Source organism: Anastrepha obliqua, chromosome 3 (assembly GCF_027943255.1).
Source record: "Anastrepha obliqua isolate idAnaObli1 chromosome 3, idAnaObli1_1.0, whole genome shotgun sequence".
Taxonomy (NCBI): domain Eukaryota; kingdom Metazoa; phylum Arthropoda; class Insecta; order Diptera; family Tephritidae; genus Anastrepha; species Anastrepha obliqua.
Genome location: NC_072894.1, coordinates 25,432,128 through 25,504,216, shown reverse-complemented (window position 1 = coordinate 25,504,216; position 72,089 = coordinate 25,432,128). Strand labels below are relative to the sequence as shown.

Below are 72,089 nucleotides of genomic sequence, written 5' to 3'. Positions count from 1 at the left end.
CATATCGTTTTTATATTTTCTTTTATTTTACAGAACTCTTTCTGCTCTACAAAAATAGGCTAGTTACATATATATTTGAGTTATTTAATTTCTTATACCGATGATTGTTAATTCTGGACTGGACACTGGACCAAAGGAACTTAGAGAAACTTAGAGAACTATGAAACTCAGTGAGAGTTGGGTTTTGCTTACAGATCAGATGGACAGACTTAAAGACTCTTATGTGCGTGTGACTTTGGTCCAATTTTATTAAAAATTTTGTCGGATTAAAATGAGATGGTTTACTAATACATAAATCAAATTTGGGCGAGTTTTATTAAGTCGGCATTGAAATAGGCTCATTTACCCAAAAGTGGGTGAGGCACCGACCATTTTTCTAAATTTTACTTGTTCGTATTTCTTGTCTTGAATTCCTTGCCTGTATCAAGTGGAAATAATTTGCTTTTGCTGATTAGATGGGAGGTGGCCGATGACTGATCTAACCCATGCTAAGTGGCTAAATAGCTTGGATAAAGAGTAGTAGTAAAGAGTATCTGTACTAAGTTTCATTCAATATATTAATTTTTGCTTGAATTATCGTGCATACTTATGGAGCTAACACAAGTCAGAGCAGAAAAACACTTGGCTATAAGCTTCCGTCATGGACGGTGCTACAACCGTAAAGCTTCAACGTTGGCATATAACAAAATAATAACGATGTCGCATTCTATATGTTCTCACTACGAGTATAGTGAGATTAAAGAAAACGCACCTTCGATTCGAAATTTTCTGCATTTGCCGTTACCTACGTCTGTGAATATTTATGATCACGTTTCTTAAGGGGCGCCGGTGGTCTAGAGTTCGAAAATTTAGGGTACTTTCGGGAATTGTTTTTTTTCAATAAAAAAATGAAAAACGATTAATTGTTTTAGGTTTTTTATATACAAAAATTATTTTTTTTTTAATTTTAATAATTAACAAAATGGCGCTAAATCTGACCCTCCCGAAAAATTGCACCTAAACAGTATTATCCATTTTGGCTCTTATATTTATCTGAAACGCAAAAACCAAAAAATTATTAATCAGTATGACTGTAGCTATGTCCCGCTACTAGAATAAAAAGAAAATTGACAAAATAGCGCGGTTTTGAATTTAACACTCTAAAAATCGGGGTTTTCAGTTTCTTAATAAAAAAATACGAATTCTAGTATAAATATGATTCTAATACGGGCGATAGCCATTGATGTTGTGAATAACGTATTCAAATTTCAGACGATTCGGTTGAATAATTTTTTTTTGGACAACACCAGGCAGAAAAAAGTCGATTCCACATAAATGAGTTTAAAGTTTGAGGTACAAGAGCGTGCGCATTGCTTTCTACCTAGTTAATGGGCTGTAGAAGCTATAATATTGGGAATTTCCGCATGAAAATTTTGCTGTATATACTTAAGATACTATACTTTCGAAATATTGAAAAAACAAATAATCGATTTTTTTAAATTTCTATACCACCGGGTCCCTTTAGCTAGCCATTTATGAATAACAAAGTTATACTGGGCGCTTAAACTTCTATTAGGTAGTTGGTCGAGCTCCCCCTCCAATTTTCGGTGTGAGAATGTATGCTTTGAGATAAATTAATGCTCCTTCTATTTTATGTCGCCTCCGAATGGCATACATGGATAGTAAATAATTTAGCAACTAATTACACCGATTTGTTTATCCCTTTCCGTGCATTTGGTCAATATATTGCATAAACAAAAAAATAAAATTTGATTTGTTAGCTGGTAATTTTTAAACTGTAAAACCTCTGACACTTTGGAGAGTTAAACAATAATTTTTCAATTGGTATTTCAGCTACTTGGATTTTAATTTTGCTATTTGAAATAAATGCATAATGTCTCGTGAATGTTGTGTAAAAATTTCAAGTCGATTGGAGAAAAGTTGACGAAGCGATGAGTATTTGAGTGTTCGTTGCTCCAAGGCGGTTTTCGATACATACCTGTTTTTCTGAAGCCCGTGTACGCCGTAACTAAAAACTGTATTGGCTCAATTGTTCTAACATTTTTCACAGTACTTTTTCACATAATTTGGCATTTATCCCTGTGACCGAAAGTTAGCTTCCACTAGTTACGAAATCAACAAAACAATCTTGCCATGGAAGCCTCGAGAAATATCACCTTTAATAAATTCATTTTCAGTTCTTTATATCAGATGACTCTGTTGAGAGTTATTATGTACAGCGCAAAAAAATTCTTTTCGGGACGCCTAAGAAGATTTACTGAATTTTGAAAATATTGGACAAATATTCCATTATTGTTTGGCGGCTAACTGAATAAACAAACAGTGTCTGCATCGCCAAAATAAATCTTAAATACACAAATTTTTTCACCGAATTATTGCTCGAGGGCATTTAATGGGCGTTTAAACATTGATTTACAATACTCAATTACGCATGCAAGTACACACAACGATTTTGACTGTAATTAAACGACAACTATCACAAACCAGTGGTCAAGCAAAAATGATGGTGGTGCGAATTATTGTCAGGTGACAACAAACATTTTTAAGAACAGCGACTGATCACAAGATCAGTTAAGTGATTGGCAGCACTAAAAAAGCTGCTGCAGTAGGCGCGTACGGTCGCTGTGGAATGCTTCATTTTTATATGGAGAATAGTCCAGTATTGGCTGAAGAAAAAATACGTGTTTCAATTTACTCTTTTGCGCATTAAAACATAGGCTTAGATTTTTCTATTTACTACAAAAATCAAAAATTTGTATTTGCATAACTATAGAGCCCGTAGTGTCTGATACGTTTATGGGCATATTTTATGGGTTCAATATTTCATGGTTTTTCCGAAATGCTAAACGTCAACATTGAATGCATATAAATACTAGTCATTTATTTATTTTTATATGCATTTTGTTATAAATTTGTTAAATAGGAATTTGAAAGGAGGTCGCGGATTATTTTTTTTTTTATTTTTATTTTTGTTTTGTCCAATTGAAGACAATTGAGACTAAAAAAATGCTTTATATGTGGTGGCGAATCATTTTGATTACATATAAATGGATATATTTAATATGCAATTATTTATCTGCGCACAATGAATTCTTTTAGTAATGCCATACACCCGGAAGCAGGTACTGAACAAACATGAAAAATAAAGAATATTTTGCCTTCAGTTTCGATTCTTTATTTCTAAGGCTTAACTCTCCACAAAATGTGACAATGGCTGCATGCATAAGAAATGAGCTGTCGATTTACGTAAAAGCTACAGGCTCTTAAACGCCTTTCGAAAAGTTTTTTGAGAAAAATGCCATGACAAAAATTGCTTAGAAGTGTCTGAAAAATAGTTTGAATAGATGAAAATTGCAAGTCAGCAATAGAGGATAATATATTAGTGTACGTAGCGCCCGCATTTCTACGCCTACTTCGCTGCTGTGGTTGCTGGTGCGTGGCCCGCAAGCGATAGCAAATCAGCAAATGAACTTTTCCACGCACTCACATGCACACACACACACACACACACACACAGCCACACTCACCCGCAAGGCAAGCATATGCAAACAGACGTTCGGCTATATGGAAATATTGTGGCACTTATGTAAGTAGGTATATCTATGTTTCCACGGCTATTTTTGTGAAAAATTCTGTTGACTGACTGCGATCTGCGGGCAGCAGATTCGAATGACTGGCGAGTGTAGCGCACAATTGTCTTGATTTATGCAGCTGCCAACAGTGATTGCTGTGGCTAATACGATTCTCGTTGCCACCGATTGCGCGTTGCTGCCACTACACACTGAGCCGTTTAGCAATTGGTTGCAAGCTATTAATGCTTATTATATCCGCAGATTTTTTTTTGCACATTTTTTCAGCATTTGTCGCAGTTGATTTGTCGTAATTTGGTTTTTTGTTTTTTGCTTGGTGCTTGAATAAATAAATTTATTTGTAGTCCTGAATACCGCCTTTATTTTGTGTGATCGGTTTGGTATCTGTCTATCAAATCTGTGCCGTGTTACGCTGTCCAGCTGTCCATCTATTACCTCCTTATGTTGGCTATGCAAACTTTCCCCCGCACTGTTAACGCCCAATAGCACACCGCTTGTGCCTAGTTGTGGTCAACAGCTCACCTTAATCATAATGCGTGAATTTTTAATTTCAATTTTCGTATACAAGTTATGATAGTTGTTGTAATTGTTACTGACAGGCTGTTTACAATATTTTCTACACCTTCTTGTAAGTGTAGTGCATGTAAGCGTGCTTGTGCATGTATAGATTTTTAGCACGTGTAAGCGTATATTTCATCACTCTTAACATTGATTGATTGATGGCATAAAGTTGAAGTGGTAAAAATATTCAGCGATAGTTTTTACAGTGAAAATTTGCAGCTTGCTTTTAGTGTGTTAAATATTTTGTTTTTATTTTACTTTTCTAGATTATTTACCTATTACCAGAAACTTAAATTCGAAAGGCACTCCAGTGACTAACGAAAGACTTAAGCAACAAACTCGAAATGTTATTTTACTCAGATCTAAAGAATTTCCTGCAATTAAATGACCAATGATTTTTCTAATTCACATCCGTAGTTCAATCAGATTTGTATGTATTATTTTGTGTTTCGCACACTCATGAAAGCCATTACATGCATAAGTGTGTGTTTGCATTTCTATAGCTTGCATTCACACTTTTAAACCACACACTCGATTGGGTTCAAAATTTCGAAAGGTATTCCGGGAGTATGGGGGTGCAGTAACAGAATGGATTGGTAGACGACCACCATTTAGAGTTCAGAGAGAACGTAGATTCAAATCTTGTTGAAAGACCAAAATGATAGCGGTTGCTTTTGGGCAGGCAATGGTAAACCTCCGAGTGTATTTCTACCATGAAAGAACTGCTCATAAAAAAATATTTGCCGTTCGGAGTTGGCTTGAAACTGGGACCCACAAACTGGGACGCACACCACAAATAGGAGAAGGAGCTCGGCCAAGCACCCAAAAAGGGTGTACGCGCCAATTATATATACATATATATTCCGAGAGTTACTAGTATGATTTAGATTGGTAGTATTACAGATATTTTACAGTTTATTCAATTTAAAGCTGTGTGATTGATTCTATGTTACCTTGATTCCAATATAACTTGGTCGATTGCTCTAAAATGTAAGTGTAACACATGCTTTCATTTTGAAGTCTTCATTGTCTTTTGATTGAATCAGAAAGTGTATTTATTTATTCCAGAAAGTATGGCAATACTTGAAATCTCTTTTGAATGTACACATTGGACAAATAAACAAAACTTAACTTAAATTCGCACTTGTTAAGGTTTGGATGTAAATAAAAAAAAAAAAGAAAAGTAATATTCTTTAGAATAGACAAAGACGAAGAGGGGCGAAGAGTGAAGAGAAAGATGTGACTACATAAATATATTGTATAACTGCCATTTTAAAGCTTCTAATCGGCGGCCGCCGTAGCCAAATGGGTTGGTGCGTGATTACCATTCGGAATTCACAGAGAGGTCGTTGGTTCGAATCTCGGTGAAGGCAAAATTAATAAAAAACATTTTTCTAATAGCGGTCGCCCCTCGGCAGGTAATGGCAAACCTCCGAGTGTATTTCTGCCATGAAAAAGCTCCTCATAAAAATATCTGCCGTTCGGAGTCGGCTTGAAACTATAGGTCCCTCCATTTGTGGAACAACATCAAGACGCACACCACAAATAGGAGGAGGAGCTCGGCCAAACACCTAACAGAAGTGTACGCGCCAATTATTTATTTTTTTTTAATCGATTTTTTACATTTAAATGACACTGGTAAAGAATTCCACACTCGGACAGCACTAACAAAAAACAATCTAGAGGATGTTAATAACATGCCGGTAAGATAACTGAACAAAGTTTAATAAAAAAAATATCCGGTTATTTTGAAAAAAAAAAACATTGCCTACATTACGGTAGATTCAATGGAAAAACTACTTGAATACCATCTAAGAGAAGAAGTAATCTTCAAAAAACCCTTCCATAAGCTGCAATTTGCTCACCAAAAAGGGAACTCCACAGTAACAGCACTGCACACACTCGTTGTCAATATATGTAGAAAAGGCTCTAAATAAAAAAAAATAGCCCTCTATTCCTTTATGGACATAGAGGGAGCCTTCGACAACGCAAATTACAAATCCATGGAAACATCACTCGAGAAAAGAGGTGCAAACCCTATATTAACACATGGGATAAGCCAAATGCTTAATCAGAGGCCTCGTTAGGCCAAACTGAACTTAATGGAACAACAGTAAAGGGATGTCCGCAAGGAGGAGTTCTTTCTCCACTGCTATGGACCCTACTAGTTGTTGACTTGATGCAGCTCCTAAACAATAAGGGATTTATAACCAATGGTTATGCAGATGACATATCTGTTATAATAAAAGGCAACCATGAAAGGAAACTAACAGATTTAATGCAAAATGCCTTGAACGCAACATGGGAATGGTGTAAAAAGGAGGGCCTGTCGATCAACCCTAACAAAACCACAACTATCCCCTTCACAAGAAAAAGAAAGTTGGAATTTCCTATATTGAAAATAAATGAGACATTGATAGAACTAAAGGAAGAGGTCAAGTATCTAGGTTTAACCTTAGATAAAAAACTCACTTGGGAGTCACATATACATAAATAATATACCAAAAAAAACCACGAAATCTTTGTGGACAACCAAACAATTACTAGGGAGATCCTGGGGCCTTAGCCCTGGTATGGCCCTCTGAATATACACCCAAATGGTTAGACCAATCATACTGTATGGGACACTAGTATGGTGGAGCAAATCTATTCAAAAAACAACGGTAACCAAACTGTTTGCTTGCCTATGCATCACAGGGGCTATGAGAACTACCCCAACACTTCATATAGCAATCCAAGAGGAAGCAGCTACGTAAGCTCTAATGCTACACATGAAAGAAAATTTCAAATTAGGTAACCTCACCGATCACCTGAGTATCCTGAATAAAGTCAAAAACACCATAAGCATGGCTTAAGTTTCAGACCACATTGACCATATTTCACAAAAGGATACACAGTTACCTTTCCTGAGAGGAACGAGTGGAAAACAAACCCAAAATTGATGAATGATGATTCATAAAAATGGTACACTGATGGATCAAAACACTTTATGATGTAGGAGCAGGAGTAGTGGGGACCAGAATCCACAAATCATTCACTCTCACCAGGGACGCCACCATCTTCCAAGCGGAATTATACGCAATAATGGAAGCAGCAAACATCATGCAACGTAGAAACCACAAGAGAGTAAAGATTAGAATACTCTCGGACAGCCAATCAGTTCTAAAAGCTTTAGATACCTATACCTACAACTCAAAAACTCTCTCTACCGGGACATGAGGGATATGACGGCAACGAAAAGGCAGACTTTCAAGCCAAAAAAGGGGCAGATGTAAATTTCATCGGACCTAGTCCCATGTTTGGATTTAACAAAAACAGTCTAAAACAAAAAGTAAAATACTGGGCCAAAACTCCAATAACTCAGCATTGGAACAACGTAGAGGGTCTTAGACACTCCAAAAAGTTCTTAAGTTTCAATGCTAAAAGAGCTAACATGGCCCTCACGTTAAACAAAAAGAGCATTCGCACTCTCACAGGCGCCCTCACGGGTCATTTCACCTGCAACAAACACTTACACAAATTAGCCATAACTAACACCAGCACCTGCAGATTTTGCTGCGAAGATGAGGAGTCTATAGAACATCTCATCATCGAATGTCCGGGGTTGACGCATAGAAGGAAGGAAAAAGTTTTTAAACAAGTTCATACTTATAGATGAAGACCTACAATCACTCCCTCAGAAGGAGCTGGTACAATTCATAAGCATACTTAACAGTCAATAGACAGCAAAGGGTGCACAATAGATCAAGAAGGTCGCAGTGCTAAAGGCCCATACCTTAACGCTTTACTACCATTAATCATTAACGGTAGGTTCCCAAGTTGAACGGTAGAAAATATTTTATGTGCAACGAAACATGATCAGAATTTACGCTTATTGTCGTTTAAGACAGATAAATCTGGCAGCACTGTTATGCTGCTTTCGCACGGCAAATGGTCCTTATACGTATTTCTACCTAATGCACAGAATCTCCTAAAATGCGGCATTCATGTGGAAAGCAGACATCTTAGGGGACGACTGCTTGACGTAAAGGACAAACAGAGGTGTCATGACACCCAGTAGGAAATGCAATAAATAAAACGCAATTCAGTCTCCATGACAGCCCAGAAAAATACATTTTATTATTTTTTAATTTTTTCCTTTAGCTCCTATTGGAGCATAGGGCGTCAACTACGCCTCTTCGCTAACGGACACGTTGTTGAGCTATATGTCCCAGTTCGTTCCACGTAAGACCAAGGTAGTTCATTTTAATTTCTGCTGAGCGTCTTCATTTTTTACGTGGCCTACCCACTCCTCGGCCAGCTTTTTGGAATGGCTTCCAACGCAGCGCTTGCATAGCAACAGTGCCATCACTTTTTCTAAGCGTGTGCCCTATGCACTGCCACATCCTGTTTCGAATTTTATTCGCCACGTCGAGTTGGTTAGCTGTTTTTAGCACGTCTGAGTTGAATATTTTACGGGCCAAAAATTCGCAAAATACCCCGCAGGCAGCGGTTGGCAAACGTTTGCAAGCGTCTCGTGATTGTCCCATGTGATGCAACCAGAAATTTGCAATACGATAATCATATGGAAACTACTGGATGGCATATTAAAATGATATTTATTTATCTAATGTCTAACAAATTTCAGAACGGACATTTAAGATATAAAATATAAATTTACAATATTTAATATTAAAAAGTGTAGAAAAAATTGGATTATCGGCGTAAGAAACCATTAAATTGCTAAAAATATATACAAGTTACAATTGAATTTTAACGAAATTATTAATTAAGAAACTAAAATAACAAGTACATATATACTAGGCATTATTTTGATTTCTTACATAGAAAGTAATTTTTTAATTGCGTTTGAAATACTTTCTTGTTTGGCCCCAATTCAAAAAGGTTGAGAGATAATTAAAGTCAGACAACTATCTAACGAGTGGTGCATTGGCGCTATATAATGTCCTACTAAAGCCTACGCGAAAAATCTTGCAACGGCGAAAATTTCGGCAAGGAACATTAAACTGCATTCTTTTTAGAAGAACCGGACAGTCAATTTTGTCATTAATGAGATCAAACTTAAATGATACTGCCTGAAAAGTACCTCTGTCAGTTAACGGAAAGAGACTAATCAAACGACAGCGGGATTCGTATGATGGTTTCGGCTCTGAGAAGTTGAGTAAATGTAGTGCGAACCGCACACAAATTTTTTGAACCCTCTCCACTCGATGGACTGCATGATAAGGTCTCCAAATAAAAGAAGCATAATCTAATTTGCACCGAACAAACGCAGAGTATAATATCTTAAGAGTATGGGTCAGTGAAGTGCGATGAGTGACGCTTAACAAAAGCGAGCATAGCTAGAGAATTGGAAACGGCATAAGTTAGGTGCGCGATAAAATTAAGCTTTGAATCAAAGAAAACCTCTTAATCTTTTATCACATCAGACGAAGCAAGATATGTGTAATTGATATGATAAGAGGTATAAAGGGGGTTTTGAAGCCTAAAAAATGTTATTTTATGACATTTTTCAATATTAAGAAATAGACGATTCATAAGGTACCAGGAAAATAAATTATTTAACTCGGACTGTAGGACGTCTGAATCACTAGAATTTCTTATTTCAGCTACACTTTTAGATCATCAGCATAGAGAAAAAAGTAGCGATGGAAAAACACGAGCAAATAACATTAATAAACAAAACAAATAACAAAGGTACTAAAATACTACCCTGAGGTACACCAGAGGTTGCAATGTACTGTTTCGAAGAAACTCCATCGATAACTATTGTACTGCATCTCTTTATTAAATATGATCGAATCCAATCAAGGAAAGTAGAATGAAAACCGAGACAAGCAAATTTAGTTACTAAAATCGTATGGGAGATTTTATCGAAAGCTTTAGAGAAATCCGTGTATATCGCGTAAGTTTGGAAACCATTCTGGAAGCCTGCGTGGCAATCATTAGAAAAAACGGATAAGTTAGATAACGTAGATCTTGCAGCTACAAAACCATGCTAACGTGGACTAATTAGACGTTTAACGCTAAAATATAACTTGTCTTTAAGAACACATTCAAAAAGTTAGATAATTTGGAAATTGGTCTGTAATTTGCAATATCGCTTTTATGACCGCTTTTGAAAATAGGAGTGACTGAAGTCAGCTTCCAATCATCGATAAATATTCCTTCAGCCAAGGATTTGTTAAAAATTAGTTTGAGAGGTTGCACCAAAGAGCGAAAAATGTTATATTAATTTGTTATTAGTAGATTGAGTAATTTTTACATGTGCCCCGCCGACACATTCCAGCATAAAAGAAAATTAATGCAAACGGAGAGAATGGGTATGCCGCTGCAATTGGGTGATGTAAAATTTTATTACTCGAATTTTCACAATATCTTCATAAATAACGAAATTTCCCTCGAATGTGTCGGCGGGGCACATGTAAAAATTACTCAATCTACTAATAACAAATTAATATAACATTTTTCGCTCTTTGGTGCAACCTCTCAAACTAATTTTTAACAAATCCTTGGCTGAAGGAATATTTATCGATGATTGGAAGCTGACTTCAGTCACTCCTATTTTCAAAAGCGGTCATAAAAGCGATATTGCAAATTACAGACCAATTTCCAAATTATCTAACTTTTTGAATGTGTTCTTAAAGACAAGTTATATTTTAGCGTTAAACGTCTAATTAGTCCACGTTAGCATGGTTTTGTAGCTGCAAGATCTACGTTATCTAACTTATCCGTTTTTTCTAATGATTGCCACGCAGGCTTCCAGAATGGTTTCCAAACTTACGCGATATACACGGATTTCTCTACCGTTGAGGCATATCCTTCAGAGGACACAAATATCAAATCAGAAGACAGAAAATTCTTTAATAAATTTTCTAAAAGCTTCAAATTTTTCAGTAATTTTTTTTTAATTTTCTCAATTTTTATTTTGATTTTTTAGGGGAAGGCACAAGCAGAGTATCATTTTCGTCATCAAATATTTGAATTATCTTTGAATTTAATAAATTCTCAGGTACATTTATTTATGTCTACACGAGTGCCATAGGCTACGTCGCTTAGTTCAAAGCGCTTGAAAGTTGCTTTAATTTTCTGAAGAAAGCGCTACCAGTGCTCAGCTTTTTTCTTTCCGTTCCCACGTTATTCCTGGAACCCAGATTAGAGAAATGTTACCTGCACACCCAAGAGATTTGATCTCCTCCTTACAGGAGTTTACTAGATTCGTTGTGCACCATGGATCCGGGCCTTGACCGTGGCTTGACTATCGGAGAAAATGTTAATATCTCCCTCGCCCCCGCGTTCCCTAAGCATTTTGCTTGCCTGAAGGATTGCAAAGACTTCTGCTTGAAAAACACTAGCAGTATTCGGTAATTGTAGGAAAATATATAAATTGGCTGGTTTAGAGGAAACCTTTGCTCCGACTCTCTATTCCATCTTGGAACCATCAGTGAAGACAGAGGTGCAGGCTTCGGTGCAGATTTTCCTGTTATAACAACGACAACAAATCTTTCTCTTATTTTTTCCACTGTAGTCTGGCTCGCTATCCAGCCAGGTTCTAATTAGCAATTTAATTTAAAATCTAATTATTCGTCCCTTTTTATGTCAGTGAAAATATTGAAATGCCTTATAAAAGAAAATATGGTAAAATTGAGATAACTTTGCCATGCTTGGTTAAAAAAAGTTAAATTTATAAAAAAAATTTTCCCAATAAACTCGAAATTTATGTAAAGCTGTAAAATCGTTGAATATATCGTAAAACATAAATCAATCAAAATAAATATATCCTAAGATTTCCGGTGCGTTAATCCAAAGCCGACCACTTCTTTGTGATTTCCACTTATTTCAATGAGTTTAAGCAAAATCAACCGAAACCATGTTTAACTCAATTGTTGAGTATTAAAGTTGCAATAAATGAAGCCAATAAAATTAGCATTACAAATGGAACAGTGATTATAATTGCTGCCAATGAGCGCCAATTTCAAGTCAGAAGCCATTACTTACGCTATCGCTAAGAGCGTATGGCCAGCAGCGTACAGTTTGTAGCCCGTAGCATACAAAGCGCATGCGCGCACGTTCTTTCCATTGTTGTTTTGTTTTTTCTGCAGCAAAGCAACCCCTTCGCTCTCAAGCTTTGTTAATCAGCTGACTGTAGCCGGAGTTGTTTTTGTTGGCATATCGGCAGGGCGTTTTTTCTAAGCGTTTGCGAAACACATTGCTCTGTTGTTGTTGTTGTTGCCGTTGGTAGTATCTATTTGCAATGAGTACTTGTTTAGTGCCTTGACGCTCTAGCGGCGTTTTGGTTTTGTTTGCTTTTCATATGCCAATTTTTCTTTTCTGCCGCTGCATTCGCGAGTGTATGTGTGTGTGCGTGTGTGTGAATATGTGAATTGGTTTTCTGTAGCTTTGTCAGAATTTTTCTGATTTTCGTGTATAAATATCCGCTACAGTTGCAGTCTAAAGGCATAACAACATTTGCGGTTAACAAAATCTAGTGGTAGTTGTACTCACAAGTTTGATTTTTTAAATTTTCACAAAACAAAAAATACTTTAACTTCAATCAAAATGTTCAAATTGGTAAGCAGTGCAAGGATTTGAAGGACTAAATGCGTTTGCTTTATAAGTGAAAAAAAATATATATATATCAGTGTAGTGCGCCAGTTGAAGCTGTGTCTAAGAAAAGTTTATGCGAGACCGAATTTCAGAATAAAAATAATATTGCATACTAAAATAAGATCATAGAAAATTAGCTGCATTTGCTAGTTACAATTTTTTAGCTTTTAAAAATTAATAGTTTTTTAACTAAAAAATTGAATTTGGGATTTACGCAAAAAAAAAAAACAATTACATATATATTAAAAACAATTTTGCAAATAATTGAAAAATATGTCAATACGACAAACGAATTTTTGGTGCAGTTTAGCCATATCAAAGAAAGTGCTTTTGGCAATTAGATTTGCTGTTAAGAAATTGAATTCACCTAAAAACTGGTTTTGAAAAATTATATACAACTTTTCCGAAATTTCGAACTTAAATTTTGTATAGCCTGAGCACATTTAACAGAAAGTTTGAAGCAAGTTGCAACATTACTTTCAACCCCAACTGAAGACCATACCAGCCAGTGTGATAGTGTTGCCAAGGTTGCATTGAATATTTCGCCAATAGCTAGGTAGCCACATCTGGCTGATCTGAATAGATCTCACATGGACCACAAGTGCCCGTGGTGTTACCAGTGTTTTTGAAGTCGTGTTAAACATAGTTCGCGATACATGCTTTGGCGGGTTTTATTAAATCGTTTCAACTTTTGTCAATAATATCCTTCCGAGATGAAAATTATACCAATCCCAGGCAGTTCTAACAAATTCCGCTTAGAGCAGAACAGCTACAAGGTCGAGGCCTCCCATATACACTGTGCTTCCAGAGTTAGTTCCTCGTCTAGTACCGCCTTCAAAACTGAGAGTGAGGGATATATGTTCGACGTACTCATCCTAGGCAAGCGGGTGCCTGCCTTAGTAAGCTCGTCAGCTCTCTTTATTCCCTTGTACTCTGGTATTCAATAAATTGTGTTAGAAAACATCATTGACGTCATCAATGTCACTAGATTAAATTTCTGTTTTAAAACCAAAAATCTGTTTGTACTCTTGTTCGCCTTATTAAAATCACTTTGGCATTTTATAATAAAATGTATTATAATTTGCAACAGAACTTTTTCTTGGCTATCGCAGTGTGAATAGCCAAAACGTACTTATAGTTTTAGTAAGTTAGTCTGCATGTAATTTTTTGGTTACTTTCGGAGTATAGTTGCATGGGTAACTGGTCATGCAATAGCTTTTCAAAATACCTAACTTTGACAAATTGGCTGAAATCACTTTGCTTGCTTGCAAAAAATAGACCCAGATGGAGGTGTTTCACTGAGGCCCTATGCTCCAGTGAGAAAAACAGCAACCGAAGATGATCTGATGTCGGCTTTAAGTATTTAGAGCAGTTATCGTACCACACTTGCTCTACATGCTCAAATATCAGAATAGACACTGTTTAACTAACACCTATTCTGTATTTTATGGCAGCCGAATACAGGATAATCGATAAGAGAGGACTTTCATAGGAACTCATTTACTCCACTCTTTCGAACCCATGTCGGAATACTATTTGGTCTATTTTTAATAATATACTAATTGTGGACATTATTAATTATAATATTTTAATTTTTATTTACATTATTGTAATCTTTTTTTGTTAAACTTTTTTTTTAACAAATAAGTTACAAGTTACATATTTTTATTTATCGTTTTTATTTACTTAGTGGTTAAAGTAACTTAGTGTTATAAAGAGATTACAATTAAATTAAGCATTGATTTATCATCCTTTCAAAACTAAATCACATTTTAATGCAAGTTTTCCGGACTTCCTTCCAGATCGTCGCTTTGTCTGCTCTCTGCGCTGTTGCTTCTGCCGGTTACCTTGGCGGCTATGGACTTGCTGGCCATGGCTTAGGCTATGGCTTGGGTTATAGCGGCGTTGTAGCACCAGCTTATCATGCACCTGCCATTGTAGCACCTGCACCAATTATAAAAACCTACAGCGCGCCCATCGTTGCTGCACCTGTGGTGAAGACCATCGCCCCATTGGCTACGTCATACGCCAATACCTACAAAGTGGCCACCAAATCGATTCCTGTAGTACATGCGGCTCCAGCTGTGTATGCGGCGCCATCTTATGGTCATTACGGCCTGAACTACGGTTATGGTCATGGTCTGTTGCATTAAGTAAGCGAATCGCACAAGAAACCTATGACTTGTAATGGACAAGGATTTGAAAAAGGCTAATGAACTTATGGATTAATACATATAACATATTATGGATAAATGTTGTCACAACAATAATTTGTCTACCCATCTCATAGACACCTACATACAATTACGCATATTATGACACTATAAACCCCTCATATTCATAAAATCTTGTCATCAATTAGTGAGTTTTGAGAGACTTAAGGAAGTATTCGTAGAAAATGCAGGCTATTCATATCGAGCAAATGGAGGCGCATAAATGAAGCAGCTATTAAAGTGAGTGAGCAGAGTAGAGATGAAACGCTTTGACTAAGTATGTAAAATACGGGAAGTGAAAGCTACTACCCACAACGAACGATTGTTTACTTTCCGCAGAGATTTTATTTGTTTGTTTCGTGTTTTCCATATTGAATGTATTTTTTAAGTAATTTTAATAAATTGTTGAAATAAAAACGAAATATTTGTAAGTTGTTTATTAACTAGAAATACGTCTAAGTTCGCACGTAAATACATACACATCCATAGGTGCATAGATCCTATTGAATGACTAAGTTCCTGATGTTAAGTGCTAACTGGCCTGAGGGGTGATCGCTAGAGGAAAAAATCGTCATGCCGTTTCATGCTGTGGGCATGGCTATGGGCATGGAACCAGTGAATCATGGATTGGTTGCTATAGCCAAGGCGAAGTCAATCAAAATACTTTACATTTGTCAGCCACCTCAACATTTTTTAAATTATATTGATAATAGAATACGAATTATATTAGCATAACGGAACGGAATTTTTTTATCATTTTATCTACGAGGAGTAGTTGTAGATAAGATTAGAAATAATGAGCTCTGACCAGATTAGGTTAGGCTGACCTGTGTTACGGTGCTTGTCATTCTCCAGACCCTTAAGGTCTGGATACCAATAGTGATACTACTTCAAGAATGATAGAAACAAGATTGCGCCCATCAGAGAGTGCGTGACGCCACAATGGCCGAGTCGTGCAGTGTTGCCAACCATTTGCTCTTCGCAATAAATTTAGTGTTTTAATTATAACCGTGTAATCGTTTCTTCCGGTCCTCAATCCTTAGTGGGACATAGGACATCAAGAGGTGTATTCATAGTAAAAATGAGCAACAAAATATCACAAAATTCTTAAGGAACTATAACGACATTTTTACAAAAAGAGTACCTTATCTTGTCACATAACCTCAAATATAGCAAAAAAGTCGAAAAAAACTTATAAATTAAATTGTACATAATCATAACACATTTATTTAAAAAACGCACATTTAAAAGACAATTTGTCACGCATACAAAGGCCATTAAGTAATTCAATAAAAGTTTGGTGTTTTATCTTCTTTACGTAGTCATTTTAGTGCGATTTTATATCCAAAGCTAGGCAACACTGCAGTAGCGAGAGAGAAACTTGACTGCTGAAAGGAGAGAGAAGTACACCAACAATAACCGCAATCGCGGGCAATGCGACCAGAGTTAAAAGAAAGTGAAGCTAAATAAAACTGAGTGAATTATTGAACTAATTTTTAAAAAGTGTATATACGTATATATATATTAGGGCGGGTCGATTAAAAATCGCCCAAATTGGGGGACATCAGAATTCGTTTTAAAGGTATGGTTCCTTCGGCAAAGTTTCTCATTTTGATCCCTTAAATATGATTTTCACAGAGCAATGGGCGATTTTTTTGCCTGCCCACAAATCGACCCGGCCTAATATATATATATATATATATAATTGGCGCGTACACCCTCGTTTGGGTGTTTGGCCGAGCTCCTTCTTCTATTTGTGGTGTGCGTCTTGATGTTGTTCCACAAATGGAGGGACCTACAGTTTCAAGCCGACTCCGAACGGCAGATATTTTTATGAGGAGCTTTTTCATGGCAGAAATACACTCGGAGGTTTGCCATTGCCTGCCGAGGGGCGATAGCTATTAGAAAAATGTTTTTCTGAATTTTGGTGTTTCACCGAGATTCGAACCTACGTTCTCTCTGTGAATTGTGAATGGTAGTCACGCATCAACCCATTCGGCTACGGCGACCGCTGTATATTTTATAAAATTATAAACATTGCTTTTAATTAGAACAGGCTAGAAAAATGTCATGAAAAAAGAACAAAAACTCCGAGACTAAATAACAAAAAAACAAAAAATGCTAAATCGAGTTACGCACATGGTAATCTGACCATACTGCTGCTTATACGACGTACCTCATTGTCAAATTCGCTGAGAGCAAAGTAACGGTACCACGATACGCGTCAGCTCATTATTCTTTCCATCATGATACTACTTCTTTGGGCATAAGTCTCTCCCTCTAAATACCAATTTTGTGAAATCATTTTGTACATCGCATAAGCGATGGAATGTTGCTGACATTATAGGCTTGGCTATCTCTAGATCACCATCAGTTATGGGTATCACTCTTTCACACTCTTCAGAAAAACTATGTAGTCTTCATTATATTTTCCTAGCAGCGGCAAATTCACAAAAGTTGCTTAAGTAAAACAGTAACTCTAAGCTATTCCTTTCTAATTATTTAATTTTGTGAAATAAAAAGTGCTGAGTATTTTCCAGTTTATGTATTTAGTAGATGTATACATCCATCGCATCGGTTCATAATTACTGTATGACGGTTTTAAGGTGACATTGCGTTTTAAGAAAATTTCTTGGGCAGTTTTGATATATTTTTCAATACAACTTCGACCAAGGTGAAGAGTCGGAGGTGGCGGCCAAACATGTGTGTGCTGTTTACGGGCCAAATAAAGTGGCGAATGCAACAACAAAGCAGTGGCTCTAACGATTATATTTGGTTATGTGGACAGTGAAGTTCGAAAAGCTCTGGTAGCTCAATAGTGGAAAATGTTTATTTCCATTCTCGTCGAGTCAGACCAACATGTGACAACTTTGTCCATTGCATCAACATAAATTATTACAATATTATAAATTTTTACAGTTTGTCACGCTTGTCGGAAGCTGGCTAATCCCCGCATTGTACTTTTCCCTCATGCAGAAGAAATCATTAATTATACTCTATGCAATAAAAAAATTAGCATCTTTTAAACTCAGTCTGATTTTTCCAGTTTGATGAATTGATTGGTACTTTCGGTTTGTGTTCTTCGTTTGTGTTTTTGTTGACCAAAATTGGCAAAATATTGTATACGTGACCGTTCGTAAATAACTGGGCAAAATAATTTAAACAAATACTCATACATATACAAAGTGCTTGAAAAAGGTGAACACCAAAAGTATCACCACTCAATTTGCTAAATCGACTCGGAGGCAAAGAATCAAGAAATTGTGAAAATATCCTAGGAAATAGAAGACAACTGGAAAATATTTGCATCCTCTAAAAGAACCGAAATGACTTCATCCTCTGGGCACAAATCAAATTAGACAAACGGAAATACTTTCTTTAGAAATTGGTCATTGTGATCAGACCTTAAGATTTTAACACTAAACTGAAATATTTCTTAAGACACAGGTTTCGATTGTACTTGTATACTCAGTAGTAAATAGACTGAAACTTTATCTGTTGGAACAAGGTAGTATTGCTTATTTTTGCGGAACCGTGATCTACAGTGCAATAATACTCCTTCAAATATAGCATTTGAATGTAGAGCTTTTGCTAAGAGCTGGCTAAGCGCTGCACCGCGAACATAGAGACATCCCAGGAAACTTCATCGCGTATGAGCTGGCTAGGAGGGGAACTGATCTTAAATCAGTAAATTCCGTCCAAAATGTGGGCTTTCCTTTATCCTCATGCAAGCTCTAGATGAGGTCGATCTGTATCGTGAAAGCCAACAGTAGGAGGACCATGGAGCTCACTTGCAAGATAAATAGATATATTTTGCTTAGAAGGAATGTGCACAGAACTAAGTCCCTAATCAATCTAGATGGGTCTTCCATTAGTACTGTGGTTGATATCATTATCGGGTACTGCCTGATGCGAAACTACCAGGTTTTCCTCAAATGACTTCTGTTGCAGGTGCAGGAATATGCAGAAGATGGAGAACATTGAGCATCTCCTCTACCACAGCCCAGATTTTGATGTCGTTGTTTAAACTCTTACTTCTTTGGATGCCTAGAAGACTTGGAATTACCGCGCATTCACAGTATTTCATGGACAGTATACGAGCTAAGAGGTGGTTTTACCACATTGGGAATTAGAGGGGATTCTTGAGTCCTAATAAATGGTACAACAAATAGCCTCAAGGTATAAATGAGACCCATCTTCATCCATATGAAGTGTAGTAAGCATCGTAACCTAAGTTCACCTTGTTTGAACGCCACCTTTAGTGACGAATACAGATTTCATGTTATGGTACTAAGTTAAGAAGGTGAAAGAGGCACTGGTTGGCCACTATTTGTATTTCTCTAAGTGTGAAACATCAATATTCAGCGTTGATTTGGCTTTTTCTTGACGATAGGAACGCCTTAGCTAAACGAGGCGTATGGATTAGGGTGTTGTCTTGCTGGAAAACCCAGTCGTCTCCGTATCTGTTTCCCGCAAACTCAATGATAACATCCTCTAATTTTTCAACATAGAATTCTGAGTTGGTTCTTTTCGGAATGAAACAAATTGGAGACTTTGCACCATGTCCGAAAGCGGCACAAATCATCAAAGACCCGCCACCATGGTTCCGCTTATGGCGCGTTTGAGGTAGTTGCCTGAGGTACCGCTAATATTTCTGGCAACCATCTGGACCATCTAAGTTGAACTTTTTTTCGTCCGAAAATACAACGTTTCGGAATTCGTTAGTCCAAAATTTATATTTTCCGGCAAATGCTAAACGAGCCTTAATGTGGCGTGCTAATAGTCTTGGTACCGGCTCCTACAAACAATATTTAAGTGTTCCGTCCTCGACCAAAATTTGATGTATTCGTCTATCGGTGACCTTAAGACTTAAATGGTGTTTGATATCCTTCCAAGACATTTCTTTTTGCGCAACCATACGACGATTTTCTCATTTGCATCTGATGTCGATGTTACTTGGCCGATGTTAAAGTTGCTGATAGTATTCCTATGCCGATTTACTTTAGCAGCATGAATTTGTTTGCCACTTTCGCTTAGCCCTTTAATCAGGCCACGCTTTTCATGAGATAAATGTCTTCCACGTGGCATTTTACGGATTAACCCATCAATAATTCAATTATTCTTTGTTCAAAAGAAGTAATCTATTTTACTTACATTTTTCTTTATGATACCAATGCAAATAACACAAAATTTGTTGATAACTTGCTCTACTATATATGCTTGCCACATCAATACTGATCTCTGATTGTACTTATTTCATATGAAAACCAAATCTCGCAACACAAATTTGTAATAACGGTACTAAGAATAATGACTAAAGAAGAAATTGGCAAGCGAATAGTTAAGTTGGATTGCAAATACTGACTTTGGCAACAAAAATGTACCGTTACTATAAGAAACATATCGAAAAAAACTTTGCGCATGTACTTATTTCTGTGAGGTATACTTAAGAAAATTGTATGAAGTATCGCTCAAACGATTGGATTTTCATGCAAGAGTACTTTGTCTAATATTAATCGAACAACCAGTTAAATTTACAGGGTGTGGTAACTGACTGAATATTTGGACATATTTAAAGATAATGTGTACCAAACTGTAAAATAATAAGCGCAAAATTTTAAAATAAAATTTTACGAATTGGTGGAAATTAAAAAAAATTGCTTCGTTAAATAAGTACAACTGAATTCTTTTCCATACATAGACTTTTACAGTTCTTTCGTTTTTATTCGTAGTCAAAGTTTAAGTTTGTAAGATTTTGTTTTTGTTAGTAATTCGCACAAATGCTGTGCTTGCAATAGAAATATATGAATGAAGTTTCTAAATAAATATTTTAATTTCTACATCATAGCGGCTCCGCTCGCTTGTGGCAGACTGTAAATTATGCAGGGACCTTCCTTTTTTGCATATATTTATTTATGAAAACATGTATGAATGCGCTACATTCTAGTACATTTTTACATACGTAGTTACTGTTGCATTGGCTTGCTCTTGCGTTTAGTTGCAAGTAATTTAGTAGGCAATTATATCAATTACATTTCCTTGTGAAACTACTGACATACAACACATATTTTTACGAATGAAAAAGTTTAAAAAATGATATGAATAAAAGCGAAAGGAAATACTTAAATATGAATAATTTTTTGAAGTTGAAAAACCAAGAAAAAACTATTGTATTTTTTTGTTTGAAACTATTGAAGCGAAATGCGTTCACTAGAGGAATTTATTGGTAGAATTTGTTGGTCTTGGCTGTTCCACGTCTGGGAGGCTAGTGAATTACTGGATATACTCAAAGCATGCTAAACTTTGCGGAAGATTGGGGGTGGCTCAGGCAACCACAGTTTTTTAAATACTGCTTTAGGGGAATTGAATTAAGCCACTTGGATAGAGCTCTTAATTTTGCTCACTGATTATGTCTCTCTTCTTCTTAATTGGCGCGATAAGCGCTTACGCGATTTTGGCCGAGTTCAACAAAGCGCGCAAGTCGTTTCTTTCTCATGCTAACCGGCGTCAATTGGACATACTAAGTGAAGCCAAGTCCTTCTCCACCTGATCTTTCCAACGCAGAGGAGGCCTTCCTCTTCCTCTGCTACCACCAGCTGGACGGGCCAGCTCACTTTGTATGAATGTACGAACTTGTCTGGTTCTGCATTAATAGTTTAAAGAAAAATATAGTTTATCTTAAGACCGTAAGACAAAACTCTTCAGTTTTCTTTAGGTGTATTGAATATTTGGGGGTACGGATACAATTTAGGATGACAAAAGATCTTTAGTTCACAGTTTTACGCATGCGTTCATGTTATCTCAATATCTTCTTTTGTGCAATCACCAAAAACCTCGTACTTTACCAGAAATATGCATAAAAAATAATAAAGAGCTTTAGAATGGCTGGTGGCAGAAGATTTCTTTTATATTTTTTTCCTTGTTCACTCCTCTCGGGAGCATAACCCCTTGACAATACTCTTCCATCGTACACGGTTCTATGCAGTTGTTTTTGCACCGTCCGATGAGATGCCGGCATCTGCTAGTTCGCGCAACATCGACCTTTTTCAAGTGTTTTTGGTCGACCGCGACCTCTACTCCCTTGTGAGCTCTAGTCCATTGCCATTCTCGTGGTTTTCTCAACTGTGACATATCCATCGCCACTTTCTGCAGTTGATTTGCCTAAAGATGGATTCCTCATTTCTTAAGCTTCACAGTGCGTCGTTACTGATGGTGTTTTTCCAGAATATTCTGCAGATGATGCCGGTGTATTTGCTGACGAAAGATTGTAGCCTCTGTGTGATGGTATAAGAGGTCAGCCATGTTTTGCTTCTTCACAACAATATGGACTTCACGCATGAGCCGAATATTCGTAGTTTATTGCGCCTGGAGATTTGCGAACTCCCTCATCCTGTATGTATTCGCCCGAATGCCGCCCTTGCTTTGCTTAGCCCGCAGTTGACATCTTCATCTGCTCCACCATCTGCCGTTATGATACAGGTGGAGGCAGAAGATATGTATCGAGTATTTTTTTAAAAGCCCGATAACTTAAAGTTATTATACAAAACAGAAACATTGTTGGAATGGTGGATAATTTCATGGCATTTATTTTTTGAATAGGAATTGAATATATAATCAACAATGGCTCTTTTGCGCGAAAAATTTGATGGCCGAATAATCTCACATTGCGGTGATGTCAATTTGCCGCCAAGATCATGTGATTTGACACCGCTGGACTTCTTCCTTTGGGGTTATTTGAAGAAAAAGGTAAGCCAGCAACAATTCAAGAGCTAAAGGATGAGATAATTCGGGACATTAACGGCATAGAACCTCAATTATGCCTCAGCGTCATCGAAAATTTGGACCATCGGATGGAGGTGTGGCGCCAAGGCCGCGGCGGCCATTTGGTCAATATTTTGCTCCGTAAGTAATTGAGCTATACCTATATTATCATAATAAAGGGAAATGACAACAATTTTTTGAAATTGAAATTTAACCAGCCTTTACCACCAATGATATCGAATAAGAATTTATTCAAAGAGTGCATTTCCGAAAAGAACCGTAAAATAAATGATTGAAATTATTCCATAAACGGGGATATTTGGTTTAAAGTTAAAGCTATTTGATTCTAAGAACGTCCACAATTTAGGGGACCCGATCGATAAGTGCCCATAGAAGGTGGAAATTTAAATATTCATACCAGAAATAATTTGGGAATTTGTAAAAGAACTTCCCTAAAATAAGGAAGTATAGGAATTTCAAGGGTGGTGTAAAGCAAATAGTAAAGGGTTTTCCAATAACAGGTGTTACAGGTGAATGGATTGCGTATCGAGTAATGATTAACGATTTTTTATCGCTGAAATTGGACGATATTGATCTGGACAACGTTAATTTTCAACAAGATGGCGCTATGTGCCATACAAGCAACGAAACCATTGATCTTTTACCGTGTTATCTCTCGAAGAGGTGATCACAATTGCCCACCGAGATCTTGTGATTTAACTCCTTGTGACTTTTTTCGTTGGGGCCACGTGAAAGAGAAGGTCTACACCAACAGCCCAGGGTCGATTCAAGACCTCAAAGATGGAATTCGTGAGGCTATCGAGGACATTGGGCAGCCACTTTGCAATTCGGTTATGGAAAATTTCGTGAAACGGATATTGTCCTGTAAGCGTGGTCGTGGTGGTCATTTGCTTGATGTTATTTTCCACTATTAACCGCATACCTTTCTCTTTATAATGAAATAAACATCCGATCATTTATATTAAAAGATGGCATTTTTCTTTGAATATCAAAATAACACCTCTTATTAAAAGAACCCTTTATAAAAATTTTTTTACATACCGCGATGGGAAGTATTGACTGAAACTGTGTTTAACGAAATGGTATCACAATGAAGATTTCAAAGAATATAAAAATTGTGTTAAATTCGTCCCATTTATTTTACCATAACTTATGGCTTTTTACATATAAAGTACTTTTGAATCACCGTTCTATTGTTCCTGAAAAATTGAATGCTCGTATAACAAAGATTGTGTTGCGCGTTAAGACATTTTCCCTTGAGATTTCTAATTGCGATACATACATCCTTACGCGACGTTTCAGGATATGTTGAATTCAGTTGACATTTACTGTTGCAGTATACTCTAAAAAATAAATAGAGCGAAAAAAGAGTTCACATTAGCTTTCCGTTGGGCACCCCGGTTTGGCTAGAAGTTTCTCCCGGAATTTTTCGATTTTGGACGTGAATTTCATATATTTCTATTGTAGCTAACGATTGAGCTTCCAGGTAGCTTTCTAAATTCGAATTTTCTTTCGATTTATGGATATAACCTTTTAAAAGGGATTTTTGAAAAGGATGATAAAAGGTCAGAACCGGGTGCCCAACCGAAGATTTTACAAAAAAAGTATCTAAATGGTGGTTAATCTACTCAAAAATGATTTTTAGCCATAAGATTAGGTCCTCTGTGTGTACAAATTAGGTATTAGTTGTATTAGTAATCAGTAAAATCTTGCAATATAAATTTTTAGTGCTATAATTTTTTAGTAATTAAAAAAAACTTACTGATTATTTGCATTGCCAGTAACATTTTTATTCATTAAATTATAGTACGATTAAAATTTTATTGATACCCACTGGCGCTAAAAATGCCACAAGAGATAAATGATTTAATGGCCCAATAAATATTTTCATTTCGAAGCTCTAGCATACAATAATGTATGTGGTTTATCTAAAAATCATCCTCACACCAGCTTCGTTGGGAGTAACACAGAGAGCGATCAATATTAATCAGTAAAAATTTACTGGCTACTGGAATTTTTTTCAGTAATCAGCAAAAATTTATATTTATTGCAATTTTGCTGGTAACGCAAAGTGCCCATCCAAATTGCGCCATACAAGTGGCGGATCATTTTGTCACAGTATTACTTATTCACACACATTAATATATTTATTTTATTTAAATATTTCATTTAAAAAATGCAGAGATAGGTAGACCATTGACGATCTACAATAGCAGTTCCCTGTGACTCCTCGTTAACCCATTTTGTTTTATGTGCAAGCCAATTCATCTGTCTGCCACATATATATCTGCAAGGTCATCAGAATCAGTGAAGAACGATGATCCAAAATATCTAAACCTAGTGGCATGCCACCCAAGACAGTGGCAGAGAAGATGTCTCCTTCTCATTCTGGCAGCTTCTGCAATAGTCAAAATGAGGTACGTTCATTCTCTGAGCATGTCGACCTAGGGCACAGTGGCCCGTGATCAAACCGACTAACATAGAAATGTTTTTCTTTGACCGAAGAAGTAGCACCTTTGAGCGCCTGATGTCCCATTTTGGCTAATTATTTTTGTTTACATGTCAGACTATCAACCCATCTCGTGTTGGCTGATATAGCTATGCTACCACGCAGTTTGTGGGTTCGGAGAGATATGCTTACAAACTTCATACCAAGAGAAAGGTGAGTGCTGGTGCCGTCTCTCGCTAATTTGTCAGCCCTACAATTCCCTGGTATTTCCCACCATGCTCTGATCCCCATATTAAATGGATGCGTAAATATTCTGTCACTTCGTTAAGAGACACCTGGCATTTGCGGAATTAGGGATAATCCCACCAAGAGATTTAATTGTCACTTTTCTTTCAGAATAGATATGAATTTCCCTGAAAATAGTCACATTTTTGCCTAACCAGACTGTTACCGCATTAATGTTTAGAATTTCAGCCTGAAATTCACTACAGTGATTAGAAAGACGAGCTGAAACGCTTACTTTTGACTTCTTACAGTAGGCACCAAAGCCAATTTTATAGTGCAACTTTGAGAGAAAAGCGTCGTAAGTAGTTTTTCCGACCAGGTATATTGTCAATCCACTCACTTCTAGCCGGAATTCTAGTACTAAATAAGATATTAAAATATGGCTCATTCAAACAATAGTCAACAGGATTAGTTGGACCCAGACCGAGTGTAACCATTTAAGTCTCCTCAGTGATTAGATGCGGTAAGCCGCACAGCAGTGTTACCTGCATTCTGTTTACCAACCAAAGACGCGTATGGGTTGAATTCATATTGTTTAGTAGGGCGGGTCGATTTAAAAATCGCCTATTGCACTGTGAAAATCATATTCTAGGGATCAAAATAAGAAACTTTGCCGAAGGAACCATACCTCTAAAACGAATTCCGATGTCCCCCAATTTGGGTCGAACGAAAAATCCCACTCTGACCCATTTAGAGCGCTCCAATCAAGTCCAAATGTATGACCGACCCCCACTAACTTTGGACGGCCGATCCACCCATGCCAGTGGCACACCCCCTGGAACTCCCCTGGGGGGTTCCCCATACAATCATTTCCAAATATCACCATTTTTGGCCTTTACATGAGAAAAGAAACTAAAAAGTTCGACCCAAATTGGGGGACATCAGAATTCGTTTTAGAGGTATGGTTCCTTCGGCAAAGTTTCTTATTTTGATCCCTAGAATATGATTTTCACAGAGCAATGGGCGATTTTTTTGCCTCCCCACAAATCGACCCGGCCTATTGTTTAGGGATGTAAAAAAAACTTTTTGTTCGACAAAAAAAAAAATTAGCTTGAGTTGTATTGAGAAAAAGTATGTAAAAGTGCACTAACGCATAATTTAGTATATTCGACTGTTAATTCGCTTTATAAGTAGTTGGTGCACAAAAGGCATTTGAACTGTAATTTTAGGCATGCAGTTAGGCAAAGGCTGAAAATGAAAACGGCTTAGCTTCAAAATAAAGCAAAGGTAGCATTGAGCAAAAATAAATTGAGTCTTATCCAAAGATTTCCGGTGCGTGAATTCAAAAAACGACCTGTTCACATTTGACTGCTTGAATGGATATTTAAAAAAAAAGAACACTTCAACAAAAATTATAGTTAATTCAATTGTTGAGTTTTAAGGCTGTCATAAATGAAGCCAATAAAATTACCATTACAAATAGAGTAGTGATTTTAATTGACGCCGATCATCACCAATGCCAAGTGGACCGGCTTACGCTATTTGGCGTTGTTGTTGTCGCTCTAAACTAGCAGCTTGTAGCTTATTCAACGCATGCGCGCATATTCTATCCGGCTTGTTGATGTTCGTTTGTTTGTTTTTTTTTTTGCTTTACATATTTATGTGGCAAAGCCGCGCCACTCTCCCAAGCTGAGCGCATCGCCTGCCGGAGTTGTTGTTGTATGTAGTTGGTTTTTTTTTTTGCATTTTGTCGGTTGAGTCGACACTCTCGTAGCGGTTTTGAATATGATTTTGCCCCTCATTTGCTTTCAATATGCCAATTTTTCTTTATGTCACAAAATATTGTTTATTGGTGTTTTTTTAGTAATATGGCAGAATTATTTTTGATATTTGTGTATAAATATCCGCCATAGTTGCAGAGTTAAGGCATAACAACATTTGTGGTTAACCATATCTCGTTATTTTTTTGCCAGCTCGCAAATTCGAATTTTTGAAATTTTCAACAAAAAAACTTTAACTTCAAACAAAATGTTCAAATTGGTAAGCAGTGCAAGGATGTAAAGGACTAAATGCATATTTTTTTTTATATTGGTGAACAAAAATATCGGTGTGCAAAATACAGTTTGATAGTGTGTTAAAGAATATTGATTTTAAGGGACAAATGTAATACAGATTTGTGCTAATATATAAATAGGCTAGCGCCGTACATTTGCGAAAAAAAATGTACACTGCATTAAGCAACACTCGGATTAATCACAGGGACTTATTAAAAAGTTTTGACAACTTATTTTTTTCATATATAATTGTAATAATTTCTATATGAAAATCCAGTCATATGAAAATCATATAATACCAAGTTTTAAACTTTGTACATACTTGAAATAAATGCAACAAATTTTCAATTTTTTTTTTAATTAAATTAGAGTTCTAAAGGAGTAGCGATTATGAAGTTTTATAGTCCTTTCAATTTTGGTGTTGCATTTTTCTTCCATACAAAATCCTGGCGGGCCTTTGCTATATGAAGAAGACTCACAAGACCGCCAGAAACGAGCTGTCAAAAATCAAATTTAATGCGTACTAGAAAAATTATTATTTCAGGCGCTCAAGTTGCATTTTGTGCTTTGCTGTATTAAAAGACTTATAATGAAATTTTTTGACCAAAATGTTTGTGGTGCATTCTAACCATAGAGTGCCATAACACTCTGTTATGAGCATTTTTAGCACTTTCCCACACATAACCCATCCATTGAGAAGTTAGAGGCTTAAAATGATGAAAAATTTGTATTCGCTGTTTTTCCATAGAACTGCTGAGCATATCTTTCATCTACAATATAAGGGTAATATATCCGATTTACCCTAAAAATGTGCAAAAGGGTGAAAACTTTAACCTCTCTAAAATAAAATATTTGCGTAAATTTTGAATCACTGGTGTATGTTTTTCTATCCTCGCTACCAGAATCCATTTTTGGATTTTTTTTATTTTGGCAAAAGTTTAATTTTGTCTAACAGAGTTATTTACATAATTTAAAATTCATCAAAAAGCATTCATTTTTTGTTGTTGTAACATATTTGTTGCCTTGCAAATCCATTTTTCAAATTGTTTCTTATTTTATTTACTTTCAGATCGTCACTTTTACTGCTCTCTGCGCTGTAGCCTCTGCCGGTTACCTTAGTGGCTATGGACTTGCTGGTCATGGTTTGGGTTACAACGGCTACAGCGGCATTGTTGCCCCAGCCTATCAAGCACCCGCCGTCGTGGCTACTGTACCAGTTGTGAAGACTTACAGTGCGCCCATCGTGGCTGCACCGGTGGTGAAGACCATCGCCCCATTGGCTACCTCATACGCCTCATACAAATCGATTCCTGTAGTACATGCCGCTCCAGCTGTATATGCGGCGCCATCTTACGGTTCGCTAGGTCATTATGGTCTGAGCTATGGCTATGGTCATGGTTTCTTGCACAAGTAGAGTATAGTGAGCGAACTAAGTACAAATAATGTGAATTATACTGGACTGGAATGTGGAAAAGGATAAGGATTACTTGTACAGTAATAAATATATTTGGCTGACTTGAGTGAATTGAAAACCTATTCATCTTGCAAGAATGAAAATGACTTAAGTACAAACAGCAATTGGAGTCAGTGCGCAGAATGAAGAGAAGCGCAGTTTTGACTACTGAGCACTAACACATTTTTGTATGTTTTGTTTTCACGTACTCGATGCTGAATATATTTTTATGTATATTTTAATAAACTATTAAAACGAAATTAAAAAAAAAAAAAACATCATGTGCAAGTTTTTCAATATCAAATCTTCATAGTTTCTCTGCGTTAAACGTTACCATTGCATAAACATCAATCTTTTACCAGTCAAGCATAGATCCGTTGCCGGCAAAATAAACTAATAAATCACAAATTTTTGAACTATAGCCAATTCAGTATCTTCAGCCTTACGCTCAAATGATCACATGTAGCTTTGCTCAGCGCGTAACGGCGCGTACACAAAAGACTCAAGCAACGAACTTAAAAGTTCAAACTTCATTCACCTGACGCAAAGCGCTTATAAAATTCCATTAATCGCTCCAATAACTACATACGCGGGTAAAAAAATGTTGTGGTTTCGCTAAGAATGAATTATATAAATCGAAATATTTCGTAATTATAGACGATAAATGCATTTAATTATGCGCAATCAAAATCGTTTTACAACATTAACATTTGCCACTACCAACATTGGCCTAAGTCTGTTAAGCAACTAATTGTAAAAGCAGCTGTGCCCTCATTTGTGGCATTCAATGTTGTGTTAAGTAGCATTTGATTTTTGCACCCACACCGCCCACTCACCGAGGTGCCACCAATTCGAAAAGAAAAATTCAACAATAGGTTGGCAACCGATTTTAATATTGTTTTGTTGGTTTCTGCCGCATGTCTGACACAATATTACATTTATAGCAAGCCAAAAATTTGTTCGCTGAACGACAATAGCTCTATTCGTGCAACATAATCACAGGCATTTGCCATGTTGTTTATGCTGGCGGCATTTGCAAATTCCCATGAAAAAAAAGTTTGTAAGAGCAACTTTCGTTAGCATAAAACAACGACCTTGGCGGGCACAATTTGTAAAAGCGGCATAGCAAACTTTTAAAAGGTTAGAATGTCGCTGATAAAATTGTAAAATTTATTTAGATAAACGGATGAGAAATCGTGCTTTGTAGTGATTTTTGCCTACTTCCCGTCGAAGAAACGTGTAGCTGGGAGGCGCAGTATTTTCATGAATTGTCGCAGATGATACCTAAATATCATAAAAAATAGTTAATTTTATTAGCTAAATAAAATTTTATTTTCTTCTTCAAAGAAGATTTTCTGTGGTTTACACCCATTGCCATTTGGTACTTGGGGGCTGTTGCTTTATTAGTCTGATCTTAGACTTATGTAAGTCTGATCTTAGAGAGAAAGCTATCACGAATATCCATTAACTATATGGGAAATGACTAAGAAGAAGAAGTAAGAAAATGTGGTGTGGAGTGGTGACCTCGTCTGGTGGAACTCTGGTGGAAAAAGTTCCGTTAAAATTATCTGTTATATGTTATGCTTGTATTTATAGCGACTATCGCCTCTACTAATTGCAAAATATTTTTCCTAAATTTTAACAATTTATTTTATATGGTAACTCTATCTTGCTAAGCAATATGTTAGAAGCACTGTTTCCTTCCTTTTGATGCTCCCTCTCCACTTTGTGATGCTGCCAGCAACGGTACTATTCGCGTGTTTTCTTATGACAGTAAAACTAAGAACTTGAAACGTATTAATTAATAAAGTGATAATATTTAACGACGGACACCGTAGCCGAATGGGCTGGTGCGTGACTACCATTCAGAATTCAGATAAAACGTAGGTTTGAATCTCGGCGAAAGACCAAAATAAAGCAAACGTTTTTTCTAATAGTGGTCGTCCCTCTGCAGGCATTGCAAACCTTCGAGTGTACTTCTGCCATGAAAAAGCTCCTCATAAAAAAATATCTGCCGTTCGGAGTCGTCTTGAAACTGTAGGTCCCTTCATTTGTGGAACAACATCAAGACGCTATGGACACTTGAAATTCTTAGACACAAGAAAAAAAAGTAAAATAAATATTGGAAATAGGACCCCACCAACCTGGGTTTGGCTTCGAGGTTGGATAGAAAGGTTATTGAGAGAGTATTTTGCCAGGAACTCCCTATCAAGCTTAAGGTTAGGTCGCCACAGCATTGACAATGTGGAAGCGTAAACTATTAAAGATGAAAACGATTGTCCGCTAACTACTGTGACTCCTCTTTTGAGGTGTTGTATATTTATTCTCATAGGGAGTAGTTAATCAAGGCCTTAGGTTCACTCATGATGCGCGCGAAAGTAGTCAGAGAAGGCCTAAATTCCGGCTCAATTGCCTCTTAATACCTCGCTATCAGAGTTAAATGGGTAGTTAGTTAGTTAGATGAATAGTTCAGCAAATTATATATCCTATGAGCTAGTAAGGCAAAGCAGAGCAGAATGTTTTTTTTCTTGGTTACCCCTGATCTGACACGGGCAAATCGGCAACATTTAAATTAGCGTCTGAGGTGCAGCTAACACTGTTGATTGGAAGTCTAATCGGAGTTATCTGGACGATTCTGAAGTGGTATCTCCTGCCTCACAGTTGCTTTGTTTTCACCGGACATCTTGCCTCCTTTTATTTAGCTACGGCTTATGAGCGTTCAAGTTCGAATATTCTAAAAAATGCACCTAAACTAATTGCTATAGCAAAATAAGGTTCTGTCAAGAAAGAAGTTTCTGGACAGACGTCGTGCTGATGTTGAATGAAGATACTGATGAAGGTTTTACTCATAATAGGTGCGTCTTATCTGGCCGTTAGCTTTTGAATTTCAGATTTTGTTCATACTCAGTAATTTTATCGCATTTGGGCTTTTGTAGCACTGCGCCACAAGGTTTTACCAAATTTCAATATTTTTTTAAATAATTGCTAATCAAACTTTTGAATAAATTGCTAATCAAACTTTTTTTCAAGAATTTTCATATCAAAATCTATTGCTTCTAGAAAAAAATTGTAGAGAATGAACTTTAATATATTGGTATATATTTGTTTTCAGGGCACTTTCGATGATAGTTTCCTTGATTGTTTAATATAATAATTTATAATTATATTTCCCGTAAAAATAATAAATAATAAATGGTTAAATAAATTTAATTTTTATTTTGTTAAAACAGATATTTTGTTGTTGTTTTTTAAGTTATAAAACTATATATTTGTTAAAGTTGGAACTTAACTGCTACATGCATAAAAAGCTATAAGTACAAAAATATGGTTGCCTGTAAAAGAGCTTTAGGTGAAATCTGGGAAATTAAACCTAAGGTTTCTCATTGGCTTTATACTGCTGTCATCAGACCCATTCTTCTATATGGAAATGTTGTCTGGTGACGTGCTATGCTCAAAGAAACCTATTCTAATTTATTGAAAAAGGTGCAGAGGTCAGCGGAATTAGCAATATTTGGCGTCATGAAAACCACGCCATTCATGGCTTTGGATATCATGTTACATCTGCCACAACGGAAGACTGCCACACATGGACATTCAATAATCTGAGACTCCTATTTGGATATACCCAGTGATTGTGATTATCACGCTCACATTCTCTGTTTCGAAAGGAATTTCTTAATGAAAATACCTTCTAGACTGGAATGGCTTGAAGAAGCAACACATCCGTTAAGATATAAATTATCGTCCGGAAAATTGGACGATGGAAAAAAAAAATTTTTTATTGGTCGAAAGACCTTTATTCTATAAATTTCAACTTACAACTCAAAGCTTAATTACTAAATCTCTCCTTAATATTACTTATTTCTACTTGTGTCAGCATTTTTGACAACTGATTTACATCGGCGCATGCCGGATATTTATTGCTGAAACTAATTTTGCTGATCGAGGTGTCAGTATATTTGGCTGTTGGTTTAAATCGACGCATGCCGGATGTTATTCCCAACATTATTGGGCTTGCTTATTCAGCGTCCGGGTCATGTCGCAATTGCATTACGAGTATTGCTTATAGCTTAATTGGTGCTTACTTATACACGGATGAATCTAAAATGGATACCGGTCTAGGATCAGAGTTACATTGCGAAGAGCGTTTTATCAGTGAATCATTTAGACTACCGGATCACTGTAGTGTTTTTCAAGCGGAACTAAACGCTACTCAGGATGCCTTAATATAGATGGATGCATTCCAAATAACAACAAGGAGTGTTTTAAAAATTCGCCAATCTCTTAATGAGATGGCCAAACAACATCATATTATCTTATGCTGGGTTCCAGGCCACAGAAATATACCAGGGAACTGTTGGGCTGATCAACTTGCAAGAGAAGGTACGTATATGCTAAACATAAATAATTTTATGGGGGTACCTCTCGCAACTTGTAAGCTTCTTGTTATGGACGCAGTAATCAGTTCCGTAAATCAAAGATGGATTAGTGCCAATACCTGTAAAATCGCTAGGCAAATAATGCCAAGGCTAAATCTACGTCTGTGCAAGAATATTATAAAACTGAGTACACTTCAAATTAGGACCTTAGTAAGGACCTTCACAGGACAATATCTCATAGTAAATCATACAAGGAGACTAGGCGTTTACATGCGTGATTTCTGTCGTAGCTGCAGGAATGAGGAAGAGTTGGAAGCAATTCAACATCTTTTTTGCACATGCCCGGCTCTGGCCAGAAGCAGGAACCGATATTTAAGTTCCTAATTCTTAATGAATATAGCTAGTCTATAAACTTTAGATATCAACAACCTTTTACGCTTTGTCATAAGCTCAGGATGGTTCAATCTAGAAGGGGAAGTGTAGTGCAGCCACTACGGCTCACAACGGATCCATTTCGTGGCCTGAGTGGCATCTAACCTTACCTAATAAAAATATGGTTTCGATTTTATCGATAAATTAATTTGTAAATTTCCGTCCATATTGTTCGGCCAACATCGTAGTGGCAAGCTACGAACATTTTCTACAAAACATTATCGCCATGCACTCGCGATGATATTTTTCTATTTTAATGTGTGACCTAAAAGAAATATTTTCCAATGCTTAAGGCCACTTCCAACTATAATGAAAACATGTACATATATATGGCTTTTAGTTATTCCCTTGAGGCAACAACACAACAACAAAAAATTATAGAAAAATTAAGTTTGGCCATTCCAATGAATTGTTTTTATTAAATCTTAGTTCGTGCTCTACAATTCTTATTAACAAAAATTTTGTATAGGATCAATAAATTCTGAGATAAAAGTTTCTGAAAAAATATGATAGAAATATTTTATTATCAGTAACTTGGACAAAAATTCAAATTTCGCAAAACCGTTTGTCATTCCGCTAAAACCACCCAAATATCAGGTATTTTCATAGCTGCATGACAACCACCGATATCGAGAACCATGGTTTGACAGCTGAAAATAGCAAATTATATTTACATTTCCGTTCCAAAAGTTTGGCAAGTCATCATGAATCTTCCAATGACAGAACAACGGTTTTAAATTGTGGAAATTTACTTTGGGAAAATCATTTTTTTACGCGATGTTCATAAAGCACTGGCGCCCTCATTGGTCCTTATTTATTTAGAAATGAGGAAGGAGCTGCAGTTACGGTGTATGTCGAGCGCTATCGAGCTATGCGGACTGAATTTTTACAACATTTGGTTCCCACAAGACGGCACAACTTGCCACACAGCGCGCTTAGCAACCGATTTATTGCAATATTCAAACCACCATTGACGCCACACGGCCAGTTTTATTGGAAATAGTAGTTAAAAATTGGACTGATGTAATGAACCATGTAACTCGTTGCCGCGGAGCACATAATCCGAATATTACATTAAAAACAAAATAAAATGAATGCCATGATTAGAAATTATCTACCAGAATATTATATATTAAAAAAATTCGTTTCAACAATATTTCCGTTTTGTGTGATCATTTTAAGTTCTCAAGCTCTTAAAAAACCAGATACAATAAAATTACTTGAGTATTACTAAGTATTGAAGAAATCTGAAATTCAAAAGTTCACCCCTATTCTTCGCTGCTTATAAAGATTCGCATACTACTTGAAATCATTTGATTTTCCATCTGGGCCATTTGTTCAGCGACTACTTATCTTCAATTCAGCATCAATGTTTGCCACCAATTTAGCTTTTAGCACACTTACAATGCCACTTATTTATTGCTATTGAAGTTTCGCGCTAACTGTTATAACAAAATCCAGCGACGTTGAAGTTGGGCTTTTTGGAGTAAAGCTTAAATGCTGATTATTGGAGTTGACTGACAATACTGATTATTGTAGGCTTTACAAACTCTTAAAGCTCGTTCAATTTTCGAAAAGCTCTAAAGTTCGATTAGGAAAAGCACGACTTACGAGTATTAAGCTAAGCTTCGGCTTTAACTTTATCATGTATGAGGCTTATGTGCCTACGAGTATCACTGCGTAAACACGACTTTACTGTATTTATTTATTTATGTACAGACGTGCAATAATATCATAATACAATTATTCTTACACGTAAAAAAGGAGCACTGACTGCCAGGACCTTCGGCTCGCTGATGTAAAAGTAACAGATAGTTAGCTTAGAGGTCTTAAATGTAAAAGTGAGACTAGAAAAACTTAATTCATTAAGACTTTGGTAAAAATATAGTAGCTATGTTAGAGGAGAAAGCATCAAATCAATTTTTTCCATCCTGATTTAACTAGAAATTCTGATAGTTTTGATATATTTTCTGAGAAAGTAGTTCTTAACAGTGTAGAAGGTATTTGGTTTCGGAAAATACTTTTCCTGATTTATTCAAAACGTGGGCAGTCGTCGAGTAGATGGCAGATCGTTAAAGAGGATGAGTGACAGTGTTGGCAGCATAGAGGGCTGGAATTATTGAAAACGTATGAATGTGTGGCGATTGTGTGCCCTAGTCGCAGGCGGACAAATGATTTGATATCGCTGCAACGGCAATTTAATGGGTAATTTTTTCTGTATTTAATAGCCGACTATGTATTGCGCCAGAGAAGAATAGCAAAGCCTGAGTGTTATCTGGTTCATCCTATGAAAGCTTAATATACTGATCTTAAAATGGGAAATAGTTAATAAAATTTATTATAGTCAGAAGCAATAAAAAAGCGAATACTTTTAACTAAAATACTTTATGCAATTATCGCAAGAATTAGGAAAAATTCTTTTTTATTTAGAAAATAAGCATAACTTTTCATGTGTTGCATATGCACGTTAAAATTATATTATTTTTTTTATTGAAATATTAAAAATTTATTTACACTTCATGCTATTCATACATCTATATAGTTCACAAAACTAAATGCTATTTTTGTTTTCGTCTATTTCACAATGACTATTGCTTTTATTAAAAATCTGAATATCAAATATTAGCGATGATTTATTTCATTAGTTAGTTTCGTACAAACAGCACATTTCACATATTCGATTTGTAAGCCTCCCAACCATTCAATGACCAATTTGCTTAATTATATTCCTCCTCACAATACCCGAAGTCAAGGGCGTAGCTAATAGAAGGGGCATGAGATCAAAAAGTATTTGAATTTCCAAAACCTATCAAAAAATATTAATTAATACCTCTGTTAATAATTCCCATTGATACAGGTTTGATACTCTTTATTAACTCTGTGGCGACAATAAAAGTAATTCGCGTTAACTAAACCTTAAGTTAATAAAACCAATAGGAGTTTCTTATAAAACTATGTAATGAGAAATTTGATTTCACAATAATAAATCCCCACCAATATCCGCTGTTTTTCGTTCGTTATGCGCTATCTCGAAAAACAATTCATAGCGACCAAATCATGAATTGTATGCCATTTTTTAAAATCTATCTTTCAAGGATATCAAAGGAATCTATCTATCAAAGGAAATTTTCGCAAATCTGTGTCTATTTTCTCTTTTATTTGTGTGTATATAATTTCAATAATGAAATACATATAAAATGTTTTCATTGTCCAATTGCAGATAATAGCTGCCAAACGCTTACTCTGTAATACTCACTGTGAAAAACGACAGCAAGAAAAATATGTATGCGAACAAAAACGGTTTCAAAATAAACTTGAATAAAATAGTTAAGCTTAGAATGAAATCCTTCCACTAGAAAAAATCATATCAGTCGCACATTGCCTGCCGTAAAGCTGTGATTCTTATATGCTTTTGCATTATTTCCAAAATTTATGCTGTGTTACGATTTTATGCAATTGTATCCCTAGTAAATCTATTCAGTCGAAAACCAATGACATTATTAAATGAGCCGACCACATAAAAAAGAGTTCAAGATCTGGTAAAAGTGCATAGATCGACCGCCGAAATACGACCTTGTGAAATACCTGAAAACGCAGTAAAAGAGAATGACTTTGAATTTTCTAATAGCCAAACAGAAAAAAAAACAGAGTGGAAACCGGTACATTCGAGTTAATGCCATACGAGGTGAAGTCCAAAATAAACAAGGCTGTGTTTTTGGTGGCGCCATCTTTTTAATGAGTTAGTGCGTTGGAAGTTAGTTCTTCTACTGCTACTACTAATTACTTCCACTGACATTCGCTTGGTGACATTTGGTTCAGTGGAAGCGAAGTTATTGCGTCTAAAGTGTCAGTATATTTGTGTCATCGGTACAAAAATGGATTTCGAACAAATACCAATTTTGTTTTAAAATCGGTAAAACGTTTACTGAAACATTTGAATTGATGGAAAAAGTTTATAGCGATGATTGGCTATCTCGTGCCAGAGCTCGTGAGTAGTTTACATGTTTCACAGATGGTTGTGAGGATATAAATGACAAAGAAAATACGAGCCGCCCAAAATCAGTAATCACCGAAATCTCCATTGAAATTGTTTGTAAATTTATCAAAAATGAACCGAAATCTTCGCTGAAATTCATGGAATCGGAGTTGAATATCTCCAAAACATCGGTTTATTGCATTTTAACTGATAATTTGGGCTTACGAAAGGTCTGTGCACGTTTCATTCCGCACAAGTTAACTGAGGACCAAAACTTGCTCAGAATTCAACATGCGAACGACCTCATTAAAGCGGCGAGAGAAGACAAGAGTTTCCATTACAATATTGTTACTGGTGATGAAACGTGATGTTTCCAACATCAACCTGAAACTTAGCGTCAAAGTGCCGAATGGAAGTCCCAGACGAACCACCACCCAAAAAATCGCGATCCAAACCGTCAATTTAATTTTCTATCTTGGCGTTTTGAAGCGTTTGTTGCATCGCATTCGTCGAATTTGCTGGCGCTTATTGCATGAAAATACACCATCTCATCGATCCACTCTTGTGACTGAGTTTTTGACTTGAAATTGCATTTTAGCCATCAATCACTCACCGTATTCGCCTGATATGGCTCCCTATGACTTCTACCTACTCAGAAAATTTGCATTTGGTCATGAAGGGAAAATGTTTTGCGTCCGCAGAGGGCATCCCAAAGGCTTGTACCGACATCATGAAGGTCATGCCGGTCAATGACCTGGAACACTCTTTCGAAAAACTTTTAGATCGCCCAAAACCAGAGGGGACTATTTTGAACAAATAAACTCGAAGTTATCAGAACAAAGCTCCTTTCGACTTCACTTTGTATATTCGCATGCGATGTTCTTGAAAAGGTTTTAAAGCAGTCTGTTAAAGTTAAGGTGATATTTGCAAGCACAGCAGGCGCAATAAACTTTTTATCTGATTTATATAACGTCCTTGCTTGGGTTAAAAGAAATAAGTTGTATTTATACATATATGAAGAAGTGTTTTTATGTTTCTTATTGTAAATCGTCTTCTCCCCTATGCATTTGCTTCTACCTTAGTGGTTATGGATCCAATCTAAATGAAATTATTGGTTCTAGATTCTCTTTCTAAAGTGGTTTAAATTATACCATTACAAAGTCGTATTCTGCAATTGCTTTTTTATATTTCACTGATCCAGCTCCATAGGTTCTACGAGTATAAGGGTCGGTGCTGGCACACAAATCTAAAATGACTAGATAGTCGAAGGACTATTCTCTCCATCACTTTCATTTTCGTTTCGATTACCATAAACTTTTGAGAATTTTTTTTAAAACTCTGAGAGAATTTAATTCAAATTCCATTGGCCTTGGTCTGTCTTCCACAAGATATTATTTCAAAATTTTACCTGATAAATTATTTAACTAGTGTTTAGCGTTAATCTGTTTTTTATAGTCTGTAGCCGTAGCTGAATGGGTTGGCGCGTGACTACCATTCGAAATTCAGAGAGAACGTAGGTTCGAATCTCGGTGAAAGACCAAAAATGAAGAAAAAGTTGTTTCTAATAGTGGTCGCATCTCGGCAGGCAATGGCAAACCTCCGCGCGTATTTCTGCCATGAGAAAGTTCCTCATAAAAAATATATGCCGGTCGGAGTCGGCTTAAAACACCCAAAAAGGGTATACGCGCCAATTATAAGAAATAACGCATAGATTAATAATAATTATAATGAAATAAATCAGGTAATTGCTAGAAATTTAGCATGCAATGCCATACATCTCTGCCTTTTAGCTTTGTATCTACGGAAACGTTGAGAATTAGACTCTATAACTTTGTATGCCTATATTTAAATACATTGGGAAATGCTTGAAATTACCAATTTAAGCAGCTTCCCCCTTAAAGGATCTAATTTTAGACGATGTCTTAAAAAAATACTCAATAACTTGTTAGCTTATAGTGTTCTTTCATATATTATTTATAGCGCTGTAAACACATTTTAATATTCAAAAAATTTCAGCCCCTCTTTGTGTTTGGCTGGCTACACCCTCGTCCGACGCATTGGCATTTCACACGCGCATCTCAGAATAGCTTTTATTTACAAGTCCATACGAGCGGCTGCATACAGTGCATGCACCCATACTTTTACATACAAATGATTAATTTCGTTTCGCCAACGCAAAGAATGGTACGGTCAGTTTTGAAAGGGTGCATAAAGTAAGTTTAATCAAATCTTCAAAAAAATCTCCACTCTACTATAAAAATTCTACAAAAAATCTTCGCAAAAAAATATTGTTGGATATCCTCGATTAATATACATGGGTTTTGAAACTTTTTGATTTTGGCAAAATTAAATTGATTATTCGTGAATGATTTTTTGAAATTGAAATTTGAAAGGTCGAGTCAAGGAGCACTGAGAGATTTGGCAACTCCTAAAACACTCAGGCTAAAAAGCCCATAGTGTTTAAAGCTCTGGAAAGTGAAGGGGTAGAGAGTTAAGGAGGGAAGGAGAGAAGTAACAGAAGGAAAACTATAGGATAGAATAGAGGTAGTTGGACTTGTGAGAATTTTACAGATTCTTTGTTAAATCTGAAAATTGAGAGAATGAGTTTTACTTGTTCTTATGACAGCGGAACCTGAAACTCGTGGCCTTGCTCTAGCAAAGTCGGGACACTCATAGCGAAAATGCGTGGGCGAACCGCTGATCCATCGTTGGCCATTTCATCAGCAATTTCATTCCCTTGAACCCCGCAAAGTCCTGGAACCCATATAAATACGAGCTTATTCTGTCTTGCAATAGAATTAAGATTCTTCTTTCATTCTAAAAAAATCCTTGAGGTTTGCTCTGCGTTCTCCAGAGCCTTTAGAGCAAGCCTGACGGTCACTAAAGAATTCAATCTATTTCGCGCTTCATCTCCTCTTAATTATCCATTCTGCTACTTTGAGAATGGCAAAAATTTCCGCGTGGAAAACAGTTGTCATTCCTCCCATATCGTAATGTACTTATTACTCCCGTTTAACTCCCATCCGGCTCCAGAATATATTTTATTCTTGGACCAAATGGTAAAGGAAATATCCGTCAAACCTCTTTGAATGCACTGTGGGTAACTCCATTTCCCACGCAACGTATATTTGACATCGAATTTCCTACCAAATGAAACTATGGGTATAAGGTTGTCCTTAGGTGCCATAAATAGTGATACCGCTCATATAGTTCTTAAAGTTTTATCTGTGCCCCGAAGTTCCGAACCCATATTTATGGAGCCTACACATTGCTTTTATTGCTTTCTGTGATATCTTGAGATCCAAGGGGAGCAAATTAAGCATAGCATTTAAGGCATAAACATACACTTCTGTGCAGCCTGTACAGTGCTCGACGTGTGGACTTAACCATAGTCCGTCTCCATCAAACCACAGAAGCATAAGTGATAATGATAAGTCTGATAAGTGCTATGTATATCCATAGGACCACAACAGGTTTCAGACCCCAGGTTTTACCAAAGGCTTTACGGCTATGATTATTTGATATGATTTGATAATGAATGTTGTGGCTCAGCTTTGTGATGGTTGTTGGTTTATTCACATAGACTTTACTTTTTTAAAAAGCTCCACAAAAAGTGATATAGTGGAGCTTGATCGCGTGATCTAGATAGCCAGTTTGTGTGAAATTATTTGGCCGGGAAACTTTGAACGCAATAATGCAATATTTTCCTGTGACTGCCGTGTGGCTGGCTCAACGTGTATGCCTATTCGTTCAAGCTCAGGCCACAAAGAATTTCAATTAGTGGTCTACAGCTCTGCCCACTGAGAGTAACAGCTCTTTCATTTTCCTCTTCGAAAAAAAAAAACAACCAGCCCAAAAATAGTACATTTCAGTAGATATACTGATTTTTGTGAACTTACCCGAGCGCTTTTTCTCCCCAGATGAGATAATTCCGTTTTTTTGACAAATTCATTCAATGTGAAATGAGTTTCACCACTTCAGATGATTTTTGTGATCATGGAACCAGGTGACGAAATGTCTACGTTGATAATTATCTCTTGGCTTCAGTTCCTGTGCTAATAGAATTTTGTAAGGATACAAATGCGCATCGTTATGTAAATCCGCCAAACAGACGATTCATCAATACATAATTGCTAGGCACGTCCAGATACCGATGTTGGAGATTGCTCAACAACTGCTGTAACAAAGCAGCGATATTTTCAACAGGACATTCAGCTTTTGGGCTGCCAGTCTTTTTTCTATCCTCAGCAGAATCAGTTTGAATAAAACTGTTTCATCAGCTCTTGAATTGTCCACTCATTCAGATGATTATTTCCATCCAAAACATAACGAAATTAACGACATTTTTGCAGGGTTCAACCCCCAATAAATCTGAGGGTCTGTGCACGGGCCTGATCAAAGATGATATAAAAAAGTACCGTCTAGGAATTATTCACTACTAACATCTAGGCGCCACTTTTGAAAGACCCTTTACAAGTACTTGCTCCCTCTTCATTAATATTACCAGTTATGACAGTAAAAGTATTCCACTGTGGTAAATGTCCGGCTCTACGTCCTTGACGCACTTGCACTTGCATTTGCAACATAGCAACCCGGCAGCTAGATTCACTGAACATTCAACAACAAGTCCGTTTCCATAAATGTAGAGTGAAAGGCGCGTGTTGCCAGATGAGATGCGAGTCACAGATGTTCGAATGTATGTGCATACAAATATACGTAAATGCAGTTAAAATGCAATATCCTTGGCTGTTGTTTGCGCTGGCAATGGCCTTATGTAGGGCATTGTCCTCATGGGTTGTTGTTCATTAACAGTTATTTATTTGCTCGCGGCTTATTGAATAAATATGAACAAGCGGATGAATTAATATTTTATCTGGAGTGATCCGGACAAGGGCTTTTTGTTACCATGTTTATAGCAATAAACAAAATATGTTCAATCAATAATTTTCAGTCGCAATTCAATTGTTTTATTTTATAGATAGTTGATAGTAGTAGTGATAGATAGGAAAAATTGAATTATTCCTAATTACATGCGTTTTATATTTTACACGCTTTTATTCTAGAGAAATTCACAATTAAATGCAAATGTCCTCAAATCATGGCATTCACAAATTATGATGGCCAATATATAAAGTTTGGGAGCCTTGATAGCATTGTACAGATATATAGGGTCCGCCATATAACTTTATGGAATTGAAAATGCTATAAAAAAGAAACTACTCAATATTTTTCCAAACTGTTATTTTTATTTTGAAGTACAATGGCCCGGTTAATGATGGAACACAACTTCATTCCAATTGGACTTTGTATGGCGTCATGCCAATGTCTTTACGCAAAATTCGTCTGAATGATGTCTCCGAAATGTCCAATTGTTGAGAACGACAGTGAACTAATGTTCCTGGTGATTCACGAACAATCTCGGCCACAGCAGCAATATTTTCGGGTGTACGCACGGTTTTTGGTCGGTCACGCGTTGGTTTGTCAATAAGCAACCCAGTTTCTCTTACTTTTTTCGCAAAGTAACGCACATACGCTTCATTCGGTGCTTTTCTTCTTCCCATTGCCGTACGTAATTTTCGTACTCATTCTGCAACGTTACCATGATTTTCAAAGTAATGTCGCAATATTTCCCAGCGTTCTTTGAGCGTATACACAACCATTTTCGTTCAGCGGAAGAATAAAACTAATTTTCTGTCAAATCAGATGACAGCTAAGTGTTACCATTCTTCAAATAATACCGAGTTCAAATCCGTAACGATAGATGTCGGGCCCTGTACAAGCAAAAACAATCTTTTTCTTTCCATTTCAATGAGAGGCGCCAGGTATGAGCTAGCGACACTCTAGATTTTGGTTTCAGTGTATTGGTGTTTTTGCTTGATCGTGGAGTCAGTAGATCAATTAAGTTCTTGTAAAGTAATTGCAGTGTTCTATGTGGTTATAAAATCAGTTTTGAAGTTTAAATTTACGAAGCGGGTTGCCATTTATACCATTTTTAACTTTGGGTGTTTTAAATTTATGGTTTTTGGTGTTGCAACTAAAATGGGAGTTATAGAACGAAACTAATTAAAAAAAAAATCAGTTCAATAAAAAATGCTAGTTTTAAGGTTTTTGAACACCGAAATAAGTTAATAAGAAGTCTTTCAAAACTGACGCCTAGATATTAGTATTGAATAATTCATTGACGATACCTTTTTTATGCTATCTTTAACATTTGGCAAGTAGACAGATGTACAATTTTACACGATAGAACAAAACTTAGTATGAGAATTCGGCCGCCGTAGCTGAATGAGTTAATTCGTTACTACTATTCGGAAGACGTAGGTTCGAAACTCCATCAAAAACTTGTCCCCTGCAGGCAATGGCAAACCTCTCCGAGTGTATTTTTGCCTCATTAAAAATATTTGCCGTTCGGAATAGGAATAGGAGTTTCGCCCAACACTCAAAAATGGTGTAGGCGCCAAGAATATATATATACATATATGTATTTATATATATTATATATAATATAAAAATCTCAACACCACTTTCCCAGCTGCCCCGCTTTGTCGGGCAAAGGTTTAGATATCTGGGCTCGAACTTACTCGCTACACCGGCGGATATTGCGGGTTTAAATATCACACACCTGGCGAAATTCATCAGTAGCTTGAAGCGGTTAATACGAACGTAAATCGCCACTGTTGGTCGTCTTCCACTAACCCAAATCTTTTTCTTCCTTTTCTCCACCTATCTGGTTCCTTCCATTCTCGTTTCCCCTCCAGCCCCCTGTATGGTATCACAACGGACAAATTTTGAATATTCGAGGTGTGTTCAAAAAGTATCGCGAATTTTGTGTTTTTTCAAAAATTATTTATTTATTCATTAATATCTATTTTGTCCTCTTCAAAGTAATCCCCATGAGATATTATGCACTTGTGCCAACGTTTTTTCCAATCTTCGAAGCACTCCAAAACATCATTTCTCTTGTTCAGCTCCTCCTTCGATGCCGTCTTTATCTCGTCAATCGTAGCTTAGCGTCGTCCTTTCATGGGGCTCTTCAGTTTCGGGAACAAGAAAAATTCACAGGGGGCCAGATCAGGGTGTACGGTGGCTGTGGCATCATTAGTGTGTAGGTTTTGGCCAAAAAGTCGCGCACAAGCAACGATGTGTGAGCAGGGGCGTTATCGTGATGCAAGAGCCAATTTTTGTTCTTCCACAAATCCGGGGGTTTCTGTCGTATTACCTCGCGCAAATTGCGCATAACTTGCAGGTAATATTCCTTATTGACCGCTTTACCCAGTGGCAAGAACTCATTATGCACAACGCAACCGCAATCGAAGAAAACGGTAAGCAAAACTTTTACATTCGAGCGAACTTAGCGCGCTTTTTTCGGTCTTCCATTGAGATGATTGAGCTTGGTTTCCACGTCATAACCGTAAACCCACGATTCATCACCAGTTATGAATCTCTGGAGCAAATTTGGGTCGTCGCGGACAGAGTCCAACATCTCATTAGCAATGTTCATGCGAAGCTGATACGAATTTTGCGGCGACCCGTCTCATGCTTTCACACAAAATTTGATGCAGGTTCTTTGATCCATCTTTTTGAATAGGTAAAAATCGAAGACGAGCCGAGACACAAAGCAAGCAAAGCAGCTGTCAACAATTAACTGAATATTCAAAATGGCCGAACTCGTCGGCAAGAGTGAGAGACATGAATACCAACATATCGCCACAAAAGAATTGAAATTCGAATATACGTGACCTGCAAAAATTCAAAATTCGCGATACTTTTTGAACACATAGTATCACCAAGTGAGCCGAAGGTCGATCAGTAAAAACAGCGTATCGGAAATTTCGTGGAAATAATCATCCAAATGAGCCGATAATTCAAAGGATGGTGAAAAAATTAAAAAAAACTGGTTCTGTCGACGATAGAAAAAAGACTGGCTTCCCAAAAAGTAGGCGTCCTATTGAGAATATTGCTATTGTAGCGCAAAGTGTTGCTGCGCAGCCTTCAGCATCTATATCTCGACCTCGACGTGCTCAACAGTTAAGCATTCATGAATCGACTGTTTGGCGGATTTTACCTGTAGACGTACACATGTAGCCATTTAAATAATGTAGTTTTTCACATACAATTGCAAACAGCCGTAATTTTAGAACGAAATAGTGTAAATTAAAAAGTGTAAATTTTTGGACGTTTTACTTTAAAACAACATCTAGGCGCGACTTTTGAAAAACCCTTTATAAGCAAATAATCATTCTTTGATGAATAATTTATTGATTCGTACTATCCTCGGAAAGTAAAGAGATATTCCTTGCATTTATTGCAATTGAAAGTAAGGCGCAGGCATTTGGACAGTCATAGGCGAAAAGTAATATTAAAATTTAATGATCTTGTCAAGCTATGAAAAATTATTTAAAGATTTTATTGTAACAACATTACTGTTATAAATGAACTTCCAACTTTTCCTCATACATTTCAACTTGAGCTTAAGGGGGGGGGGTAGGGTCACAAAATCGAAATTTTTTTTCTTCACTCATCTTATAGTAAATCATTTCAAGAATGTTGTGTCAAAATTTTAAGTGGATCGGAGCAGAACTCTCAAAGTTATAGCCTTTGTAGGCACTCTACCTCGAATGCGGAGCATGGATAATTTCTCAGAGTCATTTTTTCAAACGCGTTTTTCCCGAAACGACTTCTTAAAAGTCGGTGCCAATCATAACTCCGAAACTATTCAACCGATTCTTTTCAAATTTGGCACACGTTTTCTAAATCAAAAATACCTCCCACCTACACTGTTTTTTTTTTATTTTTTGTTTTTTAAGGTTGTTTTTCACTTACAAATATGGCGAAATTTTTCGCCAAAAATGCTCGTTTTACGTTTTTTTGCCACCAAAACTACAAAAATGAAAAAAAAAAAATTTTATTAATGTAGGGGGGAGCATTACGTCATACTTTAACTGAAAAATTCGACTTTTTTAGTTTCAGATGATTCTACGACGAATGCCGATTGGCACCGCAGAGCACCTCTCGAAAAACATATCTCCAAAAAAACTCTGTCATGGGCTTATTTGTCAATATTTTATTATTAATATTTTTTAAAAACTTATTGAAAAGATGTACAATAACATGTAACTGATTTTATTAAAGTATCTTAAGCCATATTTCTGTAAAAAATTCACAAAAAAAGTGTTTTTTTTTTTAGCGCTAAACCCTACCTCCCCCTTAAGGCTTGAGGTAAAAAAGCTAATTTGAGAATACAATATATATTTTATTATACTTTCCACAAGATGAGAATAAAAATATATTTTATTATACTTTCCACAAGATGCATCCTAATACTTATTTTTATGTTTTAAATTTTGTATTTATTTATGAATAATAAATGTATGTATATTAGGCCGTGTCGATTTGTGGGGAGGCGAAAAAATCGCCCATTGCTCTGTAAAAATCATATTCTAGGGATCAAAATAAGAAACTTTGCCGAAGGAATCATACCTATAAAACGAATTCTGATGTCCCCCAATTTGGGTCGAACTTTTTAGTTTCTTTTCTATAACTCACTTAAATTAATTTTTTCATTAACATATGTTCTGACTAAATAAATTTCTTAAGAGAAAAAATAGATATTAGTATAAATAAATAATAAATATTATTATAAATAAATAAAAATAAAGAAAAAACATAGCCATTTAGCTGATTTTTTCATGTAAAGGCCAAAAATTGTGATACTTTTAAATTGGGCGACATCAGAATTCGTTTTAGAGGTATGGTTCCTTCGGGAAAGTTTCTTATTTTGATCCCTAGAATACGATTTTCACAGAGCAATGAGCGAGTTTTAAATCGACCCGCCCTATTTCTGATAAAAAGAATTGATTTATTGGAATACAAAGGAAAATTTAAAAAATCAACGCAATTTTTTAGTTGCCTCATACTCGTACTTTCTCTTTATTATATTGTATTCACAGACATTTTTTAGAAATTCTGACCAAAAAGTTCAAGACTTTGATGACAATTTTTTGAAATTTGTTTAATTTTTGAATGTTATAGAAACTTTGGAAGTTTGATTTATAAAGTGTTTCCTGTACAATGAACTTTATTTTTCTAAAAAATTAATGAAGAAATTTAGCTTGGGATAATATTGGGAACTTCGTTGATTTGCAAAGGAAATGGCAATGGATTGTCCACACGCAAAGGAAAAATAACGACTATTTCGCTAAGCAAGCGCTGTGCTGGTGGAGGAATTGGCCGACCGCATACCACCTGGCGGCACTCAACAGATGGTGAAATGAAGTATCTTGGATTATATTCGAATGTACCAAAAATCGTAGCACAAAACCATGACCGTTGAGAGGAGTGGTTGATGCCCTATGCTCCAAACAGGAGACATATATATATAAAATATATATTTATTATATGAGCACCACAGTTTATTAAACACTCTATTGATATTAGATATTCTTAACTATAGATTGACACATGTTTCAAAATTTCAAAAAAAAAAACCTCATCTGAGCTCCTCTTTCTTATATTAGAAGTTCTTCAAAGTAATGTTAAATTGTAGTCCGTCTAATGGAAGCGTGACAGGCTAAATTTTACCATAGAGTTCTGTTATAAAAAAATGTAAATGATGTTAAATAATAGGACTATGAATAAGTTCCTTGCGGTTTTACAACAGATGGCGTAACTTGATTATTATTCCATCGATCCACATTTCCAAACATTCATTGGAGAGCTACTGTCGTAAGGCACAAACGTCAGTATAAGTTTTTTATTTGAAGCGTAAACAACAATATTTTTACCACACTTGAAAATGTCGAATTTCGTGCCAAATAATGTGTTTTTGCGGGGAATTCTTCTTCATTATTTTAATATGAAGAAAAAAGCAGCCGAAAGTCATCGTATCTTGGTGGAAGTTTATGGTGAGCATGCTCTAGCTGAGCGAACGTGCCAGAAGTGGTTTGCACGCTTTAAAAGTGGTGATTTTGGCTTGGAAGACGAAGAACGCGAGGGTGCGCCGCCAAAGTTCATGGATACCGAATTGGAGGAATTGCTCGATCAAGATCCGGCTCAAACGCAAGAAGAGGTTGCAAAAACTTTGGGAGTTGATCAATCAACCATTTCCAAACGTTTAAAAGCCATGGGAATGATCCGAAAGGTAGGCCATTGGGTGCCGTATGAATTGAAGCCAAGAGACGTTGAACGCCGTTTTATGGCATGCGAACAACTGCTTCAACGGCACAAAAGAAAGGGTTTTTTGCATCGAATTGTGACTGGCGATGAAAAGTGGGTCCATTACGACAATCCAAAACGTCGGGCAACGTATGGATACCCTGGCCATGCTTCAACATCGACGTCGGCGCAGAATATTCATGGCCTGAAGGTTATGCTGTGTATCTGGTGGGACCAGCTGGGTGTTGTGTATTATGAGCTACTGAAACCGAATGAAACGATTACGGGGGATGTCTACCGACGACAATTGATGCGTTTGAGCCGAGCACTGCGAGAAAAACGGCCGCAATACGCCGATAGACACGACAAAGTTATTTTGCAACATGACAATGCTCGGCCACATGTTGCACAAGTGGTCAAAACATACTTAGAAACGCTCAAATGGGATGTCCTACCCCACCCGCCGTATAGTCCAGACCTTGCGCCATCCGATTACTATCTCTTCCGATCGATGCAACATGGCCTGGCTGACCAGCACTTCCGTAATTACGATGAAGTCAAAAAATGGATCGATTCGTGGATTGCGGCAAAACCGACCGAATTTTTCACAAAGGGAATCCGTGAATTGCCAGAAAGATGGGAAAAAGTAGTAGCAAGCGATGGACAATACTTTGAATATTAAATTTGTAACCATTTTACGTCAATAAAGTTTCAAATTTCGAAAAAAAACCGCACGAACTTATTCATAGTCCTATTATAATTTTCCCATTACGCGTTGCGCAATTTGTTAGTTTCGTGAGAAATTTAGAAAGCGTAATTAGTTTTTAGAAAATGAGTTCCGCGGTCAAAGATGTCACGTGAATCTGCAGCAAAATATTTGAAAAAGTCGAAGACATTCATAAATATAATGTTGACGACTTCGCCGGACGAGGGCCAAAAAATATACCTCTCCAAAGCAAGATCATTTAAACGTCATGCTTCTGTCTGTGTTTTTGAAATAGCGCTCGATAAAGTAGAACTCCATCTGTCTTGCGCTTTTTTAAGAGAGAAAATTTTCAGTTTACTCAAAGTCCTTCCAATGCAAGCAGAAATTTGCTATATAGATATCTACATAAGAGGCTGCTTGTAGTAAAAACGTTAACTAATGACGACGAACGCTTCAAATGCATAAATACATATATCTGCCGAATTAAATGGAGATAGTAATTTACCTCAGCCGTAGCGTTAATGTATTCTATGATATAACTCGAGGACATTTACGTGCAGAAGATCTCAAATTCCGGAACACATTGAAAAAACTGTTGCTCTCATTATCACACATTGAGAGAAGACTTGCATGGGCTAAGGAAAATCCCAAACGGAAATGGGCAAACGGATTAATCTTCCTTTTGGGCGAATGGTTGCACATCGGTCCTGGTGTACACGAACTGTTCGAACTGTCAAGCATTTAGTTAAGATTCGTGTCTGGGGCTGGTTTTCCGAAAAAGGAAATTTGAATGCAATTTTGATGAATGAAAGTTACCAAAAAGCATAATTACTGTCAGCTGCAAGGACGTTCGCAGGAACTAGCTGATCTTGAGTTTTTCAAGAAGATAACGATCCCAAGCATCGAACGATGAGGTGTGTAGGGTTGAAACATCAAAATGGAATTGAAATGTTGCGTTGACCTTCGCAGTCGGCTGATGCCAACCCTAATGAAAATGTTTGTGTAATAGTTAAGCAAAAACTCAAAGGAAAACAAATACGGAAGCTCAAACAGTTATGAAGGCAAGTTCGGGTGACTTGACGCTTATTACTGTCACAATGTGCGCAAAAAGTAACACAAAACATGGCTCAAAGATGTGCAGCCATTGTAGCTAATGGTGGTGACTATACATTTTATTATGTATAGGTTCCAAGTTATGGCGGTCACGCTTTCGTTACACAGATTGTAACAAAGTATGTATAGCAATCACCTTTGAATAATTTTTTTACATTTGAGTATAACACCGAAGGCCAATGCAGCCAGTGTGTTAAAATTGTTAGTGCAATATTTTATATTTCTCTAATAAATAATAATAATAATAATATATTTGAGTTTAATTACATTTGAATGCATTGCTAAATGATTCCTTAGAATAGATATGGAATGGGTTTGAGCTTGAAAATATTGCTTAAGTCAGTTCTGCGATTGTGCGACATCCAAAATGTTACTCAAAAATTTGCATCCAAAAGTGCATTTAAAACGTAATTTTGATGCGTAATATTAATTATAATTGGATTTAATCAACTTGCCAAGTTGTCGTTTCATTCAATAAATAATCCAATGTTAATTAGTACTTTTTGCGCAAACACGAATTCTGACTCCAGATACGAATTATTAAAATACCATATTTGCTATTCACAAGTGACATACGCAATCGGACTAAATAAGAGCAAATAGAATCCTCAAGCATAATATAATTAATAAGCAGAAAACAAATAAGGTGTGATTGTATAAGTTTGACGTAGTCAAAATATCCTGTTTCAATTCGAATTTTGTGTGTGCACGCGCCGACTTGCTTCATGAATAGAAAAAATGCACATTAAGGTGGAACAATGTCTGTAAGTATATTTGTATTTAAGGAGAAACACATAGGCATATACTTTCACTTGTCTGAGGCTCCTCTTACGCTCCTCAGTGCTTACTAGACTCTGAATTTACCTAAAAGATGGGAGATATGATTCCTATATCCGTATGAGTTAAGGCCGCAGAAAAATTTAGTTCCATAGAGACATTTGACTATCGGATGCCTAATTACAGTGAGTAAGTACAGAGCAGTATAACTCCGTTTCTTGCTACCAAAAGCTAAAATATGTCGTGACATTATTTATGGTCCGGTTGGCATTAATTAACGTTCACAACTTCTGGTAGCAGATCAAGATTGAGAGCCCCTCCGCTTGAAACCTGATGCCCCATTTAACAAATATGTTACAAAATTTGTTGGCAGGTCTAAACACAAGTACACTTGCCTTCGTCTCTTCAACCATCTTTGACTAGGTTGCTTTCATAAGTCAATCTGTGCGACCCTAATGTGCCTACACTGGTTTCATGTACAAATTTTCAGTAAATTATATTCCTTCTATATTCCGTTTTTTTCTATGACGCAGTAGGAACACTTCTATTTCTTGCATTTTTATTTGCTCGCTTTTTTCTTTTTGTGTGACTTTCACAAATATGCACGCAGTTAAATGGCAATACTTTGAAGGAAATCGTAAATGCCGAAATTTAGTTACAGCACACATTTTGCTACCCTGATGAGTGATTAAAGCCGATATCCGTGTGACGCCATAGCTTCTGTGCTATTGCGTTGGTGGGAGAGAATAACACCTGTATTGCTCCTTCGCTGCTGGCTCTGCTCTGGAGGCTGTATTATGCAATGCAATCGCATCGTAATAGTTTTCATAATAGTAAGCGCTCAAATCGATGTGTACGTAAATGTTTTTTGAATGAATGTTTTATTGAGTAATTTCATTGAATTGTTTTCCTTACTGATTTTGTGGCGGCTGCAAGAGGATGATGGTAAGTTATTGTTTTTTGTGTCCGGGCATATTGACGGCTTGTGCTTCCAACAACTTGAAAGGCTTGCTTTGATTATATCACTTCTAATTATTTGTAAAATAATAAACGCATAGCGGTTTATTCATAATACCATTCAGATGCAACTCAATGAGAATACAAAGAACAGAAAACCAAGTAAACGATGAAGAGATTATGCAAAGAGTTTTCCAATAAAAGGAGTTAAGATAAATGGTCTCGTTGCTTGTGTGGCACGTAGCGCCATCTTGTTGAAAATAAGCGTTGTCCAGATCTATACCATCCAAATCCGGCCATAAAAAATCGTTAATCATCTCTCGATAGCGCAATCCGTTCACCGTAACTGTTGCTCCAGCTTCATTTTCGAAAAAGTAAGGTCCAATGGCTCTGCCGGACCATAAACCGCACCAAACAGTCACATGTTGAGGATAGTGAAGCTTTTCAACAATAACTCTTGGATTTTCTGATCCCCAAATCCGACAATTTTGCTCGTTGACGAAGCCACCGAGGTGGAAATGGGCCTCATCACTCAAGATGATTTTTCGATGGAATTCTGGATCATTTTCATGCATTTCAATCAGCAAAAACACGACGTTGTTGATGATCGGCCGGCTTGAGTTCTTATGTTAACTGGACTTTATAAGCCTTAAGACCCAAATCGTTATGCAAAATACGGTGTAATAACGTTTGTGGAATGCTTAATTCCAAAGAACGACGATGAATGCACAAACCTGGGTTTTCTCCAACACTTTTGGCTACAACAGCAATACTTTCGACTGTTCTTGAGCGACGTGCACGGTTTTTATTCTTCACATCACTAACTTGTCCCAACGGCTCGATTTTGTTCACCAATTTCTGTATTGCGGTCCGTCAAGGTGCTTCACGATGACCGAAAAATGTTCGAGTTTTACAAATTTATTATTATTTTTATAGTGAATTTTAATAATTTGAATGCGTTGTTTAAGCGTGTATCACTCCATTTTTATTAATGGTTTAATTTATACTTGCAAAATATAAAAAAATGACAGCTTCAAAAGTGACATCTATCAAAATAGCGGGCTATTCAAAATAATACCTGTTATTGTAAAACCCTTTATATCTACGGTTTACATACCAGTTTGGATTTTGGCGAAGCCCTTTCCGGCTATCAGCTCACTTAATTGCACATGATTGCACTTAATTGCACATGATTGCAGAATACACCCCTACCAATTCTTCATACATATATCTGAAAATAGTCTGATAAAATATTTCTAGTTTTTATGAAGTACTCTATCCTTGTGGAATTTTTACTGAATTGTAAAAGGCTAAGGGCAGGGATGCATCTCGTAAGTGCAGGATGGCGTTACAATTTTTCTGAAAGCCTGATTTCAATAATTATTGTAAGATATTGTCATTCCTACTTGCTACACTTTCCGTACTTGCGTACTTGATACGTATATACTATATATGTATGCGTACTTACATTCCTACTTCTATAAATTCTATTAGGATGTCACACTTACAACCATTTAATAAAGTTCGCTATTGCATTTGTGTGCATGGGACTCAAAAAAAGTACAAATATGTGACCGTACAAGCTGTCATAGAATAGTCAATTCATATATTGCGCATAAATAAATTGAATCCTATAATAGGCGATTTGTCTGCATGAAGCGTACACCACTAGACGCACCCACTCTACATAGGTATGTACTATACTAAAAGCATCCAGTATACTTATACTAAATTATATGCATAATTATGTATGCACGAAAATGCGAGTTGTGTAAATCCTATAACTCAATACTAATTAAATTGTATGTACATCCATATGTTTGGGTGTCTATAAAGAATAAACATTATGAAGCTATAAACATGCGCGTGGCTATGTGGCTAAATCCGTCACGCGTCACAATTCATGTACTGTGGGTGGGAGGATGAGAATTTGTAATTTCGTGTTGATTTAAACAGACGGCGGCGTTAATCGGGATAACCGGCGCAGTAATTTCTGATTCGAATTGTAATGTGACGTTATGAAAATCAGTGAACAGATAATTTGTTTATTGGATGGTTTTGTCAGTAAAAGATGGACCGCAGGCAACAAATACTGGTATTAGCTGCCCAGATACTAAGAAATAATTTATTTAAAAGCAACAATAAACAATTAATGTAATTTCGAACGAGTTAGTGTAAATTAGCATTGCATTCAGCCTTTCTTGTTCTTCTCTTTAAAAGTTTCATTATTCTTCATTCACAATAGGTAATAATCGTAATTTTTCGGCAATGTTGACATCGAAAATTCCCCTAATTCACTTAAATTATGAGAATTACTTCAAATTGAAATTTGAAAAGGTCGAGATAAGGAGCACCAGGAGATCTGGTGGCTCCTAAAACACTCAGGCTAAAAAGCCCATTGTACTTAAAGCTCTGGAAAGGGGGTGGATAGTCAAGGAGGGAAGGAGAAAAGTATGAGAATTACTTAATTCCTAAGATAATTTCTCGGTTAAGACCACCACTGGAAAGGGGGTGGATAGTCAAGGAGAGAAGGAGAAAAGTATGAGAATTACTTAATTCCTAAGATAATTTCTCGATTAAGACCACCGTCTGTCTAGTCTATTAGGACATTTCCTTGGATTATCCAGCTCAGATTTTTTTATCCAGCTCAGTATCATGCACAATTTATGGGAGTAGACAGCATTGATATAAAATTTCTGTTTTGGTAGTATCAATAATAGGAAACCTAAGCAATTTGTTACATTTTTCCACCAGAACTGTTATCGAAAAGGCATGGGGATACCTAAAACAAGATTCGCTTGAAGGAAAGTACATACTTTCACTTGTTAAAATTATTATATGTGAATGTATTATACCATACACACATTTGGAACATGACAGCATTGGAGATGAAACATTAATAGAATAGGACCTGTTAGTAATACACCTTTTCAAGAAAACGATATTTGAACTTAGCTGTTTTCAGGGATTATAGCAATTTGCCGCTAGAGTTTCTGAAAATTCTCATTCAACATGAAATTTATTTCTGGAATCCAAGTTTTTTTAAATTAACTTCAAATAATTGTATGAAATTGCCAATAAGCTTGCTAGGAAAGGGTCGACAAAACCGGTTTCAGTTGTCCCCACCTCAGACATCGGTGTGTCCTTGACTGTTGTTAAGGGGTTACATGGGTTTCCTCGGGTAAAAAGGCCTATTTTTAATATTCTTTTTTCTATGTGAAAAATTATTTATTTAATTCAAACTTTTTTCTGTGTTATAGATACATATTTAAAGAATAATTTCTGAAATGTAAAAAAAAAAAAATTAAAACTCCTTCATTGTGACATAATTTCCCGTGACCCCTCGAAAAAAAGCTGCGTTCGCGTTGTTAGCATAACTCCTGACAGGATCATCGAAAATGAAAAAACAAAAATAAGTGTTTTAGTTAAGACCATAAACTCGTGCTTGAACGAAGAAAAGAAAAAAAAGTAAAAATTGGAATTTTGGCAGACCTTTTTCCAAAAAAATGAAAATTTCGGTCAAATTTGCTTGACATTTTTTATTTTTTTTTAAATAGTTGTAATTGAAAAAAAAAATTCTTGTATTGTATGTTGAACACCTGTGTAAAATTTCATCAAGATCGGTTGAGTAGTTTTCGAGAACATTTGACAACCGACTTTGAAAACACGGTTCCGAGAAAAACGCGTTTAAAGTTTTGAGAAACAATAGAAGTGGCTTGGATAGCACACTTTCCAAAGGATGTATCTCCGAAACTATTATTCGGATCGACTTGAAAATTTGGGATAATATTCTTGAGATGCTGTAGAAATTAATAAGCAAAAAAAAGTCGATTTTTTTGTGCCCACGAAACCCATGTAATCCCTTAAAGCGAAATTGCAAAATTTCTTTCCTAAAAAAGCACAACACAGATGGAGCTCTATCTTATCGTGTGCTTTCTCAAAAACACTTGGCCTCAGTGCGACAGAAGCAGGACGCTTTAAGTACAGGAGATTCCACGCCATTCAATTTCCAAACTCATAGTGGTAGTCATCGGCCAATTGGAACTCATGCGGAGAAGCTTGGGCTTCCATGCAACGCCCATTACAGAAGCTGTTGCTATAAGGAAAATTTTTCTGGGAAAATTTTTAAATTTATTCATCTAAAAATTTGTACACATATTACGTTATCTTTTAACTGTATTTCAAGACTTAGTATTAGTGAAAATATTTATTTGGAAAAGAGCTACAGCTGATCTTTGGGAACTCCTTGCAAAAAACACGTGTTGCGGTGACCACTATAACTCTAAACTGGATCCTCTGAAATTAAAAAACCAAACAGATTTCGTTAAAGTAATGTTAAATGTAATAATTTATCGAAAGAATAAGCAAAATAAATTTTTTTTTGACAAAATGGCGGTTTCTCACAAAAAAAAATAGATTTTTGACCAAAATTTCGGCCTTAAATTGTTTATAAAAAAATATTTCTCTCTGACAAAATTACTTTTAACTTATTAATTAATTACTAAAACATATATTTCAGAAACTCGTATTAAAATTTGAGATTAATTCGTTTAGCCGTTTTCGAGTAATGTTGGTCACCGACTTTGAAAACACCATTTTGAGAAAAACGCGTTTAAAATTTTAAAATGTTCACTGGAATGATATGAAATTCTAACTGTTATAATCCCTTAAGTTTTAAAATTTTTCGCAGGTAGTGGTCTAAATTATGGACCAAAACTGCACTCTAGTACTACTTGTAGCGTACCCGTGGTACTCTTACCATATAACCTACCTACCTATATATTCGCATGTCCCTGTCAACCTACTGACGAAAAAAAAAACACTAACAGAACGGATCATAAAAAGAATTGTTTTGATTTGATGATGGGCGATCTGACAGCGGTTTGTTTACAACAAAGGGCGGCAAAAACTGAGACTGACTTGGTGATATAAGAAATCAAAGTACCCACTCTTCACGTTACTTCATTCACATCTGAACTAGAACCAAGGCGAATTGAATATTAAAAGTGGCGTCTTCCCAAAAAAAGTACTTTTTTCGAGATTTTGGCAATTCCGACGTTAGACTCCTTACCAAAAAGAATTTTCATATTTGTGTGAATTCTGTGAATGGCTTGGTGATATTGTGATTTGTGAAATTTATACCAAACAAACTAATGAAAACAAGGGGCCGCGAGTTAAATTGTAAAAGGATTAATGAAAATAAGCCTCCAAATGCAGTTTTTCTTGCGAATTCTCTTCATCTTCAGGAACAAGTAATTGCCCTTCCGTAAAAATATGTGCAAAATTAGCGTTCACAATTCTGTTGCCGAATCTCCTATTCCCGAACTGAGTTTTACAATTTTGCTTCGAGTGGCCAAATCGGCTGAACCACGAATAATAAAAAACAAGATTGCGTCTTCCGAATTCGCTGCGGCGTCATTGCTTAAAAATACACCACCAAAAGGAAGATAAATTAAGCAAAGTCAATAGAAACCCCCAAACACAAGAAATTACACACACACACACACTTTCTTGTCAGGCGTCATCGGCATAAAAATGCAAGTGTTATAATTTGTGATTCCACAATTTACACGCGGCACTTCGCTTTCGTTAGCTTGTCTAATTTAAAAGTCACAAATATTCAAATTGCTGTAAGCCATTCACTAAATATTAACAAACAAGTAATCTCTCTTCGCTTTGTTTGTTTTGTAATATTCCATCTCATGACGTCAGCCGATTGTCAAAATCGCGAAAAATACATATGTAACGGTTTTCAGGAGGCGCTACCTTTAGCTTCTGTACACCGTGCTTGAAATCTCTGATCCTTTGTTCGTTAAACGAGCTTCGCCTCGAAGTAAATGAGATTTGTGTGAAAACTAAGAAGCGAGTGGCAAAATAGCCAGCGATATCTACTATAATGAATAAAAGTGTCAGCTCAAAATCTATTTTGATTTCATCAAATTCACTAAGAGCCGATATTTGCAGGCTTCAGTGATCTCTCAAATAAGATAAGAAACAAATGTCAAGATATCATAAGTGTGAATGCATACATATAGTATATACGCAATGTGAAAGGCAATGACATTATTAGTAGCGCGATGGGTAAGCGGGTGGTAGATTACCGTATACTCGTGCACGCAAGGCATCTTAATCATTCGCTGCACCGTGGCAGCGTTTGAAATAATTCGTTATCATAAAAAGTTAGTATCGAAAGATGAAGGAAAATCTATTAAAGTTCATATTCACACATGTTTGGATAAAAAAATTCGGAAATGATGCTTTTATTCGTTTTAGAGGCATCCAGTCCTTAAACATTTTTTGTGAAAAATTTGATTTAAAAAAATTGGTCGCAATTTATAACGCTTGTTATAGGGTATTAGCTTTTAAATTATGAAACCTCTGGTTATTTCACTTAAAAGAAGATAAAATAATTTTATAATTCTTTTATTAATTTTTATATGTTTCTAACACACAGAGTATTTAAAAACTTTCTGTCGCAATTATTAGTTAGACAAATATTTGTGACTAAATCAGCATCATTTTTAGTTTTAGCTGCAAAAAATCATGAGTTCTATAGGAGTGGTATTAGAATGTCACCAAGAAGATGGAAAAAAGTAGCGGCTAATAAAGGACAATACTTTAAATAAAAGTTAACGTACGATTTGTTCACAATGAGATTTTTTTTTGAGCGTAATAAGGGCGCATACTTATTTGACACCTAATTTTTTAACTTTCGTAAGAGTCCATACTTGCCTACTGTGCCTTGCTGGTAGTTCTTAAAACAAAAGCAATGAAATCAAATTCGACTCTAAACGCAGACTTCGGCTGCAAAAACACGTGACATACTTAAGATGCCACTTTGAGCACACGTTGTTAGGCTTTTCTCCTTCCATTTTAATATTTTAAGTAGACGATATGTGATTTTGTACTCATTTATGATTTCGAATGTGAGACAGCTTGGTAGCACTTGTTGCACGCGCGTCGTTAGTTACGCTGAGATGCTTTGCCCGAATGCCGCATTATTTTGGTGTAAGGGGAGGTAAATTCTTTGTTTATGTATATGAAATGAAGTGAAATTTTAAATATTTATGTGTATATGTTTGTTCATATAATATGTTCATATACGAGGTGCGTTCCAAATGGGAGGCGACTTTTTCTTGCTACGAAAAATATTTATTTATTTTTCAATAACTATTTTGTCGCTTTCAAAGTAATTCCCCTCAGATATAATACACTTGTGTCGGTGCCTTCTCCAGTTCTGGAACTACCTCTGATCTTATGCCACTTTGACATGGCCTGAATTCTTCCAATGATGTGGAATGTATCTCCAAAATTGTGGCAAATCTTAGTCTTTTCAGAGGTATTTTCTGTTATGGGAACAAGAAAAAGTCGGAAGACACCATTTTTGTTAAATTTTTTTCGATAGTAGAAAATCGCAGAGCATACATTTGTATCTGTCAAAAACAAACTAAATATGCCACACAAAGAGCTGAAGCTTTGAAAATATGTTTAGGATACGTGGACCAAGAATGCAATAAAACAATAAACGTTGCTCGCGAAATTTGAAACGTAACCTTACAACTACTTTATTACTTTTGAAAACACCTAACGGCAGATGGTTTTAGTGAAAAGGGGTTTTAAAAACAAGAATTTACTCGGATATTTGCCATAGGCAGCCGAAGGGTGACCCATATAAGAAAATAAAGTTTCTGGAATTTCTGGTTTTATGGCCACAGTTTACAAAGGACTTTTCCTTCATTTTCTTTATTAAATCTAGGATTACAGAAATCTAGTTGACTAGATGTTACTGAAAGTTCTCAATGCTAGCTTCTTAAGACTAAGTATGATACAAGCAGTATAAGTTTCACTATGAATAATAGGAAGTAACTTAGCAGCAAAAAGAGATATTGGCTCGGTAAAATCAATATCTAGTTTTCTAGAGATTTTATTATTGGGTATAGGAATAAGTTTCCGCCCTCGTAAAAGAGGTGTCGCTGCTGATACTATTGTTGTGTTCGCTCTAGTAATATACTGGTGATTTGAAGGTGTATTTGGGAGCTCTCATTCAAAGTAGCTGACATTGAAGCGTAAAGATCCTTTTTTATCTATGTCTACGTTCATCCGGAAAAACAGCATTTGTGGGAAGGTATGATACATTAATACCTTTTTAAGGAAACATGCAGCTGAAACGTGTCGCTCCATCAAATACAACTTGTAAAGAGTGGTTTCGCCGTTTTCAAAGTGGCAATTTCGAACGTGAGAGATAAAGATCGTGAAGGGGTACCTAAAAACTCATAAATACTCAACGACAACAATTATTGGTAACGTCGGTAAACGCGATGGAAATGGTCTAGAAAACAGGTAACTCCACATCAATTGAAGGAGAGGATATCGAGAGACGTTTAGTGACGTTTGAGATGCTTCTTGAATGGCAGAAAAGAAAAGGTTTTCTGCATCGCATCGTCACTGGCGGTGAAAAATGGATCTATTGTGATAACGCTAATCGTCGAAAATGTTTGAGCCTGCCAGGTGAATCACTGTCAGATCCATCGCCAGCGAAAAATATATTCATGCCTCAAAGATTATGTTGTGCATCTGGTGGGATCAGAAGAGTGTCATCTATTATGAACTCCTTAAACCATCTAAAACCATCACTGGCGATCGTTACCAACTGCAACTATATCGATATACTTTGGGAGCTAATTTTTATAGCAAAATGAGATATGGAGGTTCAGCGTTTTTTTGTTTTGAAACAAATCGCTTCACCTGATCTTTGTATTTAGTCGCCCACAGAAATGCGAGAAGAATAATTTCGCACATTAATTTGAATGAAACGAAATAAAATATAAATTAGAAATTCCAGCACTTTCTCGTATTTTAAGAAAATAATATTTCTTAAAAAAAGAAATGCTTCAGATTGTATTCAGTTTGAGGTATCGAATCAAAGGAATAAACAATGAGGAAAGACATTTCGTAAAAATTATTAAAATGCATTTCATTCAAACAAAATATGATTGAAATGTTCGAGTTCATAAAATCTCCAATTAAGAGGCAAGAGGATTTAGTTACGATTATATCCAAAGTAATGCAAATCTTTTTAATTTTAATTAATTTTTTTAAAGATTATCCCCCGTAATTGAGCAAAGTCAGTTGATTGTCAAACATCAATTTCGTTTCCGTAAGCAGCACAGCACCATTGAGCAAGTGCATCGTCTTGTCGGAGATATAAATAACGCTTTTGAATGTAAAGAATTTTGCACAGCAGGCTGTCTCGATGTCTCTTATGTTCTTGACAGGGTATGGTCCAGTGGCCTACTTCACAAAGTTAAAAAAAATTCTCACAATAAATTTCTATAATTTTATAAACTCGTATCATGCCGATAAACACTTTTTTGTCAAACAAGGCGATAGAATAACCAATCTCCGCAAAATAAATGTTGATGTGCCTCAAGGCTCTGTTCCAGGTCCCATTTTATACCTGCTAATCACGCATGATCTGCCTGCCTCATCAGGTGCCCTAATCGGAATATTTGCCTCAGCTGTAGATAATGGCGCGAACAAAGCATCCCTAAAATTGCAAAAATGTATGGATGACATTACCCAATGGCTACAAAATAAGCGAATTAAAGCGAATGAGACTAAATCGGTTGAAGTAACATTTACAACCAGACGAAACGAAGAATTTAGGCATCCATAACTACTCAAAAATCATTTCGAAAACTCACATCATCACAAAAAAAACAAAAACAAAAAACTCTGGGCTTAAATCTTACTTTTCTCTACTGGTTACTGAACAAAAATCCCAATTCTCGCTACATAACAAAATTCACTTGTAAAAGGCTATTCTCAAACTCATTTGGACATACGGTTTCCAGCTAGAGGGGTACTACAGCTAACTCAAATATCGAAATACTACAGAGATTTCAGTCTAAGGTACTCAGGATGATAATAAATTTCCCGAGGTATCACTCCAAAGCCCAAATCTACAGGAATTTCACGGTAGCGGCGGCTAAAGAGGAAATAAAAATACCAAATACCTTGTCAGCCCAAATACCTTGTCAGCATGTCTAATGAGAGAGGATAGTCATCGTAAGAGGCTTAAAGAGGTTACAGTTTTTTGGTCAAAAATACATTTTTTTTTTTTTAAAAAGTTGTGACATCACTGATATGTAGAAGTACACAGGTAGTTGCTTGTTGGGCAATCAATTTGTTGTGTGACTTTCTTGTCGAGTATACCTGTATATATGAATGAGTGTAGATATATGGGTATATGATACTCGTGGAGGAAATGAGACAACTTTATGACTGACAAGGAGTAAAGCTGACAACTGAAGCGAAAGTGGCAGAACGTCTGCGTCCGTTAGAAAAGTGGAAAAGCAGATGGGTTTCGTCTGTCAACGGACGTTGGACCTATAGACTTATCCCCAAAATTGGCCAAAAGGTGACCAGAAGGCAAGGAGACGTAGACCACTAATTAACCCAAATAGGTCACGGATGTTACTTGGGGTACCTCCATCGTTTTCATACGGAGGACACTTCGTTCGGTCCAAGCTGCAACAATGCAATAGAAAGCACGTGTTCTACTGTGATCGTTTCAACGAAGAACGCCGAACGCTTGAGTTAGTCTTGAGTGAACAGCTGAGCCCAGACAGCTTAATCAATAACATGTGTGCATCACATGACTGTTGGAATGTAGTTAAAAGTTTTGCAAAGAGGATAAAGCAGCACCTGCAACGCGCGGTGTGCCAGCGTAAAACGCAGAGAAAAACAAATCAGTCCTCTCTAGGAGGTGGGCTGCCCACGAACTGACGACAAAGCACAGGCTGTCGAGTCATGTGCTCGATAGCGTATAATATCCATACGCCCTTGTGAGAGGAACCTGAGAGCATGCCACACATACCACTGGTACGACGGCACAGAGACATTAGAAGTTGAGCCTATAGCATGAAGCTGGCTACAAATATGGTGGGCCCAGATGTGGGTGAATAGTATTGGTCCATTTAATGAAGACCGTTCTGGGCCTTTCCGAAGTAATGCAAGGTAGTTCCGGGAAGGGAGTCTCCTCAGAAAAGGAAGAGGGATTGTTTTAGTGGCTACACCATTCGAAGCAGTTGACGACGATCGCTGTAAGTGCGAAGGCATTTTGAACCCTCCTCACCCACCACAAAAAAAAAAAAAAATATAAATATACATACGCATATGTACGTATAAATTTGTATGTATCCCTGTATTCCATAAATACGTAATGTATTTATGCCTCTAATAATACATCGCTATTTCCTATCCAGATCCATTGGCTGACCTGAATGTTACTTCAAATTGTGAATTGATTAGCGCACAATAAATTTTGGACAAATATACACCAAGAGTTTTTCTTTTTAATTTTTAAACTTTTTATTTTTCAATATTTATGCTACTCCTTGACACACATAGAATAAGTGACCACTTAAATAGGAACTTTGTTATGCTTGCTCAGCTCAGCTCTCTCTCTGTGTCCAACAAGTGCGTCACATGACCAGATGAATACCAGTTGAAATAAATGATTAACCAATACAGACAGAGATGGTATAAATTCAAATGCATATATGCGCATTGATGATTTGGTTACTGTGTTAACGTTTTGCCCTGAATTATCTTTGCATTATTTTACTCAATTTGCTTCAACTCGAAGTTTGAAAATTGAATTTAATTTAATCGAATGCATTGACCTCGTTGCAATGCTGTATCAGCCATAATAAATAAAGAAAAAATGAGTCAAAAACATTCACAGTTATTATTTATTTATTCAGATTGAATATATAATCGATATAACTTTATTTACTTGTTTTTACTAAGTAGTAAAATCTGAAATTATAAAATATTATTTAAACTTGAAATATTTTAAATTCTTTAAGTTATTAAGATTATGAATGAGTTTAATGAACTTGATAAATCTCTGTACAAGGTGGCACAGAATCAATCACCCTACCGCAAGTTTTATAGTTTTTGCGAATGGCGGCGTACGGCAATTTTTTTGTCACTTGCGAACTAGACAACTACAATATACAAACACTAGAGGCCAAAATAAAGATTTCCATCACTCAAAATAATTTTTTGTTTTATTTGGATGATTCATATTACGCCACCTTATATAACAGCTGGTGTATCTGTCGTTATGGAGATGAGTTAAAGGCTAACTCCACAACCTCTTGGTATTACATTCGGTCCAGAAATGGGTACTAAAAATATCCCAATGTGTATACATTTCAACTCAGTAAATCTGTTTGTGGAATATTTTAAGTACAGTTGTGCTAACGATTTTAAAAATTTTGAGTCCCTAGGTTAGGTTAAATGGCTGCCCTAGCTTGGGGCATTGGTACTTGGACAAATATTCAAATTTCGTCCGTTGTGATGCCATACAGGGGAGAGGAGGAAGGAGAAGCGAAGGAAGCAGGAGCCTTGGCATTAGAGGAAGATGACCATGCATTTACGACGACGGTGGCTGATTCACGTTCGTAATTAGCCGCAACAAGCTACTGATGCACTTCACCAGATTTGTGATATTTATCCGCAGGCGTAGCGAAAAAATGAGAGCCCAGATGTCTAAATCTTTGACAGACGATAACAAGGCAACTAAGAAGAAGGTGTCCCTAGACTGCGAAGGGATGTCAGGGGACACAATTAGTTGTTATTAATGGAATATATTACCTTTAGTGTCATCACTGAAAAGTGAACTTAATAGGCTCTCATATTTTTTTCTAAGGAATTTAGTTATTCGCTCTCTATGCCGTAATTTTCCTCATTAATTTTTCTTTAACATCTGGTATTCTCGTTGATCGGTGGGTTATTATCATATTAATTTGCAAAAGTAGTTCGATAGTGAATTTCAGCATGATAAGATTTTGATATTGCCAGACTCTACAAAGATTAACACGATGTATGACAATCTAACGAAACATCGAAGTTATTTCTAATTTGTGGCAGGCAATAGCCAACCTCCGAGCGTATTTCTGGCTCCTTTTAAAATACCATCTGCCGTTCAGAGGCAACATAAAATGTAAACCCTTCCTTTTGTAAAAAACATCCAAACGTACACAACAAATAGGAGGAGAAGATGGGCCAAATATCTAAAAAGAGTTTAAGCGTCAATTATATTATGTTGTCGAAAAAAAAAACCATTCTTTTCTTGGTAGATCGCTGTAGTGATCGGTATCTTGAAAAGTATCGATCAAACAGTTTAAAATGTATGCTCGTTGTCAAGGTGACATTTCACACGAAAAAAAATATTATGCTATTTTTTTTTTTTGTTCCATTCAGTTGTGAATTACAGGGTGTTAGCAATGGAAGTCAACAAAGAGTAAATTCGGTACATTTTACAGTTTTTCTTCGATAAAGGCGAAAATTCAATCCAGGCCGCCTAAATTGTGAATGGTTTTTATGGTACCGATACTGTAACTGCTAATTACGTGCAATTTTGGTTTTGTCGATTCCGTACAGGCATTCTTGATGTTAAAGAAAATGGTGATAATGTCATTAAAGTCGATAAAATCAGAGAAATAATCGAAGTTGTCTGATATTTTAGAAGTTGTAGCATCGCCCAGAAGTTAAGATCGACCATGAAACAATTTAAGCAAATTGCCCAAAAATGTACCCAAAATGTATGGATTTATTTTCGCCCAAACTGATATATGTATATTCCATTAATACAGGCTGCGCTATATTTTATGTCGGTATGTAAACGCTGAATAACTTTGTCATTTACAAACCGATCGACTTCAACATACATGTTTTTGATACGTCAATGCAGTACAATTTCAACCATGGATCGCTTTACACTAAAACAAAACGATGAAATAGTGACGCTATACATCGAAAATAGTCGTTCTATTGTTCTAACTCATCGCGCATATCGCAAAAAGTATCGCGGCAAACAGGCACCGTCTGACAGTAGGAGATCTTCAACATGCCGTTCATCAACGACCAAGACGTTCCAATGAACTTGTTGAAGTAGTGCAGTGAAACCACAATGCGGCGTATTTTAAAGGATGACGCAATTGACACAAAGAATTTTGCCGACAGACCATTCACGTCGCTTGGAATTCAGCCAAACAGTCGCTCGAATGGTTGACACTGAACCCAATTTTTGGAAGCACATTTTACTGACTGACAAGGCACGTTTTAATCTCTCTGGCAGCGTGAATATACAAAATTGCCACATTTGAGGAACTGAGAATCCACACGAGATCCATAAAACGCCATTGCATGACCGGAAAGTAACTGTTTGGGCCGGCATTTGCGCCAAAACCATCATTGGGCCATATTTTTACCGCGAAAACGAAACGGTCGATGGAAACCGATATCGACGGATGTTGGCTCATTATGTCTGCCCGCAGATGCATAGGAAAGGCTTAGACGGTTACTGGATGGTGCGCCATGCCACACTGCGAAAGCAACAATTGAATTTCTGCAACGAAAATTCCCGGTACGTCTAGTGTAAAAAGGAGGTGAAATCGACTGGCCCCCCAGATCACCTGACTTAATCTCCCGTACTTCTTTTTGTGGGGTTATCTGAAAAGTAAGGCTTACGCCAACAAGCCGTCGACTATTGACCAGCTTAAGGCAACATTCGTGCCGAAATCGACGCTATAAAACCCGAAATGCTTGACAAGGTGATGACAAACGCAGAAAAAAGATCGCAGTTTGTGATTGCTAATACAGGTGGCCACTTGATTGATATTGTATTCAAAAAATAGTTTTAATAAATTGTAAATAACCAAACCTCATAAAAATACCTCACTTGTACAAATCAGTTTTTTTTTTCAAAGTTATTCAATGTTTTCATAAAGACATAAAAGCTGGCGCACCCTGTACATATTTACATTTTTTGTATTTGTAAATTCTCTGGCACCGAATTCGACATTAATTCACTCTAATTTAAAAAAAAAATCTTTAATAGGTTAAAGTTGTGTAAAAATAGTTCAGAGTTCTAGAAAATATTTTATTGTTTGTGCCTTTTACACTTTAACATTTTTTAGCTGGCTGCATTTACTGTTTTTTATGCAAGAAAATATAACCTTCTTGATTTTTTCTACCTATGTTGAAATTAATTATATTTTGAGGAAAGTTCAAAAATCTGCTTTTACTTTAAATGCAAATTAAAAATTTATTACATGTAACTGCACCAGCTGTTATGCAATATACCACAGTAACGATTTTTATTTGGCGGCACGTGCGAATTTATTGTTAAGTCACATAGCACCATTTGTTAACGCACACGAAGTATTTACTTGCCACACGGCAATAAAATGATGGCCCGTCGCCCCTTATCTTCTTGATAATTTTATTTAATTTTTCTTTTCTGGGGGACTAAAAGAGGCGCGCGTGACTTAAAGACACGAACAACATGTTCGCGGGTGCACATGTACCCGTACCATAACGTGTAATATGCAAATTGGTGCAAGTAGCCGTCTACTCACCCAGCTGCTGTCAAAGTTAAACTATAAAATTACACTCGAAAAGTAAAGGACCATCATTCAATCGACCGACACAGCGAAGTCAACTACAAACAGGGCTGCAAATCATATTTCAGAAAAAATGTTCCAATTAGTAAGTTTCTATTTTAAAAATAGAAAAACCAAATATTCTAAGTAAAGACATATAAAAAAATGTATTTCTTTTACCACATTAATTTTCAGCGATCCTCACACCTCATCTGCCTCATTCTTATCTATCAACGTTCTGTTTCTGCGAGCTACGAGTATGCAGGCTTACCGAACGTTTTCAACTCACTTCCAAACGGCATAGCCTACGCTACACCTTTGCCCTGTGACTTACCTCCTCCGCCGTTGCAGGGTTATGGCGCCGCCGCCTACGCCAAACCGCTCGTGTTTGCATCTTATCCGCACATTTATGCGCCCACGCCACAATATAATTATGCCTCTGTAGCTCCGTCGTTTGCGAAAGCTGAGCCGCGTATCAAAGTTTCAACTGGCCTTCCTGTCACAACTACATATACGACTGCTGTAGGGTTGGCAGCACCTCCGCCAGTGGTGGGTTTTGCACCTGCACCTTCACCAGCAATATATGGGGTACCGCCAACTGGTTATAGTGGTTCAGTGTCATATGCGGCACCACCAACTTTCATCGGCTCGACTGCCTATGCTACACCCACTGTTCTAGCAGCAGCGTCACACGTGAAGAAATTTCGCGCCCCGTTGCCGGTGACTGGATACGCGTACGCCCAGGGAGCGGCGTGGTGAGCGCGGGAAACTGTGTATTCATAAATATATATTTTATACTAACTTATTTAACAAAATAACTGATATTTTATTTTTAGTTTTAAATCTTTTTTTTTTAACATTATTTCTAAAATATTTGTATATTTGTTTCATAAATCTATTGACCGTTTACTGGTATTTACATAAAAAAAACTAAAAAATCTTAATATACATGTGTTCTATACTTTGTTTAAGTAAATGAAATCAAAAAACCAAAAAAAAAAACAAAATAAGTAAAATCAGGCACCGGCATAGCTGCTGGCGTTTTTTGGGCGACAAAAATACTAAAAACTGGCCATAAGTTCAAAGCCTACAAACGTTCAACCCTTCGATGGCAAAATAATACCATTGAGTGGATTTCGCTATAAAAAAACTACACACATTTGTACAGATAAAAAAAATTAATTATAAAAATAAAATATTACAGTGTCAGTAATAACATTTGAAAACTTTTAGCACTTGTAAATAATGACAATAAATTACAATAGCTAATCATAGCATTAAACTATATTTTTAAAAACTTCATCATGAACTTCTCGATCTCTGTTTTGGATTCCAGTCTAGGTTAGGTTGTAATGGTTGCCTAGGAATGAGCACACTTGAACGAAGATCAACGAATTCAGAATGTGTGGATTATGAACGACGACTGTGCTGCGTTTGCGTCAACCGCTTTGTGCTGCTGATTCAGTAGATTCATCAGATTTTTAATATCAACGCTAGCTATGTCAGCAGGCGTAGCAAAGAAGTAAAAAGTAAGATGCCTAGATCTTACGTCCGCCAGAGCAGGGCAGCTAAGGAGAAGGTGCTGAGATATTTCCACATCATTCTCCATACATCCTGCGTAAAAAGGACTCGAGGTAATTCCAAGTCTCACAGCATGCATTCTTCGCGCATAGTATCCTGTGAGAAAACCCACGAGTTTCGAGAGCTGATAGTTTGTCAGCCTCAGAAGCTCGCCCCAACGTCCCCGATCCACCCGTGGATAGAAGGTTTTCGCGACCTTACAAGTTTGTGTACCTGGCCAACTCTCGCTAAGTTGACGCGAAGCCCATCTTTCCAGGAGCAAACCGCAGGTAGTCAAGATGATCCCAATTCTCTCCCTTCGCGGGGAAATCGGCTCACACGTCCCTTGTCTGGCTAGGTCGTCCGTCTCACAGTTTTCCGCAATGTCGTTGTGACCAGAAACCCAGAAGAGGCTTATGTCGAAAATGAGGTCAGGTACTCCCTCACTAACCCAAGAGCCCTTATTTTGGCATGGCTGTTGGAGTAAATGTTTACTTTCTTGACTGTTAGTATCCAATCAGCTGACTCCTTGATTGCGGCTACCTCTGCCTGGAACACCCTTCAGTGTCCGGTGACCTGAATTTGAGTCCAAGTGGAGCCCCTCGTCTACTCTTCCCTTGATGGAATATAAGTGCGGTACGTGCAGCGGCAATTCTGTCTGCGATGTTGAGGCGTACCACATTTAACATTGCGTTGATCGCCAGAGTACCGCTACTCTCTGATGTTTTCTGTAGGGTTATTGTTTTGTTTGTTGTTGTTGTATTTTTGTTGGTAATTATTTTATTAAGTGGGTCCCCACTCGAAGCCGCTATCCAAACCCGTCTAATGTCTAATGTTTCTTAGCCAGGATAACTTTTTTCTGCCTATTCGACGGAGGGTCACCCACTCTTAGACAACCTGCCCGGAAACAGACATTTAAGCTGAAATAAATAATAAATAAATAAGAAAAATAAAATTCCTAATAATGAAATAGAAGTTCTCTCAACTAATAAATCTTCTATTTCATTATTAGAAATTTTATAATATTTCATGTTGTATATGCATCTGAGTAATCTGAATATCGTCGAAGTATTTCTGCTAATTTTAAGAAAGGTTGGGGGAAAAATTATTAAAATGTGTATGATAATTTAAATTAGTCCAAATAGTGTAATCTATCATCCGTGGCTAAACATCACTTTTAATATTAGAAGTTGATTCTTATTTTGTATACGCTACAGTCCACCTTCGTCAACTCGGCGACGCCTATTTTCATTTGATGTGCAGAGCTTCCGATGTAAAATAAATTCGAACTTTTTTAACTATTTAATGAAATGCTTTATTTTTTTACTATATTAATTCTTTTTGTTTTCAGTTTTCGTATAAATTTTTTAACTTATAGACTATACAAACAAATAATACCTTTTTATGGTCAACTTATACCCATAACGAAACGACGACGAAATGCCGTCTAGAGTTAAAAGATACACATGTATGTTAAATCATAATTAACCTGGACCTTTCGTTTCCAACCTGCGTATGTAGTTTTAAAAAAGCTGCATTGAATATATTTTTGCAAAAAATTTCAATCACATACAAATTTTTGAATGTTTATTGAAAAAAAAGGAAATTAAACATATAGTGGCTTGATTCTCTCACAGCTCTCAGTTTGCGAAAATATATACGCATAATTGGCACGTACACCCTTTTTTGGGTGTTTGGCCGAGGAGCTCCTATTTGTGGTGTGCATCTTGATGTTGTTCTACAAATGGAAGGGACTACAGTTTCAAGCCGACTCCGAGCGACAGATATTTTTATGAGGAGCTTTTTCATGGCAGAAATACACTCGAAGGTTTGCCATTGCTTGCCGAGGGGCGACCGCTATTAGAAAAATATTTTTCTTCATTTTGGTATTTCACCGAGATTCTACCCTGCGCTCTCTCTGAATTCCGAATGGTAATCACGCACCAACCCATTCGGCTACGGCGGTCACAGTAACTTTTACGTGACTTACGAATTCAAAATCAACAGACCCTAAGCTCATTAAGGCTGGAGTAACCATTTATACATGTTTCCCATTTCGCAGTTTGCTAAGTTACGGTTAAGTCAAGGGTGTTATAATGCAAAGGTACTTGCCACACTTCAGCTATGTACCTACTTTGCGATAATTAGTTGGCGATCGCTGACGGTTGGGCGTTTCTTTTCTTCTCTTTTTTTAGTTTTATTACAAATTATTCCATATATTTTTATAACTGACTTGTAAATGAATTTTTATAATAACTTGCGGTAATTTAGTGTTGATACAATATTTAAAAATGAATTAAAAATAAAGATAAGCCTTATTTAAATTTGCTCGAACCTATTAAATTGAGTTGTAACTGGTAGTTTGTTTTTCAGTTAAACAATAGTAGATTACACACATAAATATTTACCTGAACATACACAGAAACTAGAATTAACAAAAAACAAAAAAAAAAACAAAAAAAGCGAAATAAGGCAAAAGCAATTTGCAATGACATTGCCGAAGTTGAACAATAAACCGATCAATTAGCCGTAAACTCGTATAATATTTTTGAACACAATGGACACGTAAAAATATATCTAATTATAATATAAAGCTGTTGAAAGCTTTTGAAAGACAAAACGACATGGCTCTCCATATGGCTC

General features: G+C 36.4%; 3 protein-coding genes across 3 annotated transcripts; all 3 read left to right on the top strand.

The window, feature by feature from the left end:
- The first annotated feature begins 12,624 nt into the window (after positions 1-12,624).
- LOC129241203 (cuticle protein 38-like) lies at positions 12,625-15,393 on the top strand. Its single transcript, XM_054877419.1, has 2 exons — positions 12,625-12,722; positions 14,561-15,393. The coding sequence occupies exons 1-2, from the start codon at positions 12,711-12,713 to the stop codon at positions 14,909-14,911; spliced, it is 363 nt and encodes a 120-aa protein (XP_054733394.1). The 5' UTR covers positions 12,625-12,710; the 3' UTR covers positions 14,912-15,393.
- Positions 15,394-27,374: 11,981 nt separating this feature from the next.
- LOC129241696 (cuticle protein 64-like) lies at positions 27,375-29,199 on the top strand. The gene is made up of 2 exons (XM_054878166.1): positions 27,375-27,467; positions 28,551-29,199. The coding sequence occupies exons 1-2, from the start codon at positions 27,456-27,458 to the stop codon at positions 28,893-28,895; spliced, it is 357 nt and encodes a 118-aa protein (XP_054734141.1). The 5' UTR covers positions 27,375-27,455; the 3' UTR covers positions 28,896-29,199.
- A 14,413-nt stretch (positions 29,200-43,612) lies between these two features.
- On the top strand, positions 43,613-68,645 carry LOC129242677 (uncharacterized). Its single transcript, XM_054879463.1, has 3 exons — positions 43,613-43,723; positions 67,762-67,992; positions 68,082-68,645. Exons 2-3 carry the CDS (start codon positions 67,981-67,983, stop codon positions 68,643-68,645), a joined length of 576 nt encoding a protein of 191 aa, XP_054735438.1. The 5' UTR covers positions 43,613-43,723; positions 67,762-67,980.
- Positions 68,646-72,089: the final 3,444 nt, after the last annotated feature.